The sequence below is a fragment of the Olea europaea genome, unplaced genomic scaffold (assembly GCF_002742605.1).
Source record: "Olea europaea var. sylvestris unplaced genomic scaffold, O_europaea_v1 scaffold2385, whole genome shotgun sequence".
Taxonomy (NCBI): domain Eukaryota; kingdom Viridiplantae; phylum Streptophyta; class Magnoliopsida; order Lamiales; family Oleaceae; genus Olea; species Olea europaea.
This window is the reverse complement of record NW_019242000.1, coordinates 1-66,675: the sequence shown is the minus strand read 5'-3', so window position 1 is coordinate 66,675 and position 66,675 is coordinate 1. Positions and strand designations below refer to the sequence as shown.

The 66,675-nt window shown below is 34.5% G+C and overlaps 3 protein-coding genes and 1 long non-coding RNA gene across 7 annotated transcripts; all 4 read left to right on the top strand.

Annotated features, from left to right (window-relative positions):
- Window positions 1-11,305: 11,305 nt before the first annotated feature.
- On the top strand, window positions 11,306-14,039 carry LOC111381855 (pentatricopeptide repeat-containing protein At3g22670, mitochondrial-like). 4 transcript variants are annotated; one of them, XM_023005701.1, is made up of 4 exons: window positions 11,315-11,440; window positions 11,554-11,571; window positions 11,677-11,738; window positions 12,188-14,039. In XM_023005701.1, exon 4 carries the CDS (start codon window positions 12,199-12,201, stop codon window positions 13,903-13,905), a length of 1,707 nt encoding a protein of 568 aa, XP_022861469.1. In that variant the 5' UTR covers window positions 11,315-11,440; window positions 11,554-11,571; window positions 11,677-11,738; window positions 12,188-12,198; the 3' UTR covers window positions 13,906-14,039. The 4 variants fall into 4 exon arrangements, with proteins under 4 accessions (XP_022861468.1, XP_022861471.1, XP_022861469.1 ...); XM_023005700.1 differs by having other exon boundaries at window positions 11,306-11,440; window positions 11,554-11,738; XM_023005702.1 differs by lacking the exon at window positions 11,554-11,571.
- A 1,511-nt stretch (window positions 14,040-15,550) lies between these two features.
- On the top strand, window positions 15,551-24,484 carry LOC111381853 (ALBINO3-like protein 1, chloroplastic). Its single transcript, XM_023005699.1, has 12 exons — window positions 15,551-15,958; window positions 16,043-16,122; window positions 18,090-18,200; window positions 18,401-18,475; window positions 18,840-18,900; window positions 19,292-19,365; window positions 19,479-19,583; window positions 19,958-20,065; window positions 20,365-20,468; window positions 20,707-20,913; window positions 20,997-21,348; window positions 23,952-24,484. Exons 1-12 carry the CDS (start codon window positions 15,682-15,684, stop codon window positions 23,955-23,957), a joined length of 1,560 nt encoding a protein of 519 aa, XP_022861467.1. The 5' UTR covers window positions 15,551-15,681; the 3' UTR covers window positions 23,958-24,484.
- A 12,347-nt stretch (window positions 24,485-36,831) lies between these two features.
- Window positions 36,832-38,387, top strand: LOC111381854. Its single transcript, XR_002700416.1, has 3 exons — window positions 36,832-37,245; window positions 38,023-38,062; window positions 38,225-38,387. It is a non-coding gene; the product is annotated as an uncharacterized LOC111381854 (long non-coding RNA).
- Window positions 38,388-38,395: 8 nt separating this feature from the next.
- On the top strand, window positions 38,396-40,114 carry LOC111381857 (ultraviolet-B receptor UVR8-like; the record flags this gene model as incomplete). The annotated part of the gene is made up of 3 exons (XM_023005704.1): window positions 38,396-38,448; window positions 38,777-39,164; window positions 39,657-40,114. Coding segments are annotated over 3 exons (684 nt in total), but the record flags the coding sequence as incomplete, so codon positions are not given.
- Between the last annotated feature and the right edge of the window lie 26,561 nt (window positions 40,115-66,675).

The window sequence follows — 66,675 nt, the reverse complement described above, 5'->3', positions numbered from 1 at the left end:
CATGCATATTAAAAGAGATGAAAAATCTGATTGTTTGTTTTTATGTCAAGAAGAATATGTGAATAAGATTCTTAAGAAGTTTAATATGTTTGATTGTAAGCCTGTGACTTTACCCCTTGCTAATCACTTTATTCTAACATCTGATTCATGCCCTAAAACTGAAGATGAACTTGAAAGAATGTCTTAAATACCTTATGCCAATGCTATTGGTTCAGTCATGTACTTAATGATTTGCACCAGACCTGATTTAGCATTTAGTATTAGTGTTTTGAGTAGATTCCTGGGGAATCCCGGTGAAACACATTGGGAAGCCTTAAAATGGTTAATGAGATACTTAAAAGGTTCATCCAACCTAGGTTTGATGTTTAAAATGAATAAAGAGGGGGTAATTCTAAAAGGTTATACAGATTCAAATTTTGCTGGAAATAGAGACAATAGGAAATCCACTTCATCTTATTTTTACACTTTGTGTGGCACTGTGATAAGCTGGAAATCTCAGTTACAGAAAATTGTTGCTCTATCTTCCACCGAGGCTGAATATATTGCAGCCACTGATGCCATCAAAGAAGGCATCTGGCTGCATGGTTTACTAAATGAACTTGGCTTTGTAGATACTAATCCAATTCTGTTTTCTGATAATCAAAGTGCAATCCATTTGAGTAAAAAACCAATGTTCCACAGTAGAACAAAACATATTGATGTTAAATACCATTTTATAAGGGATATTATTTCAAAAGGATTGCTGAAAATAAATAAAATTTGTACCTTGAACAACCCCTCAGACATGGGAACTAAAGTAATACCTTTAAATAAATTTGAAAATTGTTTGAAGATATTATCTATTGATTCTTTATATTGAATGTACAGGTACAACCGAGCATATGAAACTATAAATGCTGGTTAAGCTCATGGCTGCACTATATGCCTTAAAATTATGGAAGCAAGGTGGAGATTGTTGGGAGTCGAACTGCTGATCACCTTTGATTTAAATTGTGCTTCCACAATTGTAAATAAAAGCTTGTTTTGTAAAGTGACACTTTACTAATGGAAGGAGTTAACTGGATTGTGACACGTGCTGATCTCTTGGCCATTGGATCTGATTCTAGATGATTCTATACATTTAACCCTAAATGATTTGGGTGGTGGTTGGTCTTTCATTCTACTTGATTCGGCTTCTTGAGTTCGAGGGTTTTAAGTCGCCTCTCTTTCTCTCTCGATGAATCTCTCATTTTGGCTCCATTCTTTAGTGATTTTCAGAACTCTTTCTTGAGTTAATCCATGATATGTTATAGATCTCCAACCTAGTGAACTGCCGTGTTGAGTTCATGGAAACCTGAGTGGTTTCATATGATGTGCAGTCGGGTTTGATGAAATCTTGGTGATTTCTTGTGTTTTCTGTGTGGAATAGCTTACATATTGTATAATGACTTGTGAAGTCATGTGATTCTTGGATGGCAGTTCCTGTGACTTAGTTGTCTGAGTGATCTGTGCGTGGTTTCTTTGTGAACCGTGGTCTGCCTTGGTGAATCCTTATGAGATAAGTTTTTGTGACTTGTATATTGTAATATTCTAAAATATTGTATACTTACTGCCTGATTTTGGGGGCCTTATGGTGCAACTGAGCTGAATCCATTCATAGTGGATGCTCAACAGGGGATTAGGCACTTGTGCTGAACCTCTGGGACTTCGGCCGAAAAAATCATCGTGTTCATTATTTTTGTACATTTATTTTCTGCATTTATTGGTTCGGTTTCTAAGAATGTTGGTTAATCCTGAGTGTCTCGACATTTCAGTGTTTCAACTAAAACTATGAGAATTACGGTGCACACTAAGATAAGCGAAAGCTCTAATCAAGAGAATCACATGTGATCTCTACGCTTATTAATCATAAATCAATTAATCCAAGTCAAATGCATGCAGAAACAAGAATGAAGTAAACACCTCCAATTGCCTTAAGGTGTCCAGCAGCAATATATGTTTAAGTTGAAGAGCCTTTAACTGATTCTGCATCTCGCTGAGTTTAGATAGCATTATAGACTCACAATCTTTTATTACAGTCTCACTCGTGCCTTCCTGTATTAATCGCGACCGTAGCTTCTCTGTAGAAACAACAAATTCTTCAGAAGGTTCAAAGTCATTGCTTGTCAATACTCTAGGGAATTTGTCCTTGGTAACTAGAAGTGTTTCAATCCATGCAGCTCTGTCCTCTTTGGATTGGCAACGCAAATGGAGAGTTTTCGTTCCAGTGAATATTGAAAGCTTTTTGTCATCTGAGTTGCTGGCTCGAACTGACCATATTGCTTGGCATTTAGCAGGCTACATGGTGAGATAATATCGTTATTACAGAACTTGAATATTTATTTGGCAACAGTAAGACCAGTATCAGATGACAATGTCCCTTCCACTACAAGTAAAAATCAGGAGCTCACAATGCACAAACTTTGCAGCAGATGTTCAAGAATATAGTGTTTAGGCATTAATAGTAACCAATAGAAAGTGGAGGGTTTTGGCAGCAAGGCCTACAAACATTCTTACACATATTTGCCATAGCTGCTAAAAGTGTAACAAAGCACTCATTATGTTATCAAATTTCCATGCTATAACCTTCTTTCAAAAGACAGACTGGAAAGTGGAAGGTTGGTGTTTCACTACCTCCACAGCCATCTCCTTACACCACAAAAAATTAAACCTTTTCCCGTTTTGATCTGCTTCAAATAGTAGATGAAAAAAGATAAATTTCCGAATTTGAAGAGGGTATTTTCAAGTTTTTCCTTCATATCCATTCTTGTGATGACATATTGTTTATATGCTTTTTAAAGAAATGTCAAGCATAGTTACACAATCTGTAAAAGTTGACATTAATAAACAACAATTCTACTGCTTTCAACTTCTCAACCCAAGTTTCCCAATTTTCAGAACAGAAGTTCCAGGTGACATATTGTTAGCACAGTATACTTTTCAACCAATGGGCTTCCTCTGAAGAACCAAATAGTCCAAACCAATTAAAGTCCTACAAATTGACACAAGTTGTAAAAATCCAGACATAGCAATAAAGTAATTAGGCCACAAAAGGAAACCTTCTTCTTTTTGCCTCATCATAAACACTTCCATAGAAATAACTGATGCTTATTGAAAATCCGTATATCATAACTTTTCTTCATCAGTTTATAACAGTATGCCTACCTATCCTTAATAATAACATTCCCAAAAAATATATACATATTCACTTATAAATCCAAGCTAAAGGAGCTAACCTTCAAGTGTATTTTCCCAAATGGCTTCCACCGCCTCTCTGAATTAAATCCATTACCGCGATTGCCATGACTGCTCCCATTACCACTACTAGCTTTCCTCATATACCTCCAACTCTCCTCCCCAATCACCCTTGATCCCTTGTCCCGGGACTCATCACGATCTTGTCCGGCCCATGCACCTTATAATAAGATAGCACCCCATCTTCCAACACAAACCACCTCGCCCTCCACCCCTTCCCTTAATTCACCCACTTGCACAAAACCCCAACTACACTCTTTGAATCCCTGACCTCATTAATTTCCTCCTCCTTCTCCAATGAGCGCAAATCCGCAGATTCGTCAACGAAACATCATTTCTAGCAGAGAAACTCCGACGAGAGTTAAAACACACCGGCCTCAAATTTGCATTATCATTAGCGCCATTAACGTATTTACCGTCAACTGTTGGGAAATTTGCATCACTGAGGAAATTGGAGAAGAACCAATAACCATAAAATGAAGAAGATGAAGAACATAATGAAATGAAGGGTCGAACGCGTAATAGCTGTTCTCAAACTATATTTGTCTCCTCTCGAGATTGTTTGAGATGCTAAAGATTTTGGCAAACGGTTTATAGGATTATATCAAGCCTTGTTAAAGATTTAGCACTAAAGCATAAGTGCGATATTATAAAACTTTAAGAACACCAGGAAGATTTTAATATGAATAAGGAATCAATGGTTTGATTTTATGCGGAATAATATTTGGATCAAAAGATGTTTCTCTCATGTTTGTAACGGTCTTTTTTTTTCACACTCTTGAAATGATTACAAATCACCTATATATAGCCATGGATGATAGCTGCTCGAAGTGGTGCCAAACATAATGAAAAGCCACTAAAATTTGAACCTTCAATGGCAAAAAACAATATTGCAACGGTCAGATTTCTTACCCATGTGACCGCATAATATTAATCCATGCGGTAGCATGGAACATCACAGGCAACCCCTCCAATTTTCGGTAAGTGGCCATGCAACCGCATGGCCACATGGCTCCTGCAATCGCATGAGCCAAGAAATTGGGCCACCGTTTGGTTTTTTATTGTTTTATTCCATCGTTTTCATCCCACCGTTTGGTTCCATCCACCATTTAGTTTTAATATTCGACTTCCACCGTTTAGTTTTAACATTCCATACTTCAACGCTCTATTGATTTTGAACAAAATCTCAACAATCCCCCACTTGTTCAAAATTCAATAAAGTCTCATATCCAAATCATACGATACTTATGCATAAGGACTAGATATCTTTTGATTTGAATCTAGCCATAGTGTAATCCAAACAATATAGTCGGAATCAAAGGTAGCCGTAGCTTTGAACTAATTATTCCATGTGACAATACCGGTTCAAAAACACACACGAATACCATGTGTTCTCAAGTTCCTCAAAACTCGTTTAGCGCTATTATGACTTGCGCTCATCCTATTCAACAAACTTTTAAGAGAGAAACTCCAACTCTTAATTGAGGTGACACCACCTCGAAGTTTGTTTAGGTGAAGATTTTTCAGTACCTTTGTTACTTTTAGAGATACTTGTATTTTTAGCACTGAACTTCATTAAGAGCTTTAATGCTTAACCCTCACTTCAATAACAACCAGCATTATTTTACTAAGGATAGGGTCAATGCGGATTTCAATAATGCTACAACCATCCCACATATCGAATGACTTGTTTTTACCATTTGAACCTATAGATTACCTTTTGAGTAATGACAGGTAGGGTTGCCGTCATTGGTGGACCTTTATAGATTAGGAGTTTCAACCCCATCCTATTTGAAGTAGATGCCACTAAAGTTTTATTTAGTGGTCTAGTTAAAGGATCCGCTAAATTCTCTTTGGAAATTATTCCACCTTTGATAATTTTCTTGTGACGTCACCTCTAAGACTTATATGTCTTTAGTTCTCATTTTATGTGACTTAGTATCTTATCAAAATATAGTTAGCCAATGATCGATTCATTTGATAAATACAACTTGTCACCACCAAGAAGCCACATGCTTCTCACTCGTTTTATTTAAAGCCTTATTGATTTTTAAAAACACCATTGGATGATTTCCATTAATTCATTACACTAGCCAATCACTTCTATTTGTGGATTTTAATACTTGGGTATTCACTTATCATCATTGAATCATTGCAATGATCTTTAATAAATATTCTTTAAATATTCCATTAGTTTTCCAAGCACCACAATCAGCCTTTACCAATTTTATCCACTTTAGACTTAGTGTTTTCATCCTTACAAGCCCTTCACTACTTTTCTCCATCATAGATGTATTTCTATGATTAAAAGATAAAGGATACGGTAACTTTTTAAACTAAGTTACCCCCACAATTCCTCAATTAGGAATTCTTATGCAATCTTGTAATGTTGTATACATATATCTTTGAACTTCTCATATAAGTTCATAAGATTAATGTTAACCCCCACATTTCGGGTTATACTCGAACATAGAGTTCCTCAATATGTCAACCCCCACATTTGGGATTGCAATTGAACTTAAAGTTCATCAACTCTTTTATAGTTTTTCTTATCACTTTGATAATACTCCTGAAAGTTTAGTTACTTTCAGATAATGGTTGTTAAGTCACAACATACTTCAATCCAACTATCTTTAATTTTGATCACATAAATCAACTCAATTGGTTCCTCGACTAAGACTATGCTTCTTGTTTAACAAGAATTGCACTTTGTCACTTCTACAAGATTATATCATATCAAACAATAAGGCATATGTTCACCTTATTCATATTTGGACAAAATCATATTTTGTCACATTTATATGCAAACACGACTTTGCATAAGATCATCTCACTTAATTTTGTAGCTATTATCATTTTAATAGAACATGAAATCAACCATCAAGTTTATCAAGTGATTCTCGTATTCCAATCGAATAAGTTGTCATGAAATTTCATGAGCTTTCAACAAATAGTAGGCATCCTTCCACATTTATGCACATCCTTTAGACCCATTAAATATTAATAGACTGGTCTCAAAACACAAATATGGACGTGCTTTACTTGCACCTCGAAGTCCATAAGCCAACATAATAGCAAATGCACTGTGCAGCAAATGGTGTCATATGAAAACATGTGGACAATTCAAGTGGATATATCATCCAAGCAAATGTGATAGCCCATATATTGGAATTAATCACCGAATAACAACCATGGTCAAATAGATCTTCACCCATTACAATTGATTTAAATTGCATTCTTTAACATTCATGCATATGAACTATTCCAATTGTTACAACAAAGTGAGATGAAGTAATTCATATGTAATTTTTCATTTTCTAGTAAAGGAATTGGTCATGAAAGTTCACATAATTTCTTTCATAAAATTCTAACACTTTAGAATTTTCCCGTTCCTGTATACTTCAACAAAGAAATGGAAATTCAAACATTTTCAACAAATGCATTCTTCCAATATTATAATCCCATGTATGTGAACAATTCCCAAATGTCACAATGAAGTGAGACTAATCAATTTATTTCATTTCCACATGCAGTAACATTCATCAAAATGCAATAAGCCATACTTTGGAAAATCACATATTTTTCATCTAAATTGGTCATAGAATATTTCATAATATTCCATATATAAAATCAAATTTCTATAACAAAGCAAGATGCTTTATTCTAGGCCAAACATATCACGTAGAAAATTTATTATTATGCAGCTTAGCATCATGCAATTCCAAAAAACAATTAGTACTCTTCCAATGAAAGTACTTACCCATTTTGAAATACTTTGCAGCCTCCTTCTACCACTGCCCTTGTGGTTTTTCAATACATGAATAAATTCTCAAGAATATTTTACCTATCTGGTGACTAGATTAATTCCAAATAGATTTATGGCTTCAATGTCTTTAAGTTTTAGAATTTCTTTCACAGAATTCTAATACTGCTATCATGACCATATAACATCATGCAAACACAATTTTCACATTCGAAAATTAGTAACCAAGCATCAGGAGTCACCATTTAGTAATCTGAATCATATGCACTTGTCTAGAAAATATGCCAACTTGTATGATCACAGGTTGTGATCCTATCCCATCTTCATGAATCTTTTATTGGTTGATATTAATGCACCACACCCATTTTACTTACTTCCTATTATAATAAGTTAGCGATTGAGCAAGTTCCTCCACCGCCTACCACCGATCAGCCATGAATCTATCCATAATATCCCAAAGAAGCTTTACTAGGAACCGTACAATTGGGTTCCATTTATCCCTTCCATGGCTGGCAAGTGTTTTTGCGAGGTTTCGATTGGGAGAAGACAATCAGTAGAGATTCATTTAGACTATTCATGAAACATAGAGGATTTTATATAAAGGCCATTTTTCAGAATTTTATTACCAAAATATGCCAGTAAATTAACCCCAATAAACAAAATTGTCAACTTCACAAATGGTTTTAAATTGTAAAATTGAAAAGTCACCATTTAATCCATTTAAACCATATACACCTTTTCATGGTCCTTGACTGATTACAGGTAGCCACGCATGTTCGACCAAAAGCAGTACCATTCTCTGCCAGCTATTGAATTATGCCAACACGTATAAACTTACATGCATTTTTCTCCATTGGCGGCTGGTTGGTCAGATATTTAAACAAAGTTTAAGATGGTTTTTATCATAAAGGAACATGATTGTTGGCATTTCAGACCAAAGAAACATACGAATTTGGAGAGCAATTTCGACTTACACAAAATCTGGATTCAAGTTCTCCTACAAGTCGAGCCATCAAATAGTCTCCACGAACAAGATCTCAATCCATCAACTTGATTGTCGCCAAAGTGGTTTCATTCTCCATCGCCAAAATATAGTTTGAGATTGTTGGGAAATTTGCATCACCGAGGAAATTGGAGAAGAACCAATAACCAAAAAATCAAGAAGATAAAATGAAAAAGATGAAGAACATAATGAAATGAAGGCTCGAACGCGTAATCGCTGTCCTCAAACTATATTTGTCTCATCTCGAGATTGTTTGAGATGCTTAAAGATTTTGACAAACGGTTTTTAGGATTATATCAAGCCTTGTAAAAAATCTAGCGCTAAAGCATAAGCCCGATACTCTAAAATTTTAAGAACACGAGGAGCAATGCAGCAAAGTGGATTCATCCTCACTGCCAATGAAACCAACCATCAAAATCAGCTCATTTCACACAAAAATCTCTGATCTCTGACACGACAGCATTTGTAGAAAGAAAATGTGGGATTTGAACCAGGTTTCTTCACATGGGCGATGATTTTAAAGCTTTGCTCGAAAAATGACATACAGATTCTGAGTACGCTATAATTACTATTTAATATATACAACTAAACCCTATTGATAATAAATCTTCGTTCTTTCTAAATTTATCTTCAATCAGCCACCTGACTCATTATACCTTTATATGCGTAGTGAGTGGAATTGCATTGATTCATGGATCAGTTATAGATACAGAATGGTGTATGTATAAGTTAAAACTTCAATTTTGCAAATCCATTAAATGCAGTGGTAAGTGATAGTATGGAGTAGAGGGAGGGGCCGTAGGATAACTAGAGGGCACGGTGAGTGTATAAATGCATTTATTTATTTATTTATTTATTATTTATTTATTTTTTATGACGGGAACCATAGCCGTTACCCTTTGAGTATGCATTGAGTAAATTTTCGAGCTGATCCAATAGCCTGCAAATCACGTCAGCCAGGTAAATCATAATAGACAAGCCCGATTGGAGAGGCTCGACTAAGAAAGGGTTGGTATGGGGAATTGAATTCGTGACCAAAGGTTTTCGCACTCACATGCTCCACCAATTCGGCCATGCATTATTTACACATATTGAATGAGGATGTAGCTAACGTGCGTTGTGGGTGAAAACTGGGAACGTAGAGATTTATATTGTCAAAATTGTTGTAAATATAGTTAGTAAAATGACGGAATTGGAGTTGTTGGAGGGGACACGGCCCAAAAGGGGGTTTTTTTGTGAAAGTTTTCCGAGGGTATATTTTGGAAATATGTATCTTTATTTATTTTAGGAAGTTATTGTTCCATAATTTAGATAAGTGAGCACGAGATTTCGATTTGATTTCGAGTGTCGCTGTTTATTATTTCACTAAATATATCAGTGTAAGAGTAACAAATTTATTAATGAGCTTTGAATTTAATTGAACTTTAAAATTCGAAACATATTTGTGTAATCAATTAGATTAGATCATTGGATGGGTCGGCTTAGGTATTCCGACACCGGAAATCATTCATTATACTTTGAGTAATTCGTAAATAAAACTATTCGAGTGCTTATAAGTATTGAATCTAAACTCAAACCATCGATTTCAGTTCAAGTTCGATTCTATTCATAATATTGTTTTTATATACATTTAAACAATATTTTATATGTCATTTCAATACATATATCTAATACGTTATTTACTTGACAATATTTGTGTAAAAGAGAAAATCCAACTAAAAAAATTTCGAGAAGCAAAATAGTGAGAAAATTACAAAATAAAAATTTAAATGATATTTTGAGAAGAAATTATTTTTGCTTAATAATATTATTCGATCCACAAGTGAAGTATTCTAGAGCCTATAATTTAATTATGGATAATGATTAAATTTTTCTACTCTTAAGACGAATTGATATAAGAAATATTAATTGGATACATAACTATATAGTTTCAAGATATTGCAGTTCACATATTGAACTCACTTTTTTAAATAAAAAATGAAAAATTATATTTCAAAAGAAAACTACGAATTCAAAATAATAAAAAAGGTAAATCACAACTCAAACTATGAATTTATCAACTTCAATTTTCACGCGTTATATAAAAAATTAAGAACTATTTAAGTTTGTAAACAAGGCAAGAAAGTATAAAGCTCGAATTGAAAAGAGTGAAAGCTATGATTCAACTACACCACTATCTAGCTTGAATTTTTTTATTCATAGAAAGCCCAAACTGCATAGACTAACATATACTAACTTTGAAATGCAATAATCTGATCTGAGGCGAGAGGCAAAAAATTATGAGCTAGTCTTAAATTTTTAGGGTTGGTGTCTAAAATTTTGGACAAATTACTACCCAAAATAGGATTTTTAGATTTTTTTAACCTATCAAGTGCAATATTATCTAGTGTACCCCATGCTTCAATCATAGACACGATATTGATACTTGTATTTAAGAAAAAGTTTTTGTCTAATGAAGTGTACAATTGACAATGATGGATCCAAGAATCTTAATCAACTAAGGCGGTCATTGACCATTGACCCTCAACCGTCAACCGTTGCAATAGCAAGATCGCTTACGAAAGATGAGACAAAGGGAAAGAGGGATGACTACAAGAGGAAGAATATAAACTAAGAAGACATCCATTTTTCTCTAACAAGTTAGCTATTGAAGGCTTATTTTCATAAGAAAGTATGCCTTAAACAAGTGCACGAATAAGTATATATAAAATTTCTAGCATGAATTTTACAAATTTTGAGGAAGAATTTGAAAATTACATAAGACAAAAGGGGGAGTTTATTTATTATTATTATTATTATTTTTATGACGGGAAAATCCGTAGCCGCCACCTTTTGGGTGCACATTGGGTAAACTCTTGGACAATACTCAATTTACAGTACAAATTTAATTTTAATTATACTGTAAATTGAGTATTGACAAAATGTGATGCTTCAGTGCATGAGAATATGACTTTCTTGAGATTTCTTTGTTTTATTATTTCCAGTAGCTTTATATATTTCTTATTGAATGTAACCACACAATGGAATATACACATAACATTTCTCTCATAGTAAAGAAATCATTCCATAATCTGTTAACAAACCTCAAATCACAGAGAATTATTACAATTTAAATAAATCACGGATTCTAAAATTATCGCAAAACACACATGGTTGGGTGCAATTTTCACTATTTTTTATTAATGAAAAAATATTTGCAAAGCCCAATTAAAAGGCAGGCCTATCAAACGATAGCCCGTGTCTGTTTAGTCATATTGCAAGATCAAAGAGGGAAGCGCGGCCTACTCTTTCTCGGTACCTTTTTACACTAAAAACAGGAACATATAAATCACCCCCTCGGCACCAATCTGTCTTGTGTTGCAGTGATTTCTAATCAACTTCTTCATCATCAAACTTGGAAGGTAGTAATATCGGTTTTTACTAGTGTTAAAACGGGTCTCGATTTGTTTGTTGAGAATGATTTAATTTGAGTTCACTCCTTATAATTTTTTTTTCTGTTTTTTTCTGTTTTCAGAATTGTTATTTCTTGATGGTAATCTTCGTCTAGCAAAAGTGATTTTTTCAACAATATTCTCTTGAATTTTTGGTGCGGTTGCTTATAGTTTTCCCTTGCCTTGAAAACTTGCTGCCCCTCTAGTGTAATAGGTGAAATACACAGACCCCAGGTGGCTCTGCCCCTGCCAGCCCTATGAACCACAGGTAAATGCAATTTTTATTTTCTTAACTTGTTGTGTATATGTAATATGTAGGTTAATGTACAAATCTGGGCTTAACAAGATATGTGAATTCTTGAGTAACCAATTGCTCTTTTTCCTCTTTTAGATGTTTGGCTAAGCTTAAAAAATTTACTTGTACAAGTAAAACCTCAAGTTTCAATTTTCATTGGTGAAAGTTAGAAATAAGTTACATTTGGAGTTTTGAAAAGTAACTTTTGTAATTAAAAATTAAAAAAATTCAAGGGATAAAATGTTACTTAAAAGTGTCACATGCTCAAATCCTTACATATTGCCCTATTTCAAGATTTTTAATTTTTTCCATATCTCTGTGATGATTGGTTTCAATGCTAGTTACCTCATTCTCAATTTTAATTCACTTGTAGATCTCTTTATCTGTTTTAATTAGTGTGTATTTGTTTTTACTGTTTTAAGGATAATTAAGAATGCTCCGGAAGTTGAAGGATTTCTATTCTATTTGGCAACTGAGAACTCCATTGCGTTTGAGTACTTTTAGACAAGACTATTTTAACAACAGCGGAGTCAATGTTTTTTTGTTCAATGGATGTTGCACAATGGTGGATACTATTAGAGGTGATGGCTCGTCCTTTATTTCTGAGTCGGCTGCGCTTCCAGATTGGGTGAAATTTTTTGATGAGGACACAGTTGTTAGCAAATCGCGGGATGATGACTTTGTGCCTCCTTCAATATCATATTGGATTGAGAATCCTGAAGTTCGTGATCAAGAAACTGATATAAAAAGCATAGTAAATGATATAGTTGAAAGTGATGTTGATAAGATCAGTAAGGTTCTAAAGAATCAGTTTAAATCCCCTGATGAGGTTATGGAGAAATTAAATTGCTGTGATTTTAACATATCAAAGGGATTGGTTGAGCAAATATTGACGAGATTCAGCTTTGAGTGGATACCAGCTTTCGGGTTATTTAAGTGGGCTGAATTACGGGGAGGAATCACACATTCGCCAGATTTGTATAACTTGATGGTTGACAACTTGGGAAAAACTAAGAAGTTTAATCTCATGTGGGAATTAGTGGGAGAAATGAACAAATTGGAAGGGTACGTTACATTGGATACAATGACTAAAGTCATGAGACGTCTTGCAAAGGCTGGTAAACATGAGGATGCAATAGAGGCGTTTAGAAAAATGGAACTATTTGGAGTAGACAAAGACGTAATGGCAATGAATATATTGATCGATGCCCTGGTCAAGCAAGGAAGTGTTGAACATGCAGAAAATGTCCTTTCGGAGTTCAGGGATCATATACCTCCGACTTTACAGACTTGGAATGTGTTAGTGCATGGTTGGTGCAAAGCTAGGCAGATTAGTAAAGCTAAGAAGACCATTGATGTGATGAAAACACAAGGATTTTCCCCTGATACGATTACTTACACCAATTTCATTGAAGCCTATTGTCGTGAAAAAGATTTTCGCAAAGTTGATGCTACTTTAGAGGAAATGCAGAGGAATGGGTGTCGTCCAAGTGTAGTGACATACACTATCATAATGAATGCTTTGAGTAAGGCGAAGGAAATAAATAAAGCCTTGGAGATTTATGAGAAGATGAAGCAGCAAGGTTGTTCTCCAGATGCTTCGTTTTATAGTTGCTTTATTGTTTCGCTAAGCAAAGCTGGAAGGCTAAAGGATTCTTACGATGTGTTTAAGGATATGTCAACGCAGGGCATTGCTCCAGATGTGTTGACTTATAACACTCTAATTACTATTGCGTCCCAGCACTTGCATGAAGAGAGAGCACTTAAGTTACTCAAAAAAATGGAAGAGAGTCGGTGCAAGCCTGATCTTAATACGTATGCACCTCTATTGAAAATGTGCTGTAGACAGAAAAGAATGAAGATACTATCCTTTCTATTGAGCCACATGTTCAAGAACGATGTCAGCGTTGATCTTGGTACGTATTCTCTTTTGGTTCGCGGACTAAGTAGGAATGGGAAGCTGGAAAATGCTTGCTCCTATTTTGAGGAATCAGTTCTGAAAGGATTTGTACCAATGGATTGTATGTATAAGAATCTGGTGGAAGAACTCGAGAAGAGGGGCATGCTTAAGGAGAAGGAGCGAATTGAAGAATTAATGTTACAAGCTAAACGCCAAGGATATGGTGATGATAATCCATAAACTAGCTTGTAGTCTCTTCAGGGTGGATCTCTTCGCTCTTGATTGTTCATTAGTGTACACTATTTTCAACATTTGAAACTTTCATTTTAATTTGGCATTTGCCCTCTCAGATCAACTTTACATTGCGTAAAACATCTTCACCGTCTAATTTTTTCCATCAAATAGGTTCGTCTAATAGGTGCGTACGCTTCAAATGACACATTTGGTAAGAGTTATTTTTGGTCCAACCATTGTATTGAGTCCTTAACTCCAATATGATATAATTAAATTTATATACATGTAGCTGTAGCCTATGCTTAGTATATTTTTATAAAGAATAATGTCTAGTATCTGTGGTGCTAGAACACCAGTTTAAGTGTAATCATAAGGTGGAACCATATGATTCATTTAATTATTCTTATCATTTTAATGATATTTAGCACCTTCTAAATTGATGTTTTAACATCAATGATTTTAATCAACATGACTATTTTGTTAAAGTAGTGGATTTTATAAAATGTGTGATTGAAAATAAGTTTGAAGAAAAATGAATTTAAAAAATAAGGGCCAAATAGGGGTTAAGTAAACATCTTTCCCATAATCTGTACACACCCTCGAACCACTGCCGGCAGCCTACTATCATCACCAGCCACTAGCCCCGTTTGGTCACAATGTCTCTTAACCCCATTAAGCACAAACAAAAACCTGAACAATGGTCATAGGTTTGGAAGTTTCACATATCCATTACAAACTACTCTTTAGTTTGTAGAAGAAAGGGTTTTTAAGGTGAGAAGGTAAAAAAAGAAAAGAAAGGTCAAGCGTCAAATTGACGTTGCAAGATGGGTTGAGAGAGCAGAAGTTCAGCTTAGAAATTTGATGCTCATGAAGAGTGGGATGTCATTATCGAGTCAAATTCGACTTCGATATAATATCGGAGTATTTGAAAACGAATTTAGAGTGGGATCTCGTTTCCTTTCGAATACACATGCCAATGGTTCAATTTTAATGCTATTAACTAGGTCACTTTGGTTTCCCTTTACAATTTTCAGCAATTTAAAAGTTGCATGTGATGTATTTGGAGATTGGGTGCAGCAATATATCCAAGAGTACCTTATGAAAATAATAATAATAGTAAAACAAAGGGAAAAAATGAATGGAAAAAAAAAAAAGGTTAAATGCAAATGATCTCCAACAGAATTGTGCAAGGCAATTCTAACAAAAATCAATATATGTCATCGATTCAAATATATGAACAACAACATTTTCACAAGTTATCACGTCCTCAACTCTATCAACTATTCGTCGGTTCATCCATTGAATCGGCCCTCTAAGCAACAATTTTTCAAAGCCAAAATAAAGATTCATTTATTTCAATAATTGAATTAGATCATTTTGGGTTGTAGCCATTCTTAAGATCGCTTTATGTAATATTCGCTTCACAAACCATTCTTAAAGCACCACATGTAGTCATAATTGAAATTGAATGTTGTTATGATAGACATTTGATGCTATAAAATGACTAGTTAATTTTTTTTATTTTTTTTTCAAATTCACTTCTCCTCTTAAAAAAACTTATAATTTTATTATTATTATTATTATTATTATTATTATTATTATTATTATTATTATTATTATTATTTTCACATGTTTTAAAATGTAAACCCTCCAAACAGCCATAACCGAAACCTTGCATTTCCATTTGTAACACAAGCATATCTTCACAGCCCCCTTTTCTACCCCAATTTCTAGGGTTTTCACAAGTCATACACCAAAAAAAGAAAAAATTCCAACAAAAAAATGTCCGCTTTTATATATTCACTTGGACCAAATACAGTTTTATCTCCATTTCCGGACAGAACCAGAACTCTGAATCCAGTTTTACACAGAACCTATTTCAGTAATTTCCCAATTCATAGACCCTTTTTGAAGAGGAGTCTTGGGGTGACACGATTTGGATTGGGTCAGTCTCAGTTTCCTGACCCGGATGGTGCTGGGGAAGTAATTAAGGACCTGTTTGGTAGAGTTGAGGGGTTCCTTTATACTGTTGCTGATGCCGCAGTTTCGAGTTCTTCAGATACAGTTAATACTGTTACTACTACGCAGAATAATGATTGGCTTTCTGGGATTACCAATGGCATGNCAGTTTCGAGTTCTTCAGATACAGTTAATACTGTTACTACTACGCAGAATAATGATTGGCTTTCTGGGATTACCAATGGCATGGAGACAGTTTTGAAGGTCTGTATAAGTTTCGATTTTTATTACGTATCGAAAATGGAAAAGAGTAATGGAAAGTTATCGATTTATTGATTTTTTATGCGTTTTTTATTTATTTTATTTTTTATATTTGAATAGTGGAATTGATGGTTTTGAGGAAAAAACAGCTGGTGAAAATGAGTTTTAAATCTAAAGTTATAATAGAAGATGAATATTTGTGGAAGTTTTTATATTATTGATACTTGTCTGTAGAAGATGGATGTTTATGCAACTTTCGAATTTATTGATACTTAGAAGATGGATACTCATGCAACTTTCCATATTATTGATACTTGTTTGAACTTCTGTTCATTATCATTAGTGACCGGTAATCTGATAATATCAGGTATATGTGTGTGTGCACATGTATTGCTATGGATTGTGAAATGATTGAGAGAGCATATTTATACGGATTGAGTTTCAGAAGCTAAGTACACTAAAATTGTAAAACTAGAATTAAACTTGTTTAATTCTAATTTTAAGACTGTGTATATTGGAAACAAATATGTCCTCAATAAACACTTGATGACATTACCAGAGACTTACTATTTTCATTGAAGCTTCAACATTTTAAAGTTGGACTGACAAATTTAATTGTTTCATTCTGATATTATCTAGAATATTTTCAATAAAAAATAAGCTACTGAACTCTAGCCAACAAGATAGATGGATCCACTGATTTAAAGGTAAACCAAGTGAGATGAATTTAATGAAAATGATTGTTGGAATGATGAAGGTGTAGCGCAGCCTGCTCATACACTCACTAATGTAGCTCATTTTTCACGTGAGCATGTCCATCATGACCAATCAGTATTAAATATTTTTCTCTTTTGATTTTTGAAATGGTATTGCCCTGGTATTCATTTTTTTACTCTCTACAACTGAGACTAGATGTAGCAATCCTATTCACCGAGCTCAGGTGTATTATGTGATTAAGTTGATATTGGGAGAGCTGAATCCTGGGGTGGTATTGGGGGTGGAAAGGGTTGCTTAAAGACATAACAGACTTAAAGGGCCAAAATGGAGATACTAGTTGAGATATATAGATTAAGCCCTCATTTGACACATTCACACAATAAATATTCTACACATAAACCCAAAATTTTTTCCTATTTTTTAACCACACATTCTCCTAAAAATCACTATTTTAAAATCTATTAATCCCAAAAATGGGGCTCAAACAAGGGCTAAAGCTTTATACCTAAAGATGTTTCTGATGGAGATCCTAATATGTGTAATAATAGAGTTTTACTAAGTTTAGATTAGTTTGTTTTAGTTTATTGTAAATTTCTAGTTTGACTTAAATTAGGTTTTGTGTGTATAGTTAGTTTCCTACTTAGATTAAGTTAGTTTAATCTCTATTTAAAGAGGATCTATACATTGTAATAATTAGACTTGATTATTGAATAAACTCATATTTCCTCCTCTAATAATCCTCTCTTCTCTTAATTTTTTCTCAAGTCTCATAAATTGCTGGTTGTGAATCTTCATTTATGAGCTTCCTATGTTTGTTTCATCAAGAAAAAGGAACTCCCTTCAGTCCTGCTAGTGGCTCCACCCCTAGCTCTTATTAAGCCCTTGTTTGGTGGAGATTAAAATCAAATTTTTAGTAGATATTGATAAAAGTTTATTAAATGTGTGGCTTAAAAGTTGTGGGCCCAATGAAACATGTTACTAAAATTAATTGTTGACTTTGATTTGGATTAAAATACTGCCAAATAGGTGCTAAATTTACTATGATATTATTAGTTCACGGGAAACGTTTCAAGCTGTTGAAAGAATAATGGCAAGTCCATGGAGATATTTTCCAATGGGATTTTTAGTCCTAAACTTGATTCAATCCTTAGTTTCATTTATTTAAATGTGATTCCAGGCAAATCACTTCAAGTAAATGTTTTATACGTGTTACTGGTTTCTCGGGGCTCAATAAAATGTGTGCTGTTTCTCAGGTTTTGAAGGATGGACTCTCTACTCTACATGTTCCTTATGCTTATGGTTTCGCGATTATTTTGCTGACAGTACTAGTGAAGGCTGCCACATTTCCTTTGACAAAGAAACAGGTTATTTCCTACTGGTAGTAGCAAAGTTTTTCAGTAATCCTATTTGTGCTTATTTTCCACTGTCTTGTTATTTTAATGGCCAAGTATTTCATTGAGAGCAAAATCTTCTGTAAGTCTGCATGGCTCTATATTTCCAAGCTATTTCCAAGCTTCTAGACAAGTGTAAGCATTAGTTAAGTCCGTCATTTTATCACTTTCAGGTGGAATCGGCATTGGCAATGCAATCTTTGACACCTCAGATAAAGGCTATTCAGGAACGATATGCAGGAGATCAGGTTACTCCTTGTCCTTTTGTGAATATTGCTTTCTTACTTGAATAAATCTGGGCAATCAAGGCTCGTAGTTTAATAGGGAGGGAGGACTAGTTGACCTGAGTTGTTCTTCTGGAAATAAAGGATGCTTGGTCTGGGAATTTGTAAAGCTGGAACATTTTTACACGAAACCTATCTGCTGATAGTTAATTGGATTGACTATTTGGGCAATTTCATTATAGTTGTTTGGCTTTAAATTGTCAATTAAATTGGAAGGCATGTACTCCTTTGCCCAATACATTAGAAAGATATTTGGATTTAGAGTATGTCAATAGATTCATGTTTTGCATTCCCACACTTTGTTTCTTATGCGAGCATGTGTTTGCAGGAGAGAATTCAACTCGAAACGGCTCGATTATATAAGCTAGCTGGCATAAATCCACTAGCAGGTACTAGTCTCTACACCAGTCCCTCACCACCACCACCCATTAAAAATAAGTGAACAATGTCCAAAAGGAAGAGAAAATTGTATGTTTCATTTTATGGTGGCACCTATATTCATTTGCACTTCTTGGCCCTGTTTGGGAGTGATTTTTTAGCCCCCAAAATTTGAATTTTTAGACCGTTGTTTCACTATTTCAGCCATAAATTTTAACTTTTTCTCTCATAGGTGACCTCTACTTTTCTCCTAACGGTAGGAAAATCAATTCTCAAAATCACTTTCAAACGGGGCCCTAATGGAAGTTAGTTAATTGTCGTTTGTTAATGTAGAGTCCCTTGTGGTTTGGATCATCTTTCTGTGGTTATGATTTTGCTCCTGTTTGTTTTTGTTTGTACCAGGATGTCTTCCCACACTTGCCACAATTCCAATATGGATTGGGCTTTACAGAGCTCTTTCAAATGTGGCAGATGAGGTAAAATCTCAGCTCATTCTCCTTCCATTCCTCCTTTTTCAAGTTTTTTTGTTTTTTGTTTTTTCCTTTCTCCCTCTCATCTCATTGGGTCTCTTGTTTTTTTAATGATCAAGGGACTGTTGACAGAAGGCTTCTTCTGGATACCATCACTGTCTGGTCCAACAACGGTTGCAGCTCGACAAACTGGCAGTGGTACCACGTGGCTTTTTCCATTCATTGTGAGACCCTTGTCATCCTTGCCTTCTTTTTCAGTAATGTATCACTTGTGAGGTCTATTTACTGTAAATTGGTGTCATTTTTTTGACTGATATGGCTATTTTGTACATATATATGTGTGTGTATGTATGTATGTATGTATATTATTTTGAGTTATTTCATGTATTCCATCTCACTTTCTAGGGAGACATTACTAGTACATAATCTACTAGTGAGGTCTTGGACTAGTAACACTGCAGTTTTCTTTTCAAATACTACTTTGTAAAATCAATAATTGCATGTTTTTGGTTATTTATCTGGTTCATCTTTCAACCTTGGTTTTTATATTGAAAATGATACCGTACTGATCCGCAACTTGGTCTTTATTTTTACATAGGATGGTCATCCTCCCCTTGGATGGTCAGATACTTTGGCATATCTTGTATTGCCTACACTACTGATTATCACTCAGTACATTTCTATTCAGATCATGCAACCATCACAGGTTTGTCAAGTTAAAACTGTATGATCTGCTCATTATTTATTTATTAGGAAATGAAAGACTGCATTTGCTTTTGCTATTCCTATTAGATGGTGACACTTTAAGAAATCTTCTCTTGCTTTTGGACTTCTATGCTTAGCTTGATCGTTAAATTTATATTGGCCGTCTTCTATAAGCAACATCACCTCTTGCTGGACAGTTGCTTCAACAATTATTACAAGCAAAGTACTGTTAGTGTATATATTTTATTATTAATTTATTTGTAAGTTATGATTTCTTTTCTTTATTTTGATAACTTTCAGAGCAATGATCCGAGCCTAAAGAGTTCTCAAGCCATAACCAAATTGCTACCTTTGATGATTGGTTATTTTGCTTTATCGGTTCCTTCCGGTCTGAGCCTTTACTGGTAAACAGCTCTGAAAATTTTGCATTCAGTTACTTTTATGATATCTTTTATACTTTTGTTCTCCTGATTAGTTTTAAATATCAGTTCCATTATTCTTCATTTGACCTCTTTACTCTTTATTTATCCATTTAAATTTTTTTCTATTTGTTTTTCTTTTCTACTTTTTTCCTTGCTCTGGTTGGGGTGAGCAGTTGTAGCTCTCTAATAGTAGATGACTGTTTGCATGCTTTTCATGCAGGCTTACAAACAACATACTCAGTACAGGTCAACAAGTATGGCTGCGGAAATTGGGTGGTGCAAAAAATACAGTCGGGCAATTGAGCAATGACATTATTAAGAAAGAGCAATCGCAAGTTCTAAAGTCTATCTCTGAAGCACCTGCAGCCAAAAAGGTCACTAAAGAAGAAGAAAAATTGACTTCGGAAGGAATTCGTCCGGGTGAAAGGTTGAAGTTTAGCAATTTATTGAATTATCATAGCTTATGTTTGGCATGATTATATATTCTTCCGGTCTTGTATACCTTTCCAGGTTTAAACAGCTGAAGGAGCAAGAAGCACAAAGAAGACGGCAAAGAGAAGAAGAGAAAAAGGAAAATGAGGAGGTGGCAGCTAAAGGAATTCAAATAACAAATGAGGAGGTTAAGAAAGAAGTCAATGTACTTGAGAAGGAAGATAGAACTCATGCTGAGTTACTTGATGCTGATTCTGTGACCAGTGTTAGCAGTTCATCGACTGTTGATGGCTTTGTTATGAATGGTAATAATACTAATTCAGAATTGAAGGATGACCAAAAGACATCTGCTTGTACAGAAGAAAATGCTGAAACTTTTGAGGATCAGGAGAATAGAAACAATCGCCATCTCTATGAGAAGGTGGAGAAGGTAATCCTCGTTCCTTAAATTGTGGCTCTGCATCTTTTTTATAGTTTTTTCTTTATATCATGGATTGCATGGTATTGTGGCATGGAGGGGTTCTTTTTATTCTCTTAATCTATATGAATGAAATAGCTTTTATAAAAGATACTGACTAGCTATTTGAAGAAAGTTCTCAGATTTTTAATGCTCTGACCAGTAATGTCAGAGATGCAAAACTATTTATTAAATGTTATTCCTTGTAGACTATAGTGGAAATGGAACTTTCTTTTCACTTAGTTGCTTTCTTTGTTGTGAAGATAAAGCACGCTGGAATTACTAGTAATTACAATTGATAAATTGTGTATAAAGTTTTCTGATTTTGCAGTATGGTATTACCCCGACACTGACTTATATTAAAGTAAAAGCAGTTAAGGTTGTAAGTTATCTAAACATCAAAAATTCATAATAACTTCTTTCATACCGTGAAATGGAAATTACATATAACATCTTAGGCATACCAGGTAAAATTTATTACATGAGGTTAAAATTACAAGACTTACTATTATTCTAACTTGGGGTAGCCTTGATGAGTTTTACGAGTAGAACTACAATATCAACCTAGAATTCGCCCCATATTCCTCAAATTTGAATTTTGCCCCAAACTCGAATTTCTCGAGCATCCATACTTTTACTAGTTTTTTCTAATCTATGCGCAAATATTTGTTAAATATCATGAAAAATAAAATGATATTTGAATCCAAAATTTGGTGCCAAAAACTGTCTGAAAATTCATCAAGTGAGCCAAAATATAGGAATTTTTTGTGGAATCCTGAATTCATCAAGTTGATACTTCTAATGGCTTCCATAACAATATGGAACATGTTTCAATAAAATTTGATCAAAATAGTCTGTAGAATGATGGGATAGTGATGCAAGAGCATGGTAATTTGACAACGAACAAGAAAAGGAACCAAAAAAGAAAGGGGACCAAAGAGAAGGAAGAATTTATGGCGAGAGAAATCAATTTATTCATATATTCAAGGGTACATATTACAATGAATAAGCCCTCTATATATAGAACAACTAATCTAAATCAAAATAATTTCTATTAAGCTATGACTTTATTAAACTATCAAATCTAATCTAAACATTCATAATTGGAATCAATCTCTACTTTTAACATAATATCAGAATCCCATCTTTATTCTATCTCTGTCAGATAGTGAAACCTGAAAATTGGACACACTTAAAATTGATGAGCAAAATTCATTTGGCTTTTGAATTACTTATAAAGGTGGAAAAATGAGGGAGAATCATTCTAGTCAGGTTTTGGTCTGAAAATCCGTCGGAGAGAGGATACCTGCCACTCTGGTTATCAAATGCTGAAACTGACAGCCCACTTTGATTCGTTTCGTTAAAATGACTCCTTGAAAGGTTAGGCTTGTCAAAAAGTTCAATTGTCAGAAAATGGCAACAGGTTCGAGGATTTTATATCACATAGCAAAATTTTGTTTGACTAATCATTCATATATTATTTCATATAATATCTGTACATTACACAATGCACATACAGGAATACTGATTGAGTTGGGCAGCCTCTCCCATAATTTATCCCTTTCCGGTAAATGTAGAGAAGCTCTAATGAAGAGGGTTACTAGCTAGAGATTTAGACTTCGACTGTAGCTTTGCTTAACCAAGACAACATGGAGTTCAAATAAGTTAGAACATTAATAATTGTTGGTATTTCCTTTGTAACAAGTTTTTAGTGGTCAGCCTTAGACGTTTGACGGAATCATTTCATGGTATAAGCGAGGTGTTATTTTGGAATTTTCACATAGAACTGTGTTAAAAAATGTTGAGATATTTAGATAGCACACAATTTTATTTGGCTTTTGTTTACTCTTCCTCGGAAAGTTTTTCCGTGTTCTTGGGTGGGGGTCGGGTTGAGATGGCACAACTGCTAGTAAAGGTGGATAGATTGATGTTTTCAGCCGTGCTTTAAATCATCTGAAATATCATGAAACAAATATTTTAACTTCTCGTTGACTTTGCTGAGATTGTTTAGGTAGAACGTTATTGACGACTCCCTAGGAAGACAGCCTTATTGCTTGGAGATAAAGCTAGAGCAAAATAATGGATATTGGAAATTCATGTTTGGAAGAATTCAAAAAAGTACCAGTGAATGCCATGACGTAGTCTCCGATAAGAGTGTTGTGTGTGTGTGCCAACCTAAGAAGAAGATTCCATGATTTGATTTGGTTTTTGGCTATTAAGTACCGGACATTATTTCTTTTCCATTGTGGGCATCCTCAATTTTTCATTAAATGCTGGAAAAACATGTTTAGTTTGCATACATCTCACAATATTTAGATTACGAGAATTGATTCAGTAGATGTGGTCTGAGTGACCTCTCTCTTCTTGAACCCAGATTTTTTATGAACCTTTTAACAATGAGTAGCTGGCTCCTAAATTTTTTGAAGGACTTCACAAATCTATATCTCTGTTTAGTTTCTCTAATTATGTCGTCCTTTCGTGTATGTAATGTCTCTGTCTGCTTGTTTTTGCATTCATCTCCCTGTGCAATCCTCGACGATGTTATGATTGTCTAATTTCCGGTTTCTCTACTGCAGGAGTAGGTTTCTTGTTACTATTAGAAGGAAGGATAATTAGCAAGAATGTATAGGACGGGATTGAGTGAGTTTCCAAAGGATATCGACTAAGTTAATAAATTATCGAGCTTTCTTTGAAAAGCATGTTGGGCTCATCTTCACTACTCCACGAGACACTCCAAGATTGCCAGTATTGGCTGATGGATAGAATTTCCGACAGATTCACGAGGAGGGTCTATATTATTATTGTGAAGTAAGATTTATACATCTATTTGTAATGTAACGCAAGAAAATAGCTTATTGAACTTTTTCTGAAGTTTTTTGGCTACAAATGTGAGAACAGAGTACATTTTGTTTACAATGTCCTTCTGTAAGTGAAACAACACACACACATACGGCCAAGTAGACAATTTCGGTTGATAATCACACACATGGGAAGGAATAAAAAAATCATGGGTCCCTCTCATGTGAGAAGGTTGTACAACCAAAATTCTTTATAGTTTGGTATTGGCACATTCATTAAGGAGAAAAAGACGTTCAAATCTTATTGTATATCGTGTGTGTACATATTTGATATAGGTCAACCGACTCGAAATGATTCTGCTCCGCCTTTGAATTAAATTGAGTTACCTTGAAAGCAACATGTTTAGCTGTTAATTATTAATGACTCGGCCTGATTATATTTTATTCAAATAATTATGTTCTCAACTGAAAATATACGTTGTTGTATGTATTAATTAATATCACTATTGATTGTCAATTAGGACGACCTTTCTTGAATAAGTAAGATTACTTGTACTTGTAGTGAACGAATCAGATTGATGGACACGCATTCTACTGAATCTAAGCCGTAAAATTCGAGTTCTTGAGCTGAAGAACATGCAAATTAATATGTATTTTTTTGTTAAGGTCAATCGATGACCCACATAATAATTGCACATATTATTCATTAATTCTTTATTTAATCTCATCAACTTAGAAGAATGTAAAATTTTAAAGTTCAGTAACTACATTTACGACAGGTAGCTCACTATATTTGTTAGTCACATGAAAAAGAAGGAATTTATTTATTTATTTATGTATAATATTATTTTATTGGAGAGAGTGTGATTAAAAAAAATAGAGAGAAAAATGTAAAATAAATTCTTGGAATAATAAATTTAATATTATTAGTTTTTATCTTTTATAAGTTATCAATAGACATGTTAAGAATTTATTTTTATTTTTTTCTTATAATATTATCGATAATGAAAGTCAATTTTTCAGTAAATTTTGATAAAAATTGATGAAATATGTAGCTGAAAAGTTGTGGTCCCATAAAATATGTAGTTAAAATTAATTATTGATTTTGATTTAGATTTTAATCATTTTTTTTTTTAGCTAAATCAAATAGGGGTTTTAGATTTTATTTTGTTCCTGATGAAAATTTTGGTTAGTATTTAAATTTATGTTTTGATTAATTTATATGTTGACGAAATTTATTTGATAAATTAAATTTGTTAAATTATCTATGTTATTAATAGTAATAATTAAAAATCATTCTCAATCTTTTAAATAAAATGTTTTTCCTTTTGACCTGATAGGAGACAATTGGTATATTTTAAGTTTCTTTTGTCTTGGTCTGTATTGGTCTGGTCGGTTATGCATTTAATTTTAGAAATAATTCAAAATTACTAATAAATTTTTAGTTTGTTATATTAAAATGTAAATATTTTCATAAATTTAATTTATGCACGAAAATTTCATTTATAAATAAGTAAATAAAAACAAGAAATAAATACTAATGTTAGAAAATTTTGTCGGTAATGAAATAACAATTAGAAAAAAAGAAAAGAAAAACTTCTCAACCCTAGGTTTATAAATAATAATTACAAGATATCTCAAGTTACCAACGTAATACTTCATTGATAACTTTTTAGAAAATAAAAAAAAAAGAAAAAAGAAAAAAAAAGAAAAAAGAAAGGGTTAACCTTTGTTGGTGAAACCAACATCTTCTTTATCAGCAATTGGCAATGTCAATGATGTCATCGATGCCTCTTATGGGATGGTCGAGTTGGCGGAGTAGGTAAGCGCGGAGGCCTTTGATTACGAGTTCAATTCCTCCTACCAACACTTTCTCGGTCGAGCCTGTCGCACTGAGCTTGCCTAATGCGGTTTACCTTGTTGGCGTGGTTTGCATGCTATTGTGTCAACCCGAAAGTTTACCCAGTGCGCACCTGAAGGGTATCGGCTACAGGTTCTCCCGTTATTAAAAAAAAAATGACGTCGTAGATAATATTGCTATTGGTAATCCTTGGTGGAGGTGCTAAAAGGCAATAGGATTGTATTGGTGTCAAAAAAATTCGATTGTGACACAAACTTTTCAATTGTTGATGGATGTGCATTGGCAATAATCGATAATACCATTGTTGGTAATTCTACTTGGAATCATAGAAAAATAAAGATAAATGTAGATTTTTGTCAGATCACCAACAATAATATTGTTGCTTATAATTTTTATCCCACATAGAATCAATAGTGCCATTTTCACAATTTCCAACCTGAACTACTCAGTGCCCACCTTATCTTCAAACTTCCATCACATAAATATTTTAATTATAGTGGCCTCTTCTTAAATTACACCCGATACAAAAAGTGGTAAAGGATGAACGTGTTATTCAGAATTAGAGATGTGGAATGTAGTAATTTTTTTTACATATGAGGAAGTGTCTCCATATTTGTCACAAATCAAATGTCAAAGTAATTTCCTCCATTTTATAATCCTTCACTATGCCAATTAGGCTTAAACATGGAGGTAATAAAATTGCTTCTTACCATAAGTACTAGTGCATTTTATAATGAGTTCAACCTTTTTGGGTATTACTATTTCCATCCACACTTTTTATGTTTACATTCATTTCTAAAAATAAAATTTTATTATATTTTAAATCCTATGCAAATTTACTTAAATAGACATAAATAAAATTAAATAAAAATATGTAACTCTATATTCATTTCTTATTTTTATTTTCATTAAATTATCCTAAATCTTTTTACATTATTTTAGAATTTATTTTTAACTAGAGCCCTAATAGTTCACAGAAAATTACTTGAATATGTTCGAAGCATTCTAATACTCAAAATTTTAATAGACAAAGAATTTAGTAAAGAATGGAAGAGATTTCACTTGAGCAAATATATACAGACATAACAATATATGAAGATGAATTTGAAAAAGTAAGGATTACCTTTTTATCGTGCTTTGCTGTTTGATTTTTGTTTGAATTTGGACGTTTTAATTTTCTTTTCTTGATTTTACCTATTATCCCTAAGTCTAATTGGTAAGGGCCTTGGGTCACAACAGTACATTGTGTGAATATTTCTTTCCCCCCCCCTCCTTCTCTTTATCTAGTTTTAATTCTTTGTTGTACAAAATCCTAAGTTTTGGCACACGCATTGCTCTTTTCTAGAAGCACGATGTCCTTAAATGACTTTATGTTGGGTACCCCTATCAAGGGGCTACAATTCAATTTCTTGTAGATATGGTACAAAAATAAATGGTTGCAAAGTCGTTGTTGAACAAGAAAAACAGTAAGATAAACTTTGAAAGTACATAATTATATGGGTTTGACAATTGATTGCCTACTGAGAGATTATTTTTAGCAACTTCCTTTCAATTTATATGCTATTTTGCGTTTTTTATTTTGCTCTCAATTATAGTGGGTTTCTTCACAAGTATTTAGAAAAGTTCCAATTCATCTGCTATTTCAAATACTTACAATTGTTTTAATTGTTATCTTATTTACTTTTGAATTTATGTCATGACATTACTTGACACAATATTTTTAATTTAGGATGCATCTACACATAACTATGATGTTCTGAATGAATTATTTGTCGATTATAAGGATATATTTACGACAAACATGGTATGTAATGATTTTATTTTTTAATATGATCATATATTTATATACAAGTATTTGATATCTAGAATGCATTATTTATTGATGGCACATATATGTTTAGACAAACATGGTACGTAATGATTTTATTTTTTAGTATGATCATATATTTATATACAAATATTTGATGATAAACATATGTTTACAAGTAAAGAGGTATTAATTGATTGGGTTAAAACTATTAGTAAGAGACATAACATAATTGTTGTTATGAAAAAGTCCGACTTAGGCCAAGTTGGGAGAAAACCAAGAATTGATTTCACGTGTGAAAGATATGGGTTCATATATTTGTAGGAATACCAACAAAGAAAATGAAAAAGGGAAGAGACACAGAGCTACTGGAACAAAAAAGTGTGGATGCCTATTCACTTTGAATGGAAGAAAATTGATAAATGGTGATTATTGGATATTGAAAGGAAGACATAATCATGATATTGCCCATAACCTTGAAGGACATTCGTATGCCGAGAGACTAATTGAGAAAGAGACTTAAATTTCAGTTAACATGTCAAAAAATCACGTGAGACCAAAGGAAATTTTATACACATTGAAACAAAAATGATGACATAAATGTCAACACATTGAGGCACATCTACAATACACATAAGAAATTTAGGCTTAAAAAAAAGCTGCTAGGACACAAATGCAATAACTTATGAATAGGCTTGTTGAGAAGAAGTACATAGAATGGCATCACAAATCTACGGAGACAAATACAATTCAAGATTTGTTCCGAGCACATCCATATTTAGTAGATTTGTTGCAGGCGTTTCCTCATGTAATAATTATGAATTGTACGTATATGACAAATAGGTATTACCTTTGGTTGTTGGAGATAGTATGTGTCACTTCTACTGATTTGACATTTTTGATTGCTTTTGCAAACTTGACAAAAGAACGGGAGGAAAATTACACATGGGCTTTAGGAAGATTGAAGAGTCTAATGGATGATATAATAATGCCTAGTGTTATTGTTATCGATAGAGAGCTAGCTCTTAAGAAAGCCATTGAAAAAATATTTCCAACATTTACTAATATTTTATGTAGATGGTACATTTCAAAAAATGTCCTAAAAAAAAAAAAAAAAAAAAAAAAAAAGATCACATGGACCAATGGGATGCCATGCACATGTGGAATTTGTTAATTCTTTCAACATATATAGAAGAGTACAAGCAAAATCTAAGGGTGTGTTCTCTTTCCCGTTTTCAGCCTATTTTTTGTTTTCAATTTTTCAAAACAATGAAAACTTGTTCGCTTACCCATTTTCAAAAACAAAAAAAATAAAAAATTTGTGAAGAAAACGAAAAACGACCAAAATGTCGTTTTGGTTGTTTTCTATACAAAACTCTAAAAAATTACAAAACACAGGAAATGCCTTTTGAAACACAAAATCAAATCTTCATCCACTTTCTTCAAATCCATTCTCTGCCTTCTCTCTCTCCTGGACGCCGGTTGTGGGTGATCGACGTCGGCTATGGATGGTCGCACACTTCAACCGGCAACGAAGGAGATGTGCTAGTGTCGGCACCAACGTAGGGACGCGATGCTGTTATGAACACAGCGTTGCGACCCATTCATCGCTATAGCAGCATCGCTACCCTCGGGGAGGCGATGCTGCTGTGGTTTGGGGCCGTCTCTGGCGACGGTCAAAGAGGGAGAACTGCAGTTCATCGCGATGGGTGATCGACACCACAAATCTATCCAGAATCTGTCTTCTCTCTCTTTTGGGGGTTTTTTTGTTTTTTGGATTTGGGAGGCGATGGGTGTTGATGGTGGTTGTAATGGTCTGTTTGTGGTGGCGGTGGTTGATGGTAGTGGTGGGTGGTGTTGATTTTGGCAGTGGTGAGTGGTTCGGGGTGGTGGCAGTGGTGTTGATGGTTGATGATGGTGACAGTGGTGTTGATTTTGGTCAATGGTAATGGTGGTGGATTCGGTGGAAAACACATTTTCCAAAATTTCAAAGAATTTCATAGTGAACACGTTTTCCATTTTTCTGTTTTCAAAAACGTTTCTCAAAATGTCAAACATAACGTATTTTCAACAATTTCAAAATGCACACCCAAAACACAAAACTCAAAATGAATTCAAAACTCAAAACTATAAAACTAAAACACGAAGAGAATACACCCTAAATCTCTTAGAATCCAATTTTCAATAGTTTCCACAAACAATCAATTATGTCATGAATTCATGGCTTCTTCAATATAAAGAAAGTTTGTGGTAGGCTAGCAGCTTGGATTAATCTATATATGTACCTTGGAAATACGAGAACTAATAGGTAAATTGCTAATGGCATTATTAAATTGTTCTATTTGAAGTTGGTCAGCCTGGGCTCAACATTTGTTTGTTATTTTTCTTTAATCATGCATTTGACATTAAAGGCTAATTGTACATTCTGTCTTTGATTATATGCTGGATTCAAGTTGCAAAATCAAATGCGATATGAAGCTATATTGTGACAATATATGTTATGCAATTTGAGTATTCTACAATACTAGTTGTTTGACTTGTTTTTACTTGGATGCATTAACTGTGCTACTATCCAGTGAATTTGATTTTATTTTATCTTTAATGGTAGGACAAAATCTGCACATGCAAAACTTAAAGGTATCTAGGTTCTTCTCAAGGCAATTTCGACACATCATGGATGAGAATTCATACATTATTGGAGCTACAACATACAGATATTAAAACTTCTTTTGAAAAGAGCTTGGGTACTATCCAACATAATTTTAAACCTACCTTCTTTAAAAACCTAGGTGATTTACATCAATAATTGCAATGAATTTGATATTTCAAGAGTCCAAACCAGCTAATGACATAGGAATCGACAAGGTAGCTTGTGAATGTATTATACGACAAACACATGGATTATCATGTACCCATGAGATTTTAGAGTATAAAATAAAATCTCGGCCCATTCCTTTATTGAGAGTACACTCTCACTGAAAGAAACTTGATCTAATCCCTCTTAATAAAGGTAACGCATTCGAGATTAATTGTGCATCATTATTTGAGACGATTGAGAAGTGTTACCGAGATAATAATGATCATGTGAATGTAGATATTCTACAAAAATTAAAAGAGAATGCTAGTCCGAGTTTTAGGAATGTCAAAAGGGTCGAGCAGCTCGTAGGCTCGACCGCTCGGCTCGTCGAAATAGGACTCGTGGGCGGCTCGAGCTCGTAAAATCACGAACCCGAGCGCCAGCTCGTTAAAAATAACGAGCCACGAGCCTACTTAAGTGACTAAAACGGTCACTTCTTAAAAAAAGTGGCCGTTTTGGTCACTTTTTAAGTGACCGTTTGGTCGCTAAAACTTTTTAGTGATCGAAACAATCACTGAAACAATTTCAAATTTATTTATTTTTTATATTTTTTCCCTTCTATTATAAATGCCCCTTAACTCCCCCTTTTTTTTGTATCAATTACTCAATTACTACTTCAACTCTCTCAAGTCTCTTATCGAGTTTTACTTTCTTGTGCTGTAAAATATACAATACCGATTCAATTTTTACAATTTATTAGTTACAATCTCAATTCTCACAATCTCACTACATTTATATTTTTCTAGTTATTATATTTGGATTCATCATAAACAATCAAACAAATGGACCAACACTCATTTGTTGAGAGCTTATTTGATACGAGATGTGGACTACATCATGGTGAATTGCCTGGGATGCTACAAAGTTAATTTTCAAATGAATTTGTTGGTCTAAATGACATACCCATACTTGAAGATGTTCACATTCACGGTCAGGGAAGCTACAATCCAATTGATTTGGATGATATTAACGTTCTAAAAGCGGAACGTGAGGACGAAGATGTCGAATTAAACATCCTAGATGCAAGGGAAAAGAGACAGGGTAAAAAACAAGTAAAATGTTGGAATCACTTTAAATTGATTTCAACGGAAAAAGTCGTCGATGGCCATGCAAAATCTAAAGCAGTATGTAAATACTGCCAACAAAGATTGACATGACAAAAAGGAATTGGTACTACCCATCTCAGCCGCAATTACAAAGCATGTGCGGCAAAACATGGACTTCTTCCAGCTGGTAAAACACAATTTCAATTTGGCAGTCCAGACGCCGATTTTATGATTTCATCCCTATCCACGTGGGTGTATTCGGAGGACGATACTCGAACCGGAATGGTGAAATTTGTTACTGCCATTGAGTTACCTCTGGCTATTACATACAACCAACACTTCGTCTCGTTCGTGAAAGAATATCAGCAACCAAGGTACGTTGGGGTAAGTCGAAACACTTTTCGTGTCGATACAATACAATATTTTAATAATTCAAAACAACAATTAATTATGAATTTACAACAATATAGGAGTGTTATATCTTTAACTTCTGATATATGAAAATGGATTAATAAAAGAGTATATATAGTTACAACCGCACACTATATAGACCAACTTTGGTACATACATAAGAAAATTATTGCTTTTAGAATTATTGAATTTCCTCACAATGCTAATAATATATATAATGCTATTATCAGTAATGTAAGATAATATAATTGCGAAACTAAAATTCGGTCTTTTACTTTTGATAATACTAGTGTTAATAAGGTAGTCGTCAATAAATTGTGTAAGACACTTCAACCTAATTTTGGTGGGTATTTGTTTCATATTCGTTGTGTCTGTCATATCTTGAATTTAATTGTGCATGATGGCTTAAAACATATGAAGGATGGATTTCAAAGGATTAATAATGCATTAGTATATATTACGATTTCTCCTAGTAGAAAACAAGTATTTGAAAATTTTTGTGCCGAATTAGGGGTGACGACTGCTAAAATATTTGTTAGCGACATAGGTCATAGATTGAACTCTACTTACTTGCTATTAAAGTCATGTGAAGGTTTCGAAAATTTAATAACTGACTTTTATAAAAATAGACACGTTAGAAGTGATGACGATTGTATGTTAAATGAATCCGATTGGATTTTAACTTTGAAAGTTAAACAATTTTTGACATCTTTTTATGAGACTACAAAACTTTTATCCGGCGTTTATTATCCCACAAGTTGTATGGTGCTTGAACGCTTTTATATAATTGCAAGAACATTCCATAAATATAAAAATAATCCTGCTTTTAGTGAAATTATAATTGCTATAGAATTAAAGTTTAGAAAATATTGGGAAAAACTGCTTATGTTATTTCCTTTAACATGTGCAATGGACCACGATATAATATTTCGGGAACTAAATACGTAATTAATCAAATCAATAAAACTTTAGTAATTGATACATCTATTACCTATAAGAATTTAGAGTAAATATTATGTGGAATGTATGATTTATATGCGGAAAGAATGAGTGCGAATGTTAGTCGGGTACCCTCTACACCTACTCCTTCGACTGAAATTGAAGAAGATGATGTTGAAATAATGAATTTATTTCAAAGCATTAATACATTTAGATATGATGCAACTACAATGTGTTCATCTAGTGTCATGTCGTCTACATTTGCATCTCATCAAATATCGGTCGAAACTCAAAATACGATACCTGTCGAATTAATTGATTACTTCAATCATAATATGCCAACAAACAGAACAATTAAAAAAAGTTCAGAAAAAATAATTGAGTTTTAGCGAAAGTATGAAAGACGTTGGCCAATTGTTTCTACAATTGTAAAAGATCTGCTGACACCTCCGGTTAACACTATTGTTTCGGAGTCTGGTTTTAGTGCAGGTAAAAAGGGTTTTAACCGATGTCAGGAGCCGACTGAAAGAAGATGCTTTGGAAGCGTGAATGTGCGTGAAGGATTGACAGGACGCTCATTTTCGATGACAAGATAAATATGCTCAAATTGCATATTTGATTTAATTATATTAATCAAAATTTCTTTATTTTTTAATCGTTAAATTTAATTTTCTTTAAAAATTTGTACACGTTACAATAAGTTGTTCGTGTACAATTTTAATTCCACCTACTTAAAATTGATGTAGCCGGTCCCAAACCCGGATAAAGGAGGAGGGTTTACATTTTATCTACTCTAAAAAGAAATAAAAAATATATATATTTTTTTGTAAATGTATTTCAAAAAATAATTCGTCTTCATTATATAAATATTTTATACTTTATAAAAAATATTACAATATGATATAAATAAAAAAACAAAAAGTTTATTCATTAAATTATTTGTATTTTTTTTAACAATTTTTATTTTTTTTAAAAGTGTTTTCATTACATTATTTCATTTATTTGTGTTTTTCTCTTTAAATATAAAAAAAGACGAGTCCACGAGCCAAAACTCGGCTCGATCCACAAGCTCAAAATTAACAAGGCACGGCTCGCCACGAGCGCGAGCCGAGCTCATGAGGTTAAGGTCCGACCTGGCTCGGCTTGGCACATTGCCACCACTACCGAGTTCTATATCCTTAGTTAAGCGACAAGTCCAAACTAAGACAAAGGGTCGTTCATCTTCAGAGATAGATGTATCTACTCGTTGTAACTCGTCGTATTTTGAGTTATTGCTATCTGGACAAGACAATATGTAACAACAATTGGATGTTCCATTAAGCCTTTAAGTCAGCCTACACTATCAAGTCAGCTTTAAATTTGACAAAAACAAAAGGTGTTTGAGCATGCGATCAATGTCCATGGCTTATTTTGATTCATTTCCTACTCATTTGAGACCTTACATAATTGGTGTGAAGGATGTAGCCTCAAATGTCAATTGCGATTTTCAGGCTATGGCTAATATTGTAGGCATAGGTGAAGATAAGTGGTTTTTGGTCAAAAAATTCCTAAGAAAAGAGCTTGAATCTCATTTTGATGATTACTCTAGACTTTATGGAAATGATGATATGGTTCATGAGTTGATTCATTCACTCTCTCAGTTTAATGCTTATTCTAGTCGTGAGTATTGGATGATCATGTCAAATATGGCTCATGTTACTGCTTCAAAATATAAGGTTATTCTTGTTCACTTGAGCCAACAACGTCTTACATTTCTTCCACTTTGGGATGAACCACTTGCAATTGCATCTCATAAGATTGTTGCAATTGGATTTGTCAATGGCTGTCATTTTGTCTCATTAAATATTTATTAAATTAATTAAATTTGTAATTAACTAAATGATATTTCTACCCATGTTTTTCTATGGAATTGTGTGTAGGTAAATTGGCATGCTAGTGGACCAATGCCTCCTATTGCTTGTAATTGGTACAAGTACCATCATCCATGTACAATGGACTGGGCTACACCTTATCATGCTAAGACGTAATTTTTTAGGTCCTTAGTAGAAGAAGATGTAGTTATATCAGAGATAATTCATTTGGATAAACCATAATAACAGTTGACGATAACAGTGCTATTATTATTTGAACAGTTAATTGATTTGTTTGCTACGATTTAATTACCGATCACATTATGATAGCATGGATTTGGGACGGAGAAAAGCTTGATGAAGATTTGGTTTGGTTATGTTTATATGTTGTCGGCAGAGTTAGCGTGAGTGGTTAAATTGAACGTATTTCTTTTTCTTCAACTTGTTTCAAGTAAATGACACCCAGTTCTGCTTCATGTCCAGGGTGGGGGACAGGCTCAAAAACATGTCGCCCACGTGAACAGCCGATTCTCCGATAGGAGGGCGCCACGTGTATGCCCTGTTTTTTGCCTTGTCCCCAACCCTGGACATTTGGCTTTTTCCAAATGAAACCATATGTTGTCAGAGGAGTTATGATAACACAAGATGAGCACACTCATGTACCCTTTTCATATGAAAGCAGCATCCTATGTCGGTCACAATAAACATTCCGCAAAAAATATTAAAAAAATAAAAAACGATTATGTAGATCGCACATGGTTAACTTAAAGGAAATGATGACAAGAAAATAAAGGTGAAAGGCACAACATTGTTGGTACAATATATAAAAGGCATCACTTAGAGTATGTTTGCATAATCGATGTAAATTAGTGATGGACAAACGAGTATTACTTGTAGATCACTCCGTGTATAGATAAAAAGTTATATGAATGTTTATTAACAATTTAAAATTAAATAGATTTGTATTGCTATCCTCTCAACTAGAAACGTATGATGTGTATCATTTATTTTATTTTATTCTTTGTATTTGACATTTCTAAGGGAATAAGAATACAAATAAATGCCGACTTTTCAATTAGTATGTTTTTGAGTCTCCAACCTTTATAGGTGAAGTTTTGGATCTTCAAATTATTTAAATAAGTGAATTTGGGTACCCCATGTGAAGAAAACCCTTAATTTGGACGTGGAAACTGCACTCGATTTTGACACGATTTAAAGTTGGAGATCAAAAATATCAAAGAATTAAGCTTTCAATATTAAGTCATATGAATTGCTTGTGATTCTAACATCCATAATGACTGTTTTAGTTAGGTATCTAGAAATATTAAGTTAAATACACAAAATTTCACCTTTGAAGGTTAAGTACCATAACTACACTATATGAAATATTGAGGAATCCAACCATATCAATTTGCTCCATTTTAAACGCAACCAACTTGCTGATAAAACAATTAGTTGAGGATGAACATTAAAATTTCCCTTCACGATAATAATAACACGGCCTATAGATATTCAATACTATTTAAATTCAAGAGTTATTCCAGAGTTTTTCTCACAGGCACCATACACGTGTTGTATGGTGTCTTTTTTTGTGATTTTTGACAAGAACCAATGATAATGCTCCGAGTGAAATTCTGTAACAATTCTATGAAAGTTTTTCTGTACGTGGAGCAAAATTTTATTCAGCCCCGTTTGAGTCACATTATTGTAAAAATGAGAATGAAAAATATAGATGTTATAGGACTACATAAGAGATAAAAAGTCAAATATAATGACCTAATGTAATGAATAACGTTTATATTTTTCATTTTAATGGAAAAATAATGAGTTCAAAGAGGGCCTCAATTACCCACAAATTAATCTTTCTATAGAATCCCACAAAAGAATCAACTCATCTTTTCATGTACCCTTTAGAAAACGTAGAGGAGAGAAACATCCAATAGGGAGAAAAGGCTTGTATAGAAACACGCTATCCCGTTCTCAACTCTCGCTCTCTCCCCCAAAATTCTAAAAAATCCCATCGGACATCCCTCATCAGCTGACCATTTGCTGAGAGTCTAATGATCATCATTTAATCAAAGAAATACGCAAAATTGTTTCTTTAGACAGATACCCAATTGAAGCCTCTTTTGTTTTATCAGAATTGAATATTTCTTTCGGGTGAATTTTTAGTAAAAGTTATGTCACATTGGTTTTGAGGAATCTTGTGCCCCTATTACCTGTAAACTTCATTTCTGAATTTTTGTTGTTGCTCGATCTGTTGATGATCATAATGTACAGATTGACTTGCCAAATATTCTGGTTTGTTATTTTATTTTTTTTTCCCTTTTCCATTTTTGTATATTTTACTTGATTTTTCTATTTTAGGTGATGTATTATACTCGTTGGGTTAATCATCTGGTAGTCCAGATACATGTAGGATGTTAAAAATTTGATTTTTGTGGGGGAATTCTTGTGTAAAATCGTTGGATTGGAGTAAACTTTGTTCTGGGATTGTTTCTTTTAATTCTTTTTGATACCTTAATTTTATTTTAGAGATATAAAGATGCGAAAAGAGAGAGTAAAATTCGCTGTTTTTAAGCATGATCAAACATGCTAAACTTCAATAGTTTTCTTATCGCTGCTTGCGGATAAAATTTTACCTTTTGTGACAATTCCTTTATTTTGGGTGTGGAGTATCCTTTGTAATCCTTTGGTATTCTTCGTGTCAATGTGTTCTGTTTCGGGTTAAAGAATATTCCAGAAATGTTATTTGTTTTTTACATATAGCTGTTGAGTACTATTGAGTATTGGAGATTAGTTGATTCTGATGCTTTCAAATAGGGAATTCTCTTCTTTGCAAAATTTACTGCGTTTTTATACTATATCAAGTCATCATTCAATCCTGACCTCTAATTGGGTTCAGTGCTTGCAATTCTGTTGAGTGGTGAGGCAATTTAGCCACCGGATGTGTTTATGTTAAGCGAAAGATAATCGCAATATTGATGATCGAAATCACTTTCTTGTAGTAACTGAGTTTAATTATTGATGTTCTTTACATTACTCGTGTATTCATATTGGTCATGTTTATGTTTGCAGGCTTGATGCTTAGAGTTGAATGGTCAGCAAATAATTTAAGGTACAGAGTTGCACCACAGCATCTATTAACTCTAATACTAGTTCAACTATATGTAATTAATTAATTAATTATTATTATTTTATTTATTTATTTATTATTATTATTATTATTATTTTGCTAAGAGACAATGTGATAATGTGTATTCATTTTTATGATTTTCAGTGGATTAGATCTTCACTTCTGCTTAGTTAGGGCACTACAGAATTAAGTGGTGCCTATGGATGCTACTACTGGTGAAACTTCAAGCGGTCAATACCATAACATTCCCGAGGAAGAAATAGCTTCACTTGTCACCTCTCCCGTGGCAACATTTTCAAGGCAACGTCATTGTAAATTGCTGCTGGATACTGCTACCTTCTTGCTTTGGCTTGTCATCGCAGTGGCATGTGAGCTCCCCCTCTCTTTTATTTTGATTGATACATCATTTTTAGTACGAGCCGAATATTTATTGAGAACTCTTTATATGCAAATACTGCTTATAATTGAAAATTTCTTTGTTATTTTAATTTGTTATGCCTTGTGACTTCGAATGTATAGTTAGCAAGATCCACTGCTTTTTGAAATGGGCTAGACTCAATTGTTGAATGATTCTTTTATACACTTCCAACTTGTTAAGTCTTATTCTCAGTAATTTGGAGTCATCTAAGTGATATCATTTATGTATGGAGGAATCATATTGTTGAAAGTCACCCAGAACTTTTGGTGACATATCAGGTCAGTATATTCCGTCGGTTGTGGGTTAGGTGGAAAGCTCGGACACGGTGCAAGAACTGATGAGAAGCAGCCGAGATTAATTGAACAGTTTCAAAATTTGAATCTTCAACCCATAGAGGTTGCTGCTGGTGCATGGCATGCTGCAGTAGTCGGAAGAGATGGACGTGTTTGTACATGGGGTTGGGGACGTTATGGGTGCTTGGGCCATGGGAATGAAGATTGTGAATCAATTCCTAAGGTGGTCGAAGCACTGAGCAATATTAAAGCTGTACATGTCGCCACAGGGGATTATACGACCTTTGTTGTTTCAGATGATGGTGATGTTTACTCATTCGGGTGTGGAGAATCGTCTAGTCTTGGACATAATATCGCAGCTGCTGATGGACAGGTTTGTCTCCATTCCCCTGGTTTTGTATGTGAACAAATATCCTAACCCGTTTTCTGGGATATTTATTATTATTATTTTTGCAAGTATGTACTACTATTACATTTTCATATTCATAGTTACTTTCTAATATTTATTAAAGGTCCCAGGTTCAGGTCTCGTCACCACTCATTTAAATAAAGTTGTTCACGTGTTAGGCTTTGATGGGGAAAAAAAATGAATCCCACCTAGTTGAATATAACTTTTAAAATGATATACATGTGCCCAATCTAACACCTTAAGCTTCTAGATTAAGTCAGGATTTTCTTGTAAAGTCTGCTTGGTAGCAAAGAACATCCATTTTTGGCTTTGGATCCGTGGAGCCTAATTATACTATACATTTATCTCTCGAACATTGTTCGACCTGATATTTCCTCCTATATTAGATTTTTTTCATAATCGTGTAAGGAATAATATTTCTTATAATCATGTGATTACTGATGTACCGATTTTCAGGAAAATCGGCAAGTGAATGTCTTAAGCCCCAAGCTCGTAACATCGCTAAAGCAGGTGAAGGAAAGGGTCGTGCAGATAAGCCTCACGAATTCCATATACTGGAATGCGCATACTTTTGCACTCACAGAATCTGGTAAGCTATATGCATTTGGTGCTGGTGACCAAGGACAGCTAGGTGTCGAGCTTGTTGACAACCAAACCGAAAGGGCAAACCCTGAATTGGTCGAGATTGATCTCAGTTAACGTCTAGATAAAGTCTCGATCTTCTATTTATGATTCATGTGACCATTATACTGTTGCATTTCGGGTATATATTTCTATGTTTATTCTGTAAATAGAAACAATGATTGTGAATAAGCTAGGAATGTAGGGGTACTGGAGAATTGACCTCTTAGAAATCTGTTAGCTTTGTCTTAATATTAATAAATTGTTGACACAATTTTTCTAGCTTGGTTTCATTGATGGTGAAAGTGTTTTTAACTGTTTGGTCGATGCCTCGAATTCTATGATTTGAAAATCATAGTAAGTTTGTAAATGTGTGAACAAATAGGTGCCCAATGAAAGTGCTCCTGCAGTGGCCGCTGTAATGGTATGTGTGGTATGCAGTACTAGTCAGTAACGGATCGGATTATTACTTATTTTTCCTGCTTAATCATATCTAAAGCAGCAGTTGTTTTCATTTTAAAATCGTAGGTTTTTGAAAAATCATCTTCCTCATGGGAATGGCCTGGAATAAGTTTATATATAGGATCATTTTTTAATACATTTTTCACTTTTTTTCCCCCTAATTTCTTTTAAGAAAATTGAGTTCTGTACGTTTGTTCTCAGATGGAAACATCAGGGCTGATCTGCTTGGAACCTCTCCGAATGTAAATTTGTCTAATGTACATAATTCCTTACCATGATTGTTACTCTGTTAATCATTTTCCTAGGGGCATTTTTAAGAATGTTCAATTTTAAGGGTATGAGTTGAAAAGTGTTCACTCATTTGAATTTAGTGTCAATTTGTCTATTATGCCCTTAATGAAAAGCTATATTTTGAAATGGTATTTTCGACATTTTAAATGTCGTTCTTGACATTTGATTTTTTTATCAATTTGTCACGAATTTTGAGAACTGGCTTCCATGAGAAACTACATTAAAATAATGTTTCTAGACATTTTATATGTCATTTTCGACATTTGAACACTGTTTCATTTGTCTAGAATGACATTTTATTTTGAACATGACATTTCTACATTTAAAAATGTCGTTCTCGACATTTTTGAATCAATGAAAAACATAGTATTTATTGTGATTTGACATGTATACTTTTTGAAATAAATATGGCAGGTTATGTGTCAAAATTTTATTTGCCAATAACAATATTGCAAAAATGTCCATTTTTTTGTCTTAGTGTGAAATTATAAATTGTAAATAAGGGTATTTTGGTGTAAATTCTTCCAAATTAGACATTTTTGCAATGGTGAATATTTTTGCAAATTACTAGATAAAAATGGACATTTTGTGAAATTTCCTCTTAATCATATTACAGCGAATGTAAATTTTCCTGAAATTGTAACTTATGATCATGTTAATCATTTTTTGTATTAATCGATTAATCATTTTATAACATGTGACTTTTTTCAAAACTAAACACAAAAAACCATCCACGCTACACCACCATTGGGCATGAATATTCATTTGGCTTGGAATTATCATTGCGCAAGTAGTGAGAGTGCCCAAATGGCACATGACCGTATTATTCCTTTTTTTTCTTTTTTATTATTATTTTATTTTTTTTCGGGTTGTAAATGGACTTTTTCTTTAGAGGAAATTACCCGGTTCCAGGTAATACAAATTCACAGTCCAAGAGGCTGTTTGGTAGCCATTTTCACCTATCCAAAATTAATCATTCGAACGTTGTCACCCACTTATCTAACAATCCCTGCGTAATTATACAGTAAACCATTTTTTCTCTTTCCCTCATAATGGCCCTCCCACTTGTCTGACAATGCATGCATGCATAAAAAGGCACATAATTTTTTTTATCTTTCCTGCCACCCACTTTTTTGACAACTATGCATAAAAAATTACATTAGTTTTTCATTTTCTCCCTCACTATGCCCCTCCCACCAGCACTTTCTTTCTCCAACCTTTAGCTCCGAACCCGACAATAGTGTACCTACTCGTCGAATATTTGAAGAACCCATGCACTGCCCTTGATCTTTCACCTTCCCATACCGTGAACACGTCCCATAGCAATTGTCACCAGTTCCTGTCAGTTTCCAGCTGTACGACGACGCCAGAACGACACAGCACCGGTGACAAACAATGGACCCCACCGAGAAACTGGTACGAATACTGTAATCTCCTTCTCTCCTCCACTTCCCCCCGATTTTTGTTGCCACTGACCAAATCCTGCACTTCGCAGGCAGGACACCTTGTTGGAGGACCTTCCTACCCTACCACAGAGACGTCACGACAGCCGGCTGTGAAGTCATTTGCTCGCTGGAGCCCAGATGCCAACCGAGTCTTTATTGCGACGTGTGAGATCGCCATAGCCAAGGGGCAGCGGAACGGGAAGTGTTTCACCAAACACGTTGGGAACTGGTTGGCTCACTCTTCAACTCAGTGACTGACCATAATTGGAGCCGGCAACAGCTGCGAAATCATTGGGATTCAATGTGCCGAACATACAAGCGTCTATCAGAGCTTGTCAATAGTAGCGGGATCGAGTATAACGGTGCTACTGGCCGAATCATTGCTTCTGAAGAATAGTGGAACCGGAAGATTAAGGTAATGGATTCCCAATTTCTCAACAACCCGTTTTCCTGCAAGAGTGATTAGTGCTTCCGCTTATTGCCTTTTCGGTGCAATGCTGTGTCTTTACATTTGCATAAGACATCTTAGTCTGAAAAATGAATTGTATTGTACCAAAAAACTTTATTATAGTTCTTACTTAGCCTTTAACTCATATTCAATTTTCTCTATTTTGATGGCAAGTATTGTGAATGTAGATGAAAACACTACTGCATTAGGTTAATGCCCAGACTAGCATCAAACGTCTGGTATTCGTTATATGTCATTTTCACTGAACTTGTTTTGTCGCCCAATATACAGAATGCTTTGTGCTGCTTTTAGGAATACAAATTCATGCGTGCAACCCATACATTGAAACATTAATTTTGGCGTTGATTCTTTATTGTATGACACTTTAGTATCTGGGACTTGCTTCATCATCAGTGATGGGTATACCTGTAGCTTGGTATAGAATAGCTCAATATTAATTTTTCTCTAGCAGTTGTTTGTGTTTTTGATACATAGCGAATTGCATTTCCCTTCGGTACTCTAATTCTGGGTCCCGATTTATGCAGGAGAACGTGGTATATAAAGATTTCAAGAACAGAGACGTCAGCAATATATATATAAAATACCGTAAGCTATTTGGCGACAACTATGATGCAGACAAGTACGCTATCACTCCAACGAAGTTGTGTAGAACGGGATTTAGCTTGTACGAGGATAGTACGCTCAAGGATAATAGGGATGCAATCCAGGTGGACGACGAGAGTAGTCGTTCGAGTGACGAGGCCGAACAGACGGTGGTCCGTGCCCGCGAAAACGTTTTTAGCACCACAAGTGGCAGTAAAAGGAAGTCTTCCAGCGGGCAGCGAAGGGACAGAAAAAAAAAGATGTCTGCTCGTGAACTGTCCTTCTCAGTAGACCGTGCCACCAGTGCGGCGGAGAAAGTGGCGGGGAAGATTCATTCGATGATGGCTTCAAATGAAAGCGCTGGCGCGAATTGTGTCGAAGAGTTGCTAGCGACAGGCCGGCTCCAACGGCGCACACCTCTTTACTTTTACGCATGCCAGCTCCTGGCCCATAAACAGTACCGTGACATGCTCGCCGTCATGAGAGACGCGAGCGAGAAATTTGAGTGGATCGAGTGGATGTTCAACGACAGGGGGAAGTAATTGTGGCAGTCGTTGTGTGTTTTTTTATTTCTTTTACATTTTCGAGACCTATCTGTACGCAAGCTGTTGTAATATTTTCATGCACTATTATCCACTTGTTCATTATGACTTCGAATCTGGTACATGCTAGTGAATCGATTCCCGCGTTTGGCACTCAATTAAGGTAGCACAAATAAAAAAACAACGCTTTTCCATGAACAACCTCGTGGCCTAATTGCCTTTGCACAGGTCGTCATGTTCCAAAGTTTTCCCTACCCGACCATGGATGTCAAACTAATGTAAGTTGAACAAATTGTGCTTGAGACATATGTCTTCCTATTAATTTTTGTTGTCCAATGCATGACCATGATTTTTCCAAACATGTTGCTAATAACTTACACTTTAACAGCATTTTGGTATAGGATAAAAGTGTCTGTAACATGTGTTAGATTGCTTTTACTTTCTTGCACTTCAAGTGCTTTGACTTGTTTATATTCTTTTGGTTATACGTTCAACAGTACTAACACATTGATCCCTAATTTTATTTCACTCAGAACAAATACGTAAATTTGCACAAATTTAAAAGTATGTCATTTGTCAACATGTATCTAATTACAATTATATGTACATAGGAGGTTACCTAAAAAAATTTCTTTATTTTCATATCTAAAACTGGTGAATCATTGGTACAGTGAGTGCTCAGATGGAAATGACTTTGCCATGTTAGTATAATACTTCAAGTAGGCTTATTTTTCAGCTTGACCATCAATTAGGGCAACAACATTAGGATGTGTGCACGATATTGTCTCTAGTGTTGGAAGGAGATTAGAATAATTTTGCAAACACCGTTGTTCTATCAGTTTGTGCAAATGTCACATCTCTGGTTAGGCAAGAATCAGATACCACCATGCGCACAGTTCTCGAGGCACTTTTCCTGGGTTAAAAAATGCAGTACCGCTGTGTGTTTAAATCGCAGGCACCAGGGAGTAGGCGCATATGATATGGTACTGGGGATGCATAGGTTCTATAAAATCATACGGATGAAGTGGGATGAAGCAATGTGAGGAGCTATGGAGGTGCTGTGATGGGTCACAGTGCTTGCAATTGCTTAAATCACACACGCTATCCTTTTTACATTGTTCCAGATGTTTGGTCTTGCGAATGATCGTAACTTCAACTGCGTTCTGCAGCCACATTTCGAGGCTGTGGACAAACTAGACGACGACCTTTTTCTGGCTTCTTTGGCAGCAGATGCAACGACATGAGTTTCGTATTGCAGAATCGTCGGGAGTGACGCACATGAGTACTATTGCACGCAGCGATGTTATATCCATCGATTTCCATTTGCAATGAACGGTCACATGTTCATGCTAGAGACAATGAGCGGGAATGGACAGATGTGCTTTCAAGAATTTCGTATGTATCCCCCATGCTGCGACATTTTGCACATATTTTGTGGGACGAGCATGGACTACACAGTAGTCAGCAGGTTGACATCTACAAACAAGTCGGCATGTTCCTGTGCATATTAGCCACGGGAAGGGATATCGTCAGCTGAATACATTATTCAACCACTCACTACAAACCGTATGTCACTATGTAAAAGAGGCCCTACGTGCGGTCTTATCGCTGTCAGCGCGTTTGGTACGACCGATTCAGAACTACAACGAAATTTTGTCGCCACATAGGCCCGACTTGCAGAAACACCCACTGTTCGAAGACTACATTGGTACTATAGACGGGACCCATGTCAGAGCGGTATTACCGCGTAACGAGCGTGTTCACTTCATAGGACGAAAAAGGAGTTCTGGCCCAAAATGTGGTGGCCGCATGCGATTTCAATTTATGTTTCAAGTTTGTGCTAGTAGGGCAAACGGAATACGCACGATGCTTGACTACTTGTGCGTGTCATCCACTCCCTGGACATTCATTTCCCGCTTTTAGGTCCCAGGAAGTACTACCTGGTGGACTCAGGATTTGCTCATCGGCTCGGGTATATGGCCCCGTACAAAGGTTCGAACATACTGTATCACTTCCAACAGTTTCGCGATGAGCGCATGAGACGGCGACATCGATTTCATAATGCTTGGGAGAAGTTTAACTTCAGACACTCGTCCTGTAGAAATGTCATCGAACGTGCGTTTGGTGTGTGGAAAGAAAGATGGAAAATATTGGACCGCATGCCTAGCTACCCGTTCCGAACGCAAGTTGCCATTGTCGTGGCCACGATGGGCATACATAATTTCCTCTAACGAGCAGGAGAAGTAGACGAGGCGTTCACGAGAGCAGAGGAGGATGAAGATGCAGCAGAAATGGAACTGCTGAATGCTGATGACGAGATGCAGGTCGAAATGAATGCACCTGACTTGCAGTGGAGTCAGTGGGATAGACTTCGGGACTACATGGCACAACAGCCGTGACTGGGATCCGATTTGTTAGAAATTCGACATAGTAGTCGTGAAACTATTTTTCGTTTTCTCTCCTATGGTTGCGGGCAAAAGTGCCCTTCTGTCTAAATGCAGCATGCACACTAGTTTTCGTTTTGCAATCGTTGGAAATATTTTTATGTGTGGTTTTAATTTTTTCCCCATTGTCATCTCGATATTTCAGCGCGTAGAGAAAGCGTATGTTTGTGCCACATTGTCCATGTATTTTAATGGAAAAAATGACCATTACATCAACCATTACATTTTCAAACATTTACTACAGTTCAACATCCATATCAGCAAGCAAGCTGTATTTGTTATCATTATGTCAACAACAAAAATGCTAACAGACTTTCAAAGCAACTATTAATTTAACTACCTTACAAAGAATAGAAGAGAACTTTAACCACTGCATGGTCTATCTAAAATCGCTACACAATTTCGGAACGTCATTTTCACAGTCTAGGATGAAGAAAGTACTCGTTCTGACAAAGATCCACCGCAATCTTTCATCTGTATAGTGACATCCTGTCCGTTGAAACTGTTTCTATCAGATGCCCTAAAATGAAGCATTCTATATACTTGAGTACAAACATTATAAAATTTGGCCTATACAAAAAAATCCTTGTACGTTAGTGTAATGTACCATAAACGAGAACTTAACAACGATAATAAATAACAAGAGTTGAAATGCTCACCCATTGTTTGCACATGGTAGATAAGATATACTCTCGTGCTTCATTCGTTCCTTGATATGTTTATTTATGTCTCGTCTTGTGGAAAGGGGTGGACACTATAATAATCTTTGAACCATAGTGTATGTTGCATTTGCGTATGCCTTGATTGCATCTGGTGTGTGAACATTATTGCTGCAGTCGTGTATCTGGAATTTCCAATCAAGAATATTGACCATGAAAATATAACATTCATTGTTTGGATATGAGCTTGGAATTAATAAATACTTGTACCCCATCCACGGACAACTATCTACTAGCAATATACCGTTGACATAGTCTTGTAGACGAGTTCCATCTAATTCACCTCTCTGATTTCCCATTCGAAAGTCCATTTGCCACCTCATGTGACGAGAACACTCCTCTTCGAATTAGAAGTCCAAAATTGCATATTGTTTATTGATGAAAGTACAACCTTCATTCATACGCCGTCTCAATAACTTTAGCTCCAATTCAATATGCTAATAAAATAAACACATCTAACATATATTAAACATATTAACTACGAAATCAAATTGATTGTGGTTTGCTAACATTCCCGTACAACAATATTCAGATCTTTCATTCGATCCAGTAACGTTCTTAGCATGTCTCTTCCATAGACATTCCCATTGTCGTCGTCCAAGTATACACTGTATGACACAATTGACATTAGTATCAAATAAATCAACACATAATTTCTAGAGTTGCTGTAATAATGTTTAGCATTCGAACTAGTAAGAATGACTAAATTTTGTTACCCTAGTTCAGCTGTCGCTATAAAATCTCTAATTGTCCTGTACTTTTTCATGTCGTAGTCTTCTAAGGGACGACCTATCGATGATGAAGACTGTGTGTACTTCCTCTTCCTTTCCCTTTCTCTTTTCCACATTTCTACATGTTCGATTTGTTGAGACGTTGACGTCTCCTGTTGATGATCGGTAAGATTTGGACTTGCATGAAGAGAGATATCTTGCTGCATGGAACATATAATGGCTTCCATGTTGGATTCCCAGTTAGATAATCTGTTCTGCATGTTCTCATTATGTTCGTCAATGTATGATCTCACGGAACATAAACTGGAATTCACATAACACGGCATTTGCTCTTGTTGTTGTTGGAATAATTTTTCTTGTCTTTGCAGAACTGCCTAATAATGGGCTTCTTGTGTTTGCGATTACTGGGCCATATGACTCTGAAACAAACCAGATAGAGAATTATCTATGTACGAATGTAAACCATGTTGCATGTAATCTTGCAACGATTTGGTCTATTGTTCGAACAGCAGCTTTTGGTTTTCAAAGATCGCATGGTTTATGGCTCTTGATTCTTCAGAAAAGTCTGCCTTCAAGTTACCACATAGATCGGACACATCTGATATTATATACTGCCTGTACATACCAAACATTTCTACCAAACGGTCTTCAGTTACATATCTTGAGATACCAGAAGCAGAACTAGGCCCAACTCCAATTGAAACTCTCGGTGTACCACGACTTGTCGTTTGCTGCGCACGGATATGATCCGATAATGGTTGTGCTACATTCTCCAATTCTCCATTGACAATGACATCTAGTATACTATGTTCATTGTTACTATGCTCATTGTCAGCTGGCAGTGACAAATTTGAGTACCACGGTGTTTCTAATTCTTCTTTCGTAGGTTGCAGCACTGCAAGAACTTCGATCTGTAATCATCATAAACAAGTTCATCTCAGCAAATTTTTCAATGTCAAGTTTTACCAATTTAATATGAACGTCATTATACGTTGGAATTAGAAAGTCATACCTCTTCAGTATCCAAAAATTCTTTAATAATCGCTTCCTTTAGTATTGTATTAGGCCTCCACTTGTACATTCGTGAAATCTGTGCCGTTTTGTACCTATGGTGTCCAAACTTTTGCCCGATCTGTTGAAATGCTTTATATATCCAATACTGCAATAGAATTATAGATAAATGTCGATATATATAATATATTTTTTTACAAAGAAATTATACGGAATACGAGAACAATTAGAATAGGAACAACATACCTGAAATACAAGTGGATAGTCCCAACTTAAATTTATCTTCTTCATCTTCACACGTATGGAAAGTTTCAAAAAGCATTCTATTGCTAATTTTTTTACCCCATTGAAATATTGATCTCTAAGACGATCATTACTATAGTTAATTTCAATGGATGGTTCATGCTAAGGTAGTCCAGTGATTAGGCAAAATTCTTGCATGTCGAACCTGGTAACATGGTCATCTAATCGTACCTAAAGTTCATTATTTTTGCCACAATATACAATTCGCATTATAAATTTGTGTACCAACTTACTACTAAATTATTCTTGTTGTCCCCTGAACATAACTCCGTAAACAAATCCACAAAATTACTACACGGTAAAGAACAGTATTGATTGACATCTATGAATTCTACAAAATTTTTAATGTATTCGCGATTCGGATACTGGACGATGGTAGCAGAAAACCACTGGTCTGGAGAGAGAACATATTCTAAAGACATCTACATAAATTACACAATAATAAATATTTTCAAACGAATATATTATTTTGTTTACGAAAACCCAGTATAGAAAATGAATGTAAAAAAAGTGTACAATTGATCGTAAATTATGTTGTTAAACAAATCTATTTTTGTTTACAAAATCACAACTTAAAACCTGAGAATAATAAAACAGAAAAAGAAAAAAAAAAGGAACAACAAACATTTCTCACGGAGACATTCTCCGTGTGTGTCATGAAGACACTCTCTCTGTGACACACACGGAACACTCCTTACGGAGACGCAGCGACACTTCTAAAGCAATTTCTGTCAAAAAAATTATATTCTCGTGTTGCGAACATATTTTTTTCTTCGACAACTTACTATTAATTAGCACAAATCTTGAATACAAATTTTGATTTGCTTACCTTTTTCAATCCAATGGCACCTTTTTGGAGTAAATGTGTGAGAAGCTTTCCAAGTAAATGTCTTGCCGAATGAATGTTGCCAATGAGACGTAGTTAAAAAGTGTGGAAAGTGAATGAACGTGAGATGTATGGATGGGGGAGTGAATGTGAGGATAATAAGTGATCGTGAGAAGGACCATCTACTTAATAGTGTGCATGCATGTGACAAGTCCTTGCAAATTGTGTGGAAATGATTGAATGTCAGTAACAAATTTGTTGTGTTATGAATAATTGAGTGAATGATTTGAATGGATTCTGTATGGGAATATATTCTCTCGTTGTTGTGTTGTGAACTTTTTTTACACATTCGGATATATGTCAATAACTTTTTTACACATCAATATTGTGACTTGTTGTCTTGCAATAATTGGAACGTTTCGACAAACTTTAATTTTCTTTAATTTATTAAAGTTAACAGAGTTAATCAAAGTAATATGTATAGAGAGGTGTAATTGCATTACAAGGATCCAAAGAACTCCCACATTTTGACCGTGTTTGTGGTGTGTCACCATGTATGCATTAACATTTCATGGTATTCTCGACATTGGAAATATCGTTGTCGATGTTTGTAAGCCAAATAACTCGACATGTGACGTGCGTATCTCAATTCTCGAGGTTCTAGTTCATGTCCCGAAGTTATATACGTTTCACCTAGTGCGATTGTAATCTAGATATTTGTGTTCTAAAGAAAAAAATTTATTAGTCAACAGAAAATTGTGGGTAAATTGGAAGAATAAATGGGGTAACGTGTCAAATTTATGGTTTTGTGGAAATGCATCCTATTTCGGCAATTAGTGGCATGTAGGTGTTGACTTCTTTTGGAGTGTTGGTGATAAAAAAGTATTTCCTATCCTCATCTTTGTCACATTGATGGAATCGGTGTGTGTGTTGAAAAAATTCAAGGTAAGGACAAAAAAGGGCAAAGATTGAAATTCCACCATTTTGAATTTGAATTGGAGAATAACATATGGGATTGACCCCTCGTTGATGTGATAGCAAAAAATGCATTTTGACAATTAATGGCTACCAAATGGGGGCCAAATTTCATGTGACAAGGCTTTTATTTTATTATTATTTTTTAATTCATAAATAAGCTATTGATCTAACCACCACACCTATACAAACCTTAAAAATCTCACCTAATTCAACACATCCCTCAACCACTACTACCCTCTGTCACTTTCACATGCAAAACCCAACAATCCGACAGTCTATGGGCCAACCATCATGCGCAGCGATGATGATGCCATTTCTACGGTCATCTTCTCCAAAGTGACGATTGATTTCTCTAGATGTTGCCCTCACAATACGGCGGCGAAGTCGATTGGCCGACAGTTGCGCACAGCTATGATGATATCGTTGTTGTGCAGCAAGTCCTCAAGTCGATCAGCGAAGTAGTGGTAGGCAAAATTAGGTTTTTTTATTGATGTGTAGGTTGTTGGTGGTTTTCTTTTCTATGGGTGGTTTTTTGATCTATATGTGCGTAGTTTTCTGTGGGTGGTGGTTGTCGGATGGTGATGACAGTGGTTGCGCAGGTGATGGTTGTTGAGCACGTGGTTTGCAAATTGTGGTGGTGTTTGTAGTTGGGTGGTGGTGGTGGTGATGTTGGCTACGGTGGCGAGATGGGGTGATGTTGGTGGGGTGGTGGTGGTGTTCAACAGCGATGATGCTGATGTTGGCGGTTGATGGTGTTGGTGTTGGTTGTTAACGATGATTGCGATGGTGTTGTGTTGGTGGTGGTGGTTATAGTGGTGGTAAAGACGATGGTGGGATGGGGATTAAGAATGTTTGTAACCAACTATCTGGGTGTATTGGACCAACTACATGGTTGATTTGTGATCAAGTATTGGTAATGAATTGGGATTGAAGGTGGGGTGATATATTTGGTGTATGTGACCAACTGTTTGATTATTTGTGACTAACTATTTAACTGTGACATAAAAATTCGATAATTCGTGACTAAAAAATCATTTGTAACCAACTATTTTGAAAATTTGTGAATGTTAAATAAGTTGTGACATTTAAAAATTGTGATTTGTCATCAATAAATAAATTGTGACTTATAATATTTTTGATTTGCATTCAAAAAATAAATAAAATTGTGATCGATTAATTAGATATATGTGACCGATAAATAAGTTGTGGCCTATAAGTATGTAAGTATGACAATTAATTGTATATCTGTGACATTAACATATTTAATTAATAAAATATATTTATTTATTTAGTATTAACAAAAATAAAATTTAAACTTATTGCCTGAGTTTTGAATTGGCCAATACTTTAAACTTGAGATTTATCCCTTTTTCTTTATGCAAGTCGAGCTACAATCTTGGGCCTAATTAACTCCTTTAGGTGTGGGCCATTGAGCCCTATTGTATTGATCTTGGAGCTCATAATGTTGGATTTTAGTGTAGTGGATGAAATCGGATTTATTCATACCATATATGAACTTTACATATTGGATTTATACATATCGTATATGCAATATACGTTATTTACGCAATACCGTATTTACAGCTTACCATATATATAGCATACCATATTTACACAGCATATAGTATATACAATAGCTTAACATACTGTATATGCATATATTGTCTTCAGATACTGGTTTTACACTTACATAAACTAAGATTGCAGAACACCGTATATGCAGTGAACAAGACAATCTAGCACATTTAATTTTCAGTAGAATAAACAAATTAATTTGATCAATTAATCTAGTTTGCCAAATAACGCAAATTAATTTTTAATAAACATAAATGAAACGACAAATAATAAAACTGGAAATTATATGAATCTCACAAATAAATTGGAGAAATATATAAATAATGGATGAACTTTCAAACCGTGGCATGTGCGAGCATAGTTTCCTTAAAACAGATTCGCCCCCTCACCGTAAGTGCTTGAGGTCTAATCCAAAAGTCTATTTCCCAAAATACAATGGTAAAATTCGTAGAATCTGAACACCATAGACACTACTCCGATAAACTGATTTCGCATCTGAACAATATCACCACGGACTTACTGGATAGATATGCGTATGAAGGAAGACGACGAGGACTTTTTTCTCGACAATGCATTGCAGAGAAGAAGAGGAAGATTTTTCATCTGTGTAAAATTGTCGAAAAACGAGTTTAATTATAGACTTAATCTGTCCATTAATCATTGGAGTTACATCAATTTCTGCGGTTTCAAAAACTCAAAAGTCAATGGAAAAAGTAAGAAAAAATTGTAAAACGTGGACTCTCCAAATAAACCAATTTTTGCTCTGTTTGGTCCAATATTCGTGTATGCAGGTCACGCCTGCACACAAGTTTAAGGTCTGAAGGCTATTTCGAACCATGATTTGTACCCCCTCTTGCATACGCAAGTAGAGAGAGCTTCTATGCTACACCTGATTATACCATTCCAATGTACAACCAAATTTAAAGAGGTTCTTACTTTCATATTTTTCCTATGTGGGACAAACTCAATTTTTCTCACATAAACCATCTTCCAATAATGAACTTTGAGCTCCAATTTCTCACTCACCCAAATTTCATTTTCGGCAAGTAAATATATGTTTTCGATGCTCTCACAGAAGAGAATACAAATCAATTTTGATCTTCCACTTTGGACCAACGGGTCCCATTGAAAATTGTGCCAAAATGAGCCATTTACTTATTTTTCCAACAATCCCCCACATGAATGAAAATTGGGAGAGACAAAAAATCGTGAGACATAAGACTTAGTGATAAAGTTCAACCTTTGAAGCCTGCATAGGAGAGGCAAGTATTACTTTACTAGCTGACCAGTAGACGTATTTCCTTGAACTGTTTTTCTGTTTATGTAAACGATGATATACTCAACATAGGATTCTTCCTAACGCAATTCAGTTCTCATTATTATGTTCGTTTTAACCATGAACATATGTCTGGTTCTGTGAGAATTCTTAAGAATTGAGCACCCACACAATTTTTTTAGAAGCGACCCCACTTTTCTCTCACATATGTGATTTTTTATTAGAAGTAATCCACATTACTTGGTTTGATTTTCGACGCGTAAGAATCATTAAAAGCTTATTGCTTATCCTTCATCCTTACGGGCATCACTGTTACACCATAAGAATTGACATGAGATAACACCCCCTACAGTGATTTTATTAAATCTTTACAATTAGGTTGTCCCTTCGAACCTAGATCTTCGGATCTCCAATCAACTAGGTTGGGTTTCCTTTGTAATAACTTATCCTTTCAAGGGCTTAAGTCAAATTCCTTTCGATGATTTTCCAACTAACTCTCTATTTAACCCTTTGGTTAGCGGATCCGCAATATTATCTTTTGACCTTACATAGTCAATAGTGATAAGTCCAGCTGAGAGTAGTTGTCTTATGATATTGTGTCTACGACGTATATGTCTAGACTTATCATTGCACATGTTACTCTGTGCCTTCCTTATTATTGATTGATTGGCACAATATATGCAAATTGCTGGTACGGGTTTTGACCATCTTGGAATATCCTCTAAAAAGTTGTGCAACCGTTCGACCTCTTCACCACATTTATCTAGAGCTATTAACTCAGATTCCATCGTAGATCTGGATATAATTGTTTACTTAGAGGATTTTCACGATATGTCTGCACCTCCCAATGTGAACACAAATCCACTGGTGGACTTATATCTTAAGTATCTTAGTACTCTTACTATTCTTTTCCAATGATCAGCTCCTGGATTACTTGTGTATCTACTCAGTTTATTGACTATGTAGGCTATGTCTGGTCTTGTACAATTCATTAAGTACATTAGACTTCCAATAACCCTCGAATATTTTACTTGAGAGACACGTTCACCTTTTTTTAGATAGATGTTGACTTGTATCTATCGGTGTTCTAGCTAAGCCAGTATCATCATTATTGAACTTTTCCAAAAAAATTTCCACATAATATGACTGACTTAGAACAAGCCCATCTAATGTTCTTGAGATTTTGACTCCAAATATAACATCAGCTAAACACATATCTTTCATATCAAAACTCAAATTTAACATATTTTTAGTAAATTCAATCATCTTATTGTCACCACCAACAATAAGCATGTCGCCAACGTAAAGATACAAAATGATATAACCATCTTTAGTGTCTTTGACGTAAACATATTTGTCACACTCATTGATTTTAAATCCACTCTCTATCATGACATTATCAAAATTTTCATGTCAATGTTTGGGTTCTTGTTTCAAGCCAAATAGCGACTTCACCAACTTACAAACTTTCTTTTCCTACCCTTGTGACGAAAACCTCTCAGATTGTTGCATATAGATTTTTTTCTTCTAAATTTCCATTTAAAAAGGCAACTTTAACATCCATTTGATGTACTTCAAAATTTCGTAAAGTGGCAATCGCAAGTATCAACGTAATAGATGTTATTCTCATCACTGGAGAATACGTATCAAAGTAATCAAAGCATTCCCTTTGCTTGTAACCTTTTATTACTAATCTAGCCTTGTACTTTTCGATAGTTCCATCTACTCTCATTTTCTTTTTGAAAATCCATTTATAGTTTAGTAGTTTGCTTCCTGGAGGAAGATTCGTTGACTCTCATGTATGATTCTGCAGTATGAAATCTATTTTACTTTTAATTGCATCCTTCCATTGAGGTCCTTCCGAGGAATTCACAACCTCTTGATAACTTTGAAGTTTATTTTCAAGTATATAGGTCAGAAAATTAGGACCACACGATTTTTTTGTCCATTCCTGTTTGCTACGTCTAGCCTCAATCTCCTCTCCTAGTTCTTCGTAATGAATATTTTTAGTCATAATCTCATATGTTTGTTTGGAGGAGCTTACTTCCTCTTTGGACTTGCACGGAAATATATGTTCAAAAATGAAGCATTTTTTGATTCTCATATCGTGTTTTTGTGTATGTCTGGGATTGTAGAATCATACACAAGAAATCGATAAGCGCTACTATTGTGTGCATAGCCAATGAAGATGCAATCTACTGTTTTTAGCTATATCCTTACCTGCTTCGATGTTGAAACAACCACTTTAGTAAGACACCCCCATACTCGTAAGTATTTATAGGAATACTTTCGTCCTTTCCATAACTCATAGGGGGTCTTTTCCATTTTTTTTGGGTACTTTATTTAAAAGGTAATTTGCTGATAACATAGCTTCTCCCTACGTGTTCTGAGCTAATTTAGAACTTACTAGCATTGTATTCATCATTTCCTTTAAAGTACGATTTTTTGTTCAGCAACATCATTTTGTTACGGTGAATAAGGTGCAGTTGTTTCATATATGATTCCTTATTGTACACAGAATTCAGCAAATGGTACTTTATACTCACCATATCGATTGCTTCTTAACACCTTAATTTTCTTATTAAGTTGAGTTTCAACTTCATTCTTATAGAGAACAAATTTCTCTATAGCTTCATCTTTACTTTTTAGCAAATACACATAACAGTATTTGGTGCTATCATCGATAAAAGTAATAAAATACTTGTTGCCACCTCTTTTTTGTACAAGTTTTAGGTCACATACATCACTGTGAATTAAATCAAGTGGTTTTGTGTTCCAATCAGTTAATTTAAACGATGACTTTGTCAATTTTGTCTCAACACAAGTTTTACACTTATGTTTTGAATCAATGTGGAACTTGAGTATGCAATTCAAGTTAACTAGTTTTCGTAAAGTATCATAGTTAACATGTACTAGTCTACCATGCCACAAATTGGAAGACTCAAGCAAAGTAAGCAGAAGAGCTTACTTTATTCATTTTTGGTTTAACAACTATTACATTCAGTTTAAACATACCATCGGAAACACAACCTTTTTCGACAAATATTTCACTTTTCGACAAAATAACTTTGTCTGACTCAAATATAATGCGAAAAGCATGCTTATTCAAAAGCGACATGGACACTAGATTCTTGCTAATTTTCAGCACATATAGTACATTGTTCACAGTTAGCTCCTTTCCCAAGGTCATCTTCAAAACTACCTTTCTCCCTTAATTTCAAAAGTTGCTGAATTTCCCATAAACAAGTTCTTCCCATTATCAATTATTTCGAACGTAGCAAACAGCCCTTTATTAGAGCACACATTCCTAGTAGCACTGGTGTCAATCCACCACTCTTTAGGGTTTGAACCCACTATATTCACTTCAGAAATGATGGCTAACAGATTCAGGTTCGACACATCTTGTACCATGTAGTCAACCATATTTGCTTCTTTCTTCTCCTTTGACAATCTGCACTTCGAAGATTTGTGGCCCACTTTGTCACAATTGAAGCATTTCTCTTGAAATTCCTTTTTAGAAATTTCATAATTCGGTCCTTGCTTGGTCCTTTTGCCACCGGATGGCCCAGACTTCTTTTTGTAGGTCTTACTACTTCGATCAAGCTCCACAACATTGGCTTTAGCTATACCAGGATTGAACCACTTCTTTTCAAAACTCTTGTTGTCTTCTTCAATTCAAAGTCTAACAATTAGTTCTTCAACGTTCATTTCCTTTCATTTGTGCTTCAAATAATTCTTGAAATCTTTCCACGAGGAGGGTAATTTTTCAATAATTACAGCCACTTGAAAAGTTTAACTCAAAATCATCCTTTCGGCTTGAATTTCGTGAAGAATACTTTGAGTTCTTGCACTTGACTGATAACTGTTTTGGAGTCCACCATCTTATAATCTAAAAATCTGCCGAGAATGAACTTTTTAGCTCCGGCATTCTGAGTTTTATATTTTCGATCCAAAGACTCCAACAACTCCTTAGCAATTTTTATAGTAATATACACATTGTTTTATCGTGTCTGCTAAACTGTTTATAATATAGTTTCAGCACAAAAAATTCGAATCGTTCCAAGCATCAAGTGCACTGATTGCTTGGATATCTCCTTCACTCTCATTGAGTTTTGGAGCAGTCTAGTCAAAAATCTCACAAGATTCGAAGTGGTCAGGTAAAATAATATATTTTGCTGCCACCTTTTGAAATTCAAGCCATTGACTTTCTCCAATTTTTCTCCATGATTAATCAGAACATTTAAGGTATAGCTAGTTGTTAGAGCCACAGTTTGAATCATACTATGACTTTTCTTTGCCACAGTCTGAGCCACAATAGAGCTTGGCTCTTGAGCCACAGCAAAGTCCACAGCCTGATTTCCAGTAGGCACAATCACATTCATGTTGGTAGATTCAGTTGTCATTTCTGAAAGTCAAACAAAAAAATAGCTTTTAAAATTAACAGTATAAGAAACCAATTTTTTCTTAGGAATTTGTTTTAAGTTTGTTGGATTTTAGTGTAGTGGATGAAACTGGATTCATTCATACCGTATATGAACTTTACATGTTAAATTTATACATAACGTATATGCATAATACCGTATTTACGCATATCGTATATGCAGCATACCATATTTGCTCAGGATATCGTATTTGCACAACATACTGTATTTGCATAACATACCGTATATGCAACAGCTTAACATACTATATATGTTGCCTACCGTATATGCATTTATTGTCTTTAGATATCGATTTTGCACTTACACAAACCGGAATTGCAGAACACCGTATATGCAGTAAACAAGACAAGATCTAACACATTTAACTTTCAATAGAATAAACAAATTGATTTGAACAATTAATCTAGTTTGCCAAATAATGCAGATTAATTTTTAATAAACACAAATGGAACGAAAAAATAATAAAACTGCAAGTTATATGAATCACACAAATAAATTACAGAAATATATAAATAACGGATAAACTTTTAACTCGAGACATGTGCGAACATAGTTTCCTTAAAACAGATTCGCCCCCTCACCGTAAACGCTTGAGGTCTAATCCGAACGTCTGTTTTTAGGATACAACGATAAAATCTGTAGAATCTGAGCACCACAGATACTACTCTGACGAAAAGATTTGGCGTCTGAACAATATTACCACGACCTTACTGGACCGATATGCGGACGACGAGGAATTTTTTCTGGACAGTGCATATGCAGAGAGGAAGATGACAAGTTTTCATCTATGTAAAATTGCTGGAAAACGAGTTTAATTAGACTTAATTTGTCCATTATTCATTGGAGTTACATCAGTTTCTGTAGTTTCAAAAACTCAAAAGTCAGTGGAGAAAGCAAGAAAAAAATTGAAAAACGTGAACTCTCCAAAGAGACCAATTTTTGCTTCATTCGGTCCAAGTCGCGCCCATACACAAGTTTAAAGTCCAAAAACTATTTTGATCCGTGACACGCACGTAGAGAGAGCTTCTATACTATACATGATTATGCACTTCCAATGTGCAATCATATTTAAAGTGGTTCTTGCTTTCATATTTTTCCTATGTGGGACAAACTCAATTTTTCCCACATAAACCATCTTCCAATGTTGAACTTTTAGCTCAAATTTCTCATTCACCCGAGTTTCATTTTTGGCAAGTAAATATATGATTTCGATACTCTCACGGAGGAGAACACAAATCAATTTTGATCTTCAACTTTGGACCAACAGGTCCCATCGAAAATTGTGCCAAAAGTGAGCCATTTACTCATTTTTCCAACACATAATGGGCCTGAACAATTTGTGTTAGAAGAGTAAATGTACCGATCAAATCCTTGTAAAAAAATATATTTCGTACTGTAAGGTGAAATTGCCAAGAACAAAAAGACGAGGACATACTTGCACCTTATGTAAGGATTGGAGACCTTTTCTGCAATTTTTCCATAATCATACTTCTAGTCATCGTAAGTCGTACTTAAGCTTCTTAGGATCCTAGACACTATCGGACAAGTTCAAAGATTTTCATAGGTTCATCACAGTCTTCATGAATGTATCCTATGGACGTACTCAACTGATTCCCCTTGCGCTCGAGTTATCTAATCCTGTATTTGTTTGTTTATTTATCATTCTTGCTTGAACAGATGGCATTTCAAGTGGCAAGAAAAATAGAATTCACATTGTTAATAACAGAAAGCATAGCAAAACTATTATTTGGGTAAATTTGTCTTTTAAATGACTTTGGACGGAATCTTGAATGGGAGGGAGTTTTTCATTTTTTTTTCCTGTAGTTTTAGTGGCAAAATGTTATACTTCCATAGTTAAAGGGCTGTCAATGAAAATTTTACTACCCATTTTGGCCATTCAGTTCGTGTAAATTTGAGGAACACGTGCTTGATTGACGTGCTCCTCGGATTATAGGTTTTCATTTGTTACATTGTCGTATTTACAGTATGTATGTATGTACTTTTTGGATTGAGATCGCCAAGTGAAAATCGTAAAAATAAAATATTTCTTTAATTTTTTTTATGTGAAGTTGAGAAAAGTAAGATAGGACTCTAATCTTGATGAGATTCGTGGTATGAGGACTAGCGAGAATAAGGATGATCAACGACTAGGTCACGAGCAAAGAAGGTCAAGGAAGCCAAGGAATTACCTGCTCAAACTACGGTAAATGAAACATCAATCATAATAAAGTAAAAGGACAAGTTTCATATTAGGAATGGAAGAAGGAACAAGATGGATTAACTTAGTTCAAGTAACGGACGAGGGAGTTGAAAGGAAAAGCAATGCAACTGCATATTATATCTAGGTATGTGCCCGCTTGCCTCCATATCGAGACCACACTGAAGGCTGAAGAAAGTCCTATGCGACCGCATGCTCCTCACCTATTCAGTCGCATAGTAGAAAACTGGGACATGGATTTTCCAAATTTCTTTTAAACTTCTATTTTAGTTAAAACTCTTTTTATGGTATCTTTTTGACATTTTTAGGTTTAATTCCATTTTTAATTAGGTTTTTATGAGTTCCCTATACATAGGACTCATTCTCTTCATTGTAAAAAATGTATACAATTTGAGAAATATTATTGCGAGGCATATTCAACTGGTTTTTCATTGAATTAATTCCAAACTTATCAATGATTAATTTCTTGTGGCGTTCATCAATTCAAATAAGGTTTGTAAGTTTTGTGATCAGAAAGTCAAGATATTGTTTGCGATTGTCTTGATTCTTTGATTGAATAATTTATTGTGCCGAGCTTTTCAAACGTTGATTATTGGCTTTCTTGGATTTTATCTAATCTATCGTGAATTTCGTAACTTCAATTGTTACGTGGGTTCACATCAGTTGATATAATCTCTCTCAAATTGTGTGCGGCTTTTTACAATATCTCTCATAAGTCAACACTAAGAGTGGTAGATTGGATGAAATTAGTGGCTGTGATTTGTCTAAATGTGGACCGCATTAGAATAGACAAATTAGAAGAGGGACAGCCCACATGGATCAACGTGGATAGGCCCATTATATCATCAAATCTATGGACAGTACGGACCCCACTGTTGTTTCCGTATAATTAATTCTTCTCTTCAAAACCCAGCAGCTTTTCATGTGGATGTTTTAATATTATTTTTATTTATGATTTGTTAGCCCCTGTTTGATCCCCATTACCTGAAAATGAAAATGGGAGGAATAGTATTTTTTAGAAAAATGAGTGATTGAAAAAGAATGAAATTTTTTTGATTTACGTGTAATATTATTTTATGGAAGATTGTGTGATTGAAAATATGAGAAAGAAAAATGGAATGTAATGTAATTTAATTTAATGGGGATCAAACATGGGCATATCTTGCATGACAATGTCAATTTTTCTTAGGGTCCATTTGATTGTAAATATAGAATTGAATTGTCTAAAAAACAAATTTCAAGAATTGAATTACCTAAAAATTGTTTTCCTAAGAATTGTAAATTATTGTGTTTGACTGGTATAATTTTTCACATGAAAAATATTAAAATAAAAGTGTTTTTTGGTGTTCGTTTGGCTTTATTTTACATGAAAGTTTTTAATTAAAGAAATAAAATTTACTGGTATTGGGAATGAAATTTGTTTCCATTGCTAAAAAAAAAAAATTAAGAAAATCATCGATCTTTTGATGTTCATTTGACTTTGTTTTATATGAAAATTCTCAATTAAAGGAAAACATTTTTTTACAATAATTCTTAGAATTTGTTTCCATTACAAAAAAAAAAAATGCTACAATCACCGGAAATTCCAATCCTCGCCACTTTGGTGAGAATTCCAATTCCTTGAATTTGTGGAATTTGGCTTATGTGACACTCAAGCTGGAAATTCAATTCTAGCCTAAAAAAATGCTATCAAACAAGATTAAATTGGAAGGTGGAATTCCAATTCCATTTTTCCACGGAATTCCACCTCCAATCAAACACAGCCTTAGTTCAATCACAGACGATATTATTATTATTATTATTATTATTATTATTATTATTATTATTATTATTATTATTATTATAAGTTCTTGAATGTCCCTGTTTGGCCCCCATTTTTTGAAGTAAAAATGGGTGGAATAGTGTTCTTTTTGAAAAATGAGTGGTTGAAAAGGAAGTAAAAATTTTCGATTTACATGTAATATTATTTTATGGAAAATTATGTGATTGAAAATAGGAGAGAGAAAAATGAAATGTAATAAGGGGCCAAACAGAAGCTTAATCTCAATACTTCTTATTTCGCTACTACATTTATATTTTGACCTTATGTTGTTACAACCTTACTAATTAAAATTCTAAAAGCTCAAAATGGCAAGAAAATTCATGTCGGCGTACGATGTTGACGTTTATAAAATTCCTCTCTCATGGTATAAAATTTATAATTTTTAACACGACTTCTATAATGAACTCACGTGAAGAGGATTCTTACAAGTGGTTATTAATAAAGGCAAATCTTATTAATTAAATTACTAAAATACAACTTCCATAGTTATTAAGGGTATGTCTTAATCAAATTCCAATCATTTTTACATAATAGTTTCTAAAGAATGGATTGAGACAAATCCTTAACCAAGATTGAAACATATGTAGTAATGTGTCATGCTTCTTAATGATCCATCCCTATAATTTGATTTACTCGTTGAACAAACATTAATTTTGTAACAACTTCTACTCTCTCATGTAACTATCATACAGGCCCAATCCTGGACCGAGACGAATGAGACCTGCGCCTCAGACCCAAAATTTTAGGGGGCCTCATTTTGGCCCTAATTTTTATTTTTTTTAGTTCAGCTAGCCCAAATGAAATATTCAATCCAATAACTAAATCAATCCCAACCCAACAATTCGTTTACCCATAAATCCCAACCCAACAATCCATTTATCCAAATCAAATCCAATCCATTTAATAAAATTCCCAAATCTGAAAAGTGAAAATTCATATCAAATGCCTCGCCTCGGACTTTCACGAGCGACTGTCACTCCACCGTCACTCCCCTCTCCACAGTGACACAGTCCGGTGAGTAATGTGAGTCCACCACGAATCTGCCTTAGCCCTTCTTCTAGCTTCTGCTTCTGCCGCTGGCTTCGCTGCTCGCCTCCGCAGCCTGCAGGTCCGTCGTCCGCTCGTACACCACACTCCACAGGCCACAGAAATCCCCTTCCCTCCGCTAGACCGCTACACTGGCACGCCGCACACATATTTGCTGCAAGCCTGCAAGGCTGTGAGATTTTACAATTTCTTAATTTTATTTTTGTTTTCTCGTTCCATTTTGGAAAATTTATGATTTACTGAATTGATTATTATTATTATTATTTTACAGTATTTCAAAAAGAAGAACCTGAAGCCTTTACGAAGCTTTGCTGAAAGTTAAAGAAGGTACTTTTCATCTTTGTCTTTAACTTAAAGCGAGTGTGAAGTGTGAACAGGCGTGAATTGGTATATATAAAAGATAATTTGCATTTTCTTTTTCCAATATTATGATTGATTGATTGCAAGTTGCAACTATGAACCAGTGAATGATTTTTGGGTGAATGTAGAATTGATTAATTGATTAATTTCTTTTTCCATCTCATCTGTGAATATGTTCTTAATGGTCTCACTGTCTCAGGCATGCAATCAAATTGTATTGATAAATGTGGCTTTCTCATGTTGCATTTAATTATGTGTTGATCATAGTTGATGAAGAGAAGATAAGATTTAATATAGGCTTAGCAGTGTCACTAATCGATGTAATTACTTTATCCTTTCCATTGATGCGTCTTAGGGTTTGAAATCAAAAATTGGAAGCATATGTTTGCATCTCAAGATCCTATTAATAGCTGTGAAAGGATGTACTCTTATTCTGTTTGGCTTCCTTGTTTAAAATGTGAGAAAGTATTCTAACCTCCGCAAGACCTCTTTTCCAGTTAGAGAGAATGTAGTTCAAGATCCAAAAAGGCCAGAGGCTTTGAGTGATTTTATAATTCCTATATCTTAACTACGCATTTTATTTAACTATGGTCTCAATTATGTTTTGGGAAGAGTTCAAGGACTAATTTTACTATTTCATTAGACTTGACATTTCGATTCTTCATAATATAAGCGATTGCTACCAAATGGGAAAACAGTTGATAGAAGATAGCTAGTATATTCAGTGTCTATGGACAAGGTCTTCTGCTTTTGTTGCAAGTTGTTTAAAACACCAATAAATGTAACAAAAGTTGGCCAACTAGGTAATGATGGATTCAAAGATTGACATAATTTGTATCGGTCTATTAAAAGTCATGAACGAAATGAGGAGCATTTACGTTGCATGACTAGTTGGATTGAATTGGAAAATAGGTTTCGATCAAAAACTACAATTGATAAAAGCATTGAATTGTTGATTGATGCTGAAAGAGAACATTGGAGACATGTATTAACAAGGATAATCGCTATTGTTAAAAGACTTGCGAAAAACACATTGCCATTTCGAGAAGATGATGAGAGACTACATGTTGAGATCAATGACCTATTTTTACAAATGGTCGAAATGGTTAGTGAATTTGATCCAGTAATGCAAGAGCACCTTCGGCAGGCTAAAGCAAAAGAGATTCAATATACGTATCTTGGCAAAAAAATTCAAAATGAGTTGATACAGTTGTTGGCTAATCAAGTGAGAAGTTCAATTGTCAAGAAAGTTAAAGATGCAAAATATTTCGCAATTATACTTGATTGTACTCTAGGTGCAAGTCAGGAGGAGCAAATGTCTTTAATTGTACGATTTGTAAATAATTCGGCAAACTTACTTACAGTTCAAGACCATTGGCTAGAATTTTTGAAGGTAGATGACACAACAGGACTTGGACTTGCAACTGAGTTTCAAAAGGCTTTGATAAAAATTGATCTCGATATTGATGACATTAGAGGACAAGGGTATGACAACGGATCTAACATGAGCGGGAAGCACAAAGGTGTGCAAAGAAGAGTCCATGAAATGAATCCCCGAGCTTTCTATACTCCATGTGGCGCTCATAGTCTAAATCTAGCATTATGTGATATGATGAACTGTTGTTCCAAAACTGTATCCTTCTTCGGAGTGATACAACGCATCTACACATTATTTTCCTCTTCTACCAAGCGATGGAAAATTTTCAAAGATAATGTACAAGGGTTGACAGTGAAGCCATTGTCACAAACACGTTGGGAAAGTCATGTTGAAAGTGTGAAGCCTATAATGGAGCAAACTGCACAGATAAGAGATGCATTACTTGATTTAGCAGAAAGTAATGAAGATCCTAAAGTGAAGAGTGAAGCTGAGTCGTTAGCAACACATGAACTTCAAAATTTTGAGTTTTTGTTTGGCATGATAATTTGGTACAGATTGTTGCATGCTATCAATATTGTAAATAAATTTCTTCAAACCGAATCCATGGATATTGATCATGCTATCGACCTCTTGCAAGGACTTGTTTCATTTCTTAAAGAATACAGAGAAATTGGACTTGCTATTATCAAAGATGAAACGACAAAAAAGGCAAGCGAAATGGGAATTGAAGCTGTATTTACAGAAAAATGCATAATTCGAAGAAAAAACAATTTGATGAAAGCAGTAGTGATGAAGTAAAACAATCAGCAGAAGAATCTTTTAGAGTTGAGTACTTTATTTTTATAATTGATCAAGCTCTATCTTCTATGAGGACCCGATTTGAACAATTCAAACAATATGATGACACATTTGAATTTTTTTTTTAGTTTGAAGAGTTTAAGGGTGCAACTTTTTCAAATTTGTTGAAATCTTGTTTGAATCTTGAGAAATATCTTCAACATAATAGGCGTTCGATTATCAGCGGAGATGATTTATGTTCGAAGTTACAAGTCTTGAGATGTTATAGACCAAGTGAAGCAATAAGAGCAATTGAAGTGCTACAATATTTGAAGACATTGAATGTTTGTTTTCCAAATGCTTATACTGCTTACCAAATTTTGTTAACCATACCGGTTACAGTTGCATTTGCGGAAAGAAATTTCTCGAAATTAAAGTTGATCAAGACCTATCTCCGATCAACTATATCGCAAGAAAGATTAAACGGTTTGGCTATGTTATCAATAGAAAAAGAAATGGTTGAGCAGCTAAGTTATTCAGATTTGATTGATGTTTTTGCCTCTAAAACAGCAAGACGAATAGTATTTAACTAATTGTTTGAAATTTTTAATTTGATGGTTTATAATATAAATCGTTTTTATGAGATATTTCGTTTTTGTTTTAATATTAGTTTTTTAAGTTAGCAATGAGTCGCATAATATACCTTTGAATTTTGTCATTGGGGGACTTACTTTTTATCGTTCGCCTTAGGGCCCATTAGACACAGGACCGGCTCTGCTATCATATTTTCCACGATCATCTTCTCCGCCACAATTCTAACACCCCCACCCGCTCCCATCACATAGTCTCTACAACAGTGCTATGGCAGTCGTGGAGTTGTGGAAAATTATTGGTTGGATGGGTTGCTTGAAATTTTTTGCCCCTCTTTGATAGGAATTAAAATTAGATTTTTAGTAGATTTTGATAGAAGTTGATGAAATATATAGTTAAAAAGTTGTAAGATTCATACACTATGTAGTTAAAAAGTTGTAAGATTCATACACTGTGATTTTATTCTTTGTTTGAACTGGAATGTAGTTGATGATGTAATATTTAGAATTTAATGTGATTTTGTATTTTATTTTTTTACTTGAATTGATTGTTTTCATTGATTGTG

Excerpts from the sequence above, each read along its gene's own strand:
- LOC111381853 (XM_023005699.1), top strand. The coding sequence starts at position 15,682 with ATGTCCGCTTTTATATATTCACTTGGACCAAATACAGTTTTATCTCCA. Across the intron at positions 16,123-18,089 it reads GCATGGAGACAGTTTTGAAG|GTTTTGAAGGATGGACTCTC; the intron begins GTCTGTATAAGT and ends GCTGTTTCTCAG. Across the intron at positions 18,201-18,400 it reads TTCCTTTGACAAAGAAACAG|GTGGAATCGGCATTGGCAAT; the intron begins GTTATTTCCTAC and ends TATCACTTTCAG.
- LOC111381855 (XM_023005700.1), top strand. The coding sequence starts at position 12,199 with ATGCTCCGGAAGTTGAAGGATTTCTATTCTATTTGGCAACTGAGAACT.